Source organism: Lampris incognitus, chromosome 6, assembly GCF_029633865.1.
Source record: "Lampris incognitus isolate fLamInc1 chromosome 6, fLamInc1.hap2, whole genome shotgun sequence".
Classification (NCBI taxonomy): Eukaryota; Metazoa; Chordata; class Actinopteri; order Lampriformes; family Lampridae; genus Lampris; species Lampris incognitus.
The window spans coordinates 44,786,203-44,857,426 of record NC_079216.1 but is presented as its reverse complement, the minus strand read 5'-3'; the positions used below and the strand labels follow the sequence as shown (position 1 = coordinate 44,857,426).

Here is a 71,224-nt window from a genome sequence, read left to right as displayed (position 1 = left end):
AGAGCAGATGTGTCACCTTGGTTCATTTTCTGATAGGTCAGGCAAAAATTAGCATTTGGCTTAGTAGAAGAAACAAAATGAAAGGCGCAGGGTCCACAGATGCTACATTCATGTTCAGGGGTCTAGTGGCTGCTCAGATGAAAATTGAGTTCACGTTTTTCAAAATGATTTCAAAATTGGAAGAATTTGTTTCTGTTTGGGGACATGGAGATGTCCTGTGCACTGTAGAAAACCAGTTGCTTCTTAATTTCTGAAAAAGGGAGGGTCTGTATCTTTTGTTTTTACTGTGTGTTCTAGACTCTGTTAGTCATTGTTTAAGTTGAGACTTTTATTCTGTCGACTGACTTTTATTTTGAAGTACTTCCTTTGTGACCGGCAAATTGTAATCAGGAAGTGTTATACCATCTTACCAGTGCATTGTGTGTGCCGCAAAAGGTTATCCGCCATCCTTGATTCTTACGTCTTGATACACACAATGTTTTAAGTATTTCAGTTTATGTGACCTATATTTACTACAGCATTATAAAGTCTATCCCATTCATTTTTTTGTTTTATCTGTAGTATGTTATGCCGTGTTGGTTTGTGCTAGCTTGCTATGTGTTAGCATGTTCCCCTTTGCTAGCTGTATGCTACGTTATACCTATCTGTATATTGGCTAGTCTACAGCTCTTATTTTGTGCACTGAGGCACTCTTATTTGTACCTTTGATATGTCTTATGTGTTCATTTTGTGTACTTACTTTGTAGTACCTTCAATTTTGTAACTGCAGTGTTATATTGTGTTTGTATATTTCAGTTTCCCCTTTTGGCAAGTAAACATCATAAACGTCACTCCACCTCCTGAAATGATTGATTGCCGAAGAGTTTAGCTGACTGGATAGTTGGGTTATTGCTCAGATCCTCCGAGACCAGTACAGTGAAAAAACAGCCTATCAAGCTGTAAGAAGGGAGCGGCTGGATAAGAGACTGAAGGACTGTCATACAGGCATTGAGCAAGCCTCCACGACACCCTCCCCTGATATCCTCACTTCAGTGAGCCCACACATCTTCTCTCACCGTGGCAGAAGGAGGCGCTAAAGTGCTAGAAGAATGTGTCACAGAAGAGGACCTCCACTCATTACATTCTCGTTCCTCCAAATCATCAAGTAGTTCCAAATCATCACTCGCCATCGCCAAAGCACGAGCCAAGGCTGAGGCAGGTATCACCAAGATGGCCTATGCTCAGAGGTAGATGGAACTTAAACTACAGAAAGCCCGCCTGGAAGCTGACTTATCAGTGGAAAAGGTCCGCATAGAAGCCACCCTAGAGGCTCTTCAAGTAGAAAAGGAAATGGATGCTGCACGGATTGAAGCAGAAATACTGGAGTCAGGTTTGATTGACCAAGACCGTCAGTCATGTAGCAGAAGAGCCTCTAATCATCTCTCACCCCAGACACGACTTCAGCATATAGAACACTATGTACTGGACCAAACCAGCCTGAAGTCCAACCCATTCAGCTCACATGCCTCACCTTATCATGAGCTCCAAGTCACAAATCACACCCAGCAGCCTGCTACATCTATCCCACTCTACAGCCCCTTCCCATGAAAATGGAGCCGCTCTGGCAGAACGATGGAGGAGCGGACAAGAGAGATCAACAACAACCCATCAGTGATCCTAATAATAACCAGAACAGAGCGGTCAGCCCAGGCACCCCTTACACCTCCACCACCAATGACCTCGTCAGGTTTCTTGCACGGAGCCGGTTTGTGACCTCAGGGTTGACCAATTTTGATGACAAGCCAGATAATTACTGGGCATGGAAGTCCACCTTCAATGGAGCCATCACAGGCCTGTGCCTGTCAGCGGGAGAAGAACTTGATCTTCTCATTAAATGGTTTGGCAAGGAGTCTTTGGAACAGGCACGGAGACTCAAAGCAGTCACCCTCAGGTCGGATTGATGATGGCTTGGCAGAGACTGGAAGAATACTACGGCTCACCAATCTCTTTTTTTCACTTTCTTCTCCTCCCTTTCTGCTGCTAAAGCTGCCCTCTATCGCTCTAAAATCCAATCCTCTGCCTCTAAGCCTAAGAAACTATTTGAAACCTTCTCTACACTTCTTCAACCCCACCTCCTCCTCCTACTTCCTCCCTCCTCCCTGATGACTTCGCTAACTTCTTTGACAAGAAGGTAAACGACATCAGATCCTCCTTTTCTCACCACCTGGTTAGCGCTCCTTGCGCTAGCCCACCCTCTGAACCCTCCCTCACCTCTCCATGTCCCGGTTTCCCTTCTACCCTTTTTATCCAAAACTCTCAAACGTGCTGTCTTTAACCAACTTTCTTTGTACCTCCACCAGAACAACCTCCTGGACCCGAACCAGTTTTGGTTCAAGGTGGGTCACTCAACAGAGACGACCCTCCTTGCAGTGACAGAATTGCTGCACTCTACGAGAGCAAACTCTCTCTTCTCTGTCCTGATACTCCTGGACCTGTCAGCTGCGTTCGACACAGTGAACCACCAGATCCTCCTCTCTACCCTCGAGGGGCTGGGTGTCACAGGCTCTGCACTCTCAATGTTTGCATCCTACCTGACGGGTCGCTCCTACCAGGTGACATGGAGGGGATCTGTGTCGGAGCCTCGCAGACTGACTACAGGCGTTCCACAAGGTTCGGTTCTAGGTCCTCTCCTGTTCTCCCTGTACACGACATCGCTGGGTTCTGTTATTTGCTCGCATGACTTCTCTTACCATTGTTATGCCAATGGCACCCAGCTGATCTTGTCCTTCCCTCCCTCTGACACACAAGTAGAGACGCGCATTGCTGCGTGCTTGACTGGCATCTCAGAGTGGTTGGTGATACACCACCTGAAGCTCAATCTGGACAAGACAGAGCTGATGTTCCTCCCGGGGAAAGGTTGCCCACACCGAGACCTGGCCATCACCATTGACAACACTGTGGTGACACCAACTCGGACTGTGAGGAATCTGGGTGTGATTCTGGACAACCAACTGTCGTTTGCTGCAAACGTTGCATCAGTTGCTCGCTCCTGCAGATTTCTCCTCTATAACATCAGGAGGATTCGCCAATTCCTCACCAACGAGACAGCACAGGTGCTCATCCAGGCTATGGTCATCTCCCGGCTGGACTACGGCAACTCCCTCCTTGCTGGCATCCCAGCGTCAGCCATCAGACCTCTGGAGCTTGTTCAGAAAGCTGCAGCTCGTCTGGTGTTCAACCGCCCTAAGTTCTCTCACACAACTCCCCTTCTCATGTCCCTACACTGGCTCCCAGTAGCTGCTCACATCCAGTTTAAGACTCTGGTGCTAGCCTACAGGGCAGTGAAAGGAACAGCTCCTTCCTATCTTCAGGCCATGGTCAAGCCCTACACCCCCGTCCGACCACTTCATTCTGCTGCCTCGGGACGCCTGGTTGCCCTGTCACTCAGAGGCCCCTGCTGCCGATCGACCCAGCCACGGTTCTTTTCTGTCCTGGCCCCACAGTGGTGGAATGAACTCCCCACTGATGTCAGGATAGCAGAGTTGCTGCCCATCGTTTGGTGCAGGTTGAAAACTCGCCTTTTCAAGAACTACTACCCTGTTACTTGCTCATAACACTTATTGTATTCACTCAGTTAAAAAAAAACTCTTTCTCGCGCTTTTACTTTAGCACTGGATTTGCTCTTAGATGCTTGTTTAGAGAGAAGATGCACTTATGACCTCTGATGACTTGTAGTTCCCCTGATTTCCTACATTAAATGCACTTATTGTAAGTCGCTTTGGATAAAAGCGTCAGCTAAATGGCTGTAATGTTATGTAATGTAATATTATTTCTAGTATTTAAGCTGTCCCTTTATTTTTAGGGAGGGGGCAGAAGTTTTCTTGTTGCAAATTGGGATGTATTCTGTTGCGTCGTATCTGTGTTCTAGGGCACTTGCAAATACCTAAATGGTTGTTTTATTATTATGCAATATTGAAGTATTGTGGTGAGACACAATATTGTTGCTATTGTTTATGAATTAATTTGTATTGTTTGTTATCTCTAATATTTCAGCGTTTTTTTGTTTTTTATCAGTTTGGCCAGCTTTTGAGCACTTATTTGGCTGGGAAACATCAAACCATTCTGGCAACACTGACTCTAACATGATCACTGACAAACATTTGCAGTTGTAGGGCTGGCCCCGCAGGCTGGATCCAGCCAAAAATGAGATAGAGGGGTTGTTAGACTGTGTTCAGACTGTACAGTGTTTAGCAGGCATGCCATCACTTGATAGACCTATCACATGACAGCAAGCTCAAAATCTGCCACAATAAAGGTTCAAAATGCATGTAGCTGCCTGTCAGCTATGTTAACGGATGTCTAAACTACCAAGGTGAAAAGTTTCCCTTGAGTAAATATTGACAATCTAGGCTCAGAGTTTTCAAGTAAACATCAATGAAGGTAGCGGTATCTCAGACCAGGGCTGCATGATTATGGTTAAAATGACTAGCACAATTATTTTTGCTACATACCGTGATCACAAGTATTCATCAGTTTTGGGGAACAGAATTGTTTTATTCCACTTGAGTATTTTCAAATCAACAGACAACTGCCTTTACATTTATAATGTATTCTATAACGCTTCTGTGGTGGCAAACGTTACACATACAAATCTTCACATCAGAGCGAGATAAACCCAGCGGGAATAATCACCCCTGGCCACGTTAGTATAATATCATGACCTGGAGTGATTACACTATTGAAATTGCGATTAATATACAATTAATTGTGCAGCCCTATCTCAGACAGAGAAACATCTAATGCAATCGGCTCTGTGCATAACTGTAGTCCACTGACTTCTGGTTTCTACTACAGCGGTCATACCAGTTTCCTGTTTGTTGGCACGTGCTATTGACAATGGCATATTTTTCGCGATGTCTGCAAGATTTACCATGGATAAATGCCAACAACATGCACAGAATTGTCAACAAATTGTCACCTTCACCTACCAGCAAACGGGTGAAAAGTTTCAAATTGTACATATCAAGCTACATCCACAATTATATACTCATCCTCATAATTGTATAACAATTATATACTCATCCTCATAATTGTGGACGTAACTTGATATGTATAACTTGAAACTTTTCACCTGTTTACTGGTAGGTGCAGGTGAAACTTTGTCGACAATTCAGTGCATGTCGTTGACATTTATCCATGGTAAATCTTGCAGGCATCGTGAAAAATATGCCATTCTCAATAGCACATGCCAACAAACAGGAAACTGGCATGACTGCTGCGGTAGAAACCAAAAGTCAGTGGACTACAGTTATGCACAGAACGGATTGGAAGTGGACCTGATAGAGATTAGGGAAATACTGGAAGAGCAGGTGGGAGCCAGTATAGGAAAGAATCTGCAAGCACACTGTTCAGTGTGACTGAATCAGTAAAACTACACAAGACTGAGAAGAGAGAAAGAAAGAGAGAGAGAGAGAGAGAGAGAGAGAGAGAGAGAGAGAGAGAGAGAGAGAGAGAGAGAGAGAGAGAGAGAGAGAGAGAGAGAGAGAGAGAGACTGAGTTAGCTGGTGGACAGGCAGTTTTGTGCTCTATAGTGTCAAGCAGCTGGGCAGATGAGTCACTATGATTTCACGGCAAACATGAAATGATGAAGGCACAAAACTGAACGCTTTACTGCCCAACTTTTGTTCCACTTTTTACACCATTCCTGCACTATGAACGGAGATGTAAATTTATTCATATCCTGGGAAAATACACTACAGTATAAAATTGATTTTCAGTGTGCTAAACCTCAATCCATTCCCAGAGTCTATGATAACATGAGAGTCCTTCCAATTTTGCCCGGTTATGTCAACAGTCATTCAATTCTTATGAGAGTTTTGAATTGAACATGTTTAGTTCGAATGGGAAGAAGGAGATAATGACTTAAGATGTAAAATGAGCAGAACCAAACTGCAGCATAACAACAGGATTCTCTCTGGCTATATCGCTATCTACAGTAACAAACACACACACACACACAAACACACACACACACACACACACACACACACACACACACACACACACACACACACACACACACACACACACACACACAAATAGCATCTTGCAAGATGCATACATTAGCAGTTTCCAAAACCTTCAGCAGCGCTCTTGGCATCCTCTCTCGGTTACACTTATCAGACAGTGGGTGTTGTGCACCATAGAGGGCCATGTACATCTAGGTTTTCCAACCCTGCATTTTCGCCAATTAGCACACTTTCATTCAGACAGTGGAGAACTAATTAGTGAAACGGTCCGGTGTAGTGTATGGTTGGGAGAATAACCCTCATACACATGGTCCCATACCACTGTACTGGACTCTATATTGTACACACTGGTGCGCAGGGAAAAAAACATCGTGTGACATTTCAGTCCTTCAAAATGTAGGTGTGCCTTGCAGTGACGACTGATGGCACACAACGTCATCGTCATTAGTCAACAACGGAGAGGCTATGTACGCAATTAAGCTATACGAGATTTTGTGCGGCAAATATTTGCTTCGCTGTGTGAGGCTCCATGGGAGGTAGGCCTTTTTCAAACCAGGAACACTCGATGAACAGTTAAGCCTTCGCCGACGAGTCGTATGAGACGGGCTCTTGTGACCCAATAACTGCTGGGGCAAAGTGTTCCGACTCGTCGTTACACAGTCGCGTCTTGGGTTTTTGTTTCAGCAGCTGAGATACCAAATAAGCCGGAGAAAGTTGTCTAAATACGACTTTATCCCAACTAAACTTCGCAAACTGTCAAGAAAGTTTAAGCCATCATCATCATCGTCATCATCATCATCATCGCGGTGTTAATAGCGCCCGTCGACACCTGCCATATCACTTACCGAATCGTTTTTTTTTCTTTTAATTTTCTACCCGAGTATTTCAGATTAATTAGGAATAAAATAAAAGTTGTAAAGACATGCAGTCAAACTTAGAAGCAACGTAGCGCCATTCTCGTTGCCAGACGACCGATGGCTTCTTCACGGTCCTCAGTCTGTCACCCTCCCGGTGTCTCGACAACACACCTTAAAGGGGCAGTGACCTGACAGTTTGTTCTGATGAACTACGTTGTTGCGCCTGCATTTCTCAAACGCGCTTTAATCTGTGCATAGTTTGTTTTTCAATGCAAAAAATGAAAAAAGAGGTAAAAATAAAACGTGTTTAGAAATGTGTACTTTTTTTATCACGTTGTGTGTGCTTTTCAGTGTTAGTAAGAAGAAACACCAGCCGGATGTGACTTGTTCGTAGAGGTAAAACGTGTTCGAATACAAAAAGGCGTCCGAGACAGTGAAACAAGATTAACGTAACTTTTTTTTTCAATAAAAGTAACATAAATACATCATAAATGAAATGTCTGCGCCAAAACACGAGAGGCTTCTTGTGGAAGCAGTGTATTTCAGATATAATGGGATTTCTCCTTTTTTACTTTAGACTACTGAGGCAGAGCCGGACTAATCTGTGGAAATGCGACTGATTACCATTTTGATTAAGTAGAGGATCACATTTTCGAGCCATCGTCACCATTTGTGAGTCGGATTCCTCCGAGATGTGAGCAAAGAACAGTCACTTGCAGATTGTGAGACTGAGTGTTATGGACCCCCCCCCCCCCAAAAAAAACATCTTTGCAAGGAAGCTAGAAATGCTTCTTCTTCCCTTCATGTCTTCATTGCGTCTGCCATAACAGAAGTATCAGAAACATTTAATATTTAAAGCTAACCAGGTCACGAGTACTCTAAGTCGTTCAACTGCTTTCTTGAAATGGCAATTGTCTTATTAAACACAAGCAAAATGAAAATAACTTCACTGCAGTCTTTAAAAAGTGTATTTATTGGCTGCTGTAAGCTATTTGCATGCAATGAAAACAGAATACTGGAAATTATTTTTAGCTCCATTTATTTGAAAATAACATTATAAAGCACACTCGTCTGTTTCTAAAGACGATGTAAGAGCTATTGCAATGTAAAGTGCATGGCACCAGTATGCAGACCCTGGTTTTCAGTGTCTCGGTGTCTTGGAATATATTCTTCCCTCCTAGCAACAGGCAAGCTCAGCTAGTCAGTGCAAAATAACCCTAATTACACCATTAACGTTTTTTTTAACAGGTATCAAATGGCAGTTTATGGGATACAATGTAGAAATTGCCAGCATCATTGGAGAAAACTGGATCCCTTTCAGAAGCCCACCTTCCTTCCTGTCATTTCTATACACTTTACTATATGTCTGCATTTGGTTGTAAAGCTGTCAACGTAAGCTGAGTTATGTGGCCATAAAGCTCGTGTGGAATGCAGCAGGAGTGTGTTGACGTCCATATCCCTCAAACATCCTCTCCTGGACTTGTCTGAACGCATTCTCATAGCTGTTCCGAGGTTCAAATCCTGTCGGAAAAAAAACACAGGTGTACTTCAGATCAAAACAAGAAGAAATTTTCCTGTTATAATTATCAAAAAATTGAATGCACTCTCTGTGACGAGGCTGCAGAGTTGTCTGCTGGTTTGTCACAATGTAGCCACTGTCATATTGTCACAGCTATTTTTGTGTCTCCATTCACGGCCAGGACGAGCACGCAAGAAAACTGTTTGCGACTCATTATATAGCTACGCCTCCTATCTCCAATAGCTGTGATGGAGTCTACTGTGGCCTGTGACTGCAGCCTATACCTGACACGATCATGAATCTCATTTAGCCACGGTAGACAAAGATTCATTTCTTCTGGTACTCTGCACGCCAGCATGAGTTGACATGTTTTCTTCTACCATTTGCACCAGTTAAGTTGCCCAGGAGCCATGGATATTGTCAGTGTATGTCTGTGTGAGTATGTGTAGTATGTATGAGATGTGTGTGATTGATTGAGGGACAGAGGTAAAGTCTGGTACTCTGTTGACTTGTTTCGCTGTCACCTGCTTTGGCAACATTGTAATTAATGCAGTCATGCCAACAAAGCGTTATTGAATTGAATTGAATTGAACTGAACTGAATTGAAGCGCGAGAGAGATAGAGAGAGAGAGAGAGAGAGAGAGAGAGAGAGAGAGAGAGAGAGAGAGAGAGAGAGAGCGACAAAGAGAGACAGACACAGAGACAGAGACAGAGAGATTAATTTTGGAGGTTTTGCATGCTCTTTTATCGGATATCCAAGACTTAACATCTTCCTTTCTCCATTTATTTTATCCTCTCCTGGGAAACCATTTCACAAAGCAGCTTTAGATAGAGGTGGCATTAGTCTTGGAATAATTTAGGGGTCCCTACTGTTTTTTTTCCTTAAGGATTGTTATTATTATTATTATTATTATTATTTATTGTTGTTGTTGTTTCCGCATCGGCTCCTGTCCTGGTATTTCTACATTTTGGGTCATATCTCGGGCTCTGTATGGAATTTTGAGAAATTCTTTTTTTCCCTCTAATTCCTTGGAAGCTCCCGAATCTAATGCACCCATTACGGCCAATTTCCACCTGCCAAATGTCCCGCCATTTTAAAAAACCCGGAAGTGAAAGTAAAATGAACTAGTCAGAGGCTGTTTATCCGATTCGTATACAATTTGGTATGCGTCATCTCCAGACAAAGCTGACAAAAAGTTGTTGAAAGAATTTTGATATGCCTTTCCATTTCGAAGTTACATGTCAATCAAAATTTAAGGTGTGGTCCAATAGTGATTGTCTTGCCTATATCTAGTGATGTGATTGTCCAAACTTAACGAAACTTGTCCCGCACAATCAGCACAACATTCTTTGGAAGCATGCCATATTTTGAGAAATTTCATCTATAGGGGGCGCTACAACTGACACATGTGGCCCATAGTGATTGTATTGCCTATATCTAGTGATGTGATTGTCCAAACTTAACGAAACATGTCACGCACAATCACCACAACATTCTTTGGAAGCATCCAAATTTTGAGACATTTCGTCCATAGGGGGCACTACAACTGACACATGTCAATATCTCAAAAACTGCTGCAATACTGCTTGAACTAGTATGAGGCTGTTCATCCAATTCGCATGACATTTGGTATGCGTCATCTGCAGATAATGCTGATAAAAAGCTGTCGAAAGAATTTTGGTATGTCATTCCATTTCGAACATGTCAATCAAAATTTAAGATGTGGTCCATATCTATTGCCTGTATCTAGTGATGTGATTGTCCAAACTTAAACATTCTTTGGAAGCATGCCAACTTGTTTGAAGTTTCGTCCATAGGGGGCGCTACAACTGACACATGTCAATATATCAAAAACCGTTTGAGCAAAAAAATCTGAAATTTGGTATATTTATACTTGGACCTATTTGGCTACATTGCAAAACAAAATGGCCGCCAAACAGCCAATCAAAATGCAGTAGCTAATATTTGCTAGTGTGTATGTCCGATGTTCATGAAACTTGACAGGCTTATTCTTTGTGGCACATAGAAGCCAGGCACCAATATGTTTTTTGTTGTTGTTTGTTTTGTTTTTTGCCCCCCCCCCCTTTTTGTCCCAATTGTACTTGGCCAATTACCCCACTCTTCCGAGCTGTCCCGGTCTCTGCTCCACCCCCTCTGCCGATCCGGGGAGGACTGCAGACTACCACATGCCTTCTCCGATACACGTCGAGTCACCAGCCGCTTCTTTTCACCTGACAGTGAACAGTTTCTCCAGGGGGGCCTAGCGCGTGGGAGGATCACGCTATTCCCCAGTTCCCCCTCCCCTCCTGAACGGAAGCCCCGACTGACCAGAGGAGGCGCTAGTGCAGCGACCAGGACACATACCCACATCCGGCTTCCCACCTGCAGACACAGCCAATTGTGTCTGTAGGGACGCCCGACCAAGCCGGAGGTAACACGGGGATTCGAACCGGCGATCCCCGTTTTAATTTGATTTCTTTTCAAGAGACTACCTCCTTGGTCCTTTCAAATTATAGTAGCCCCTTCTCAGATGAACAACCTGCCTGACTTTTCCCTCTGTCAATGTTGGGTAACTGCACTGCGTGAAGATAAAAGCAGGTTTAAAAGGTTTAAAAGCAGGTTAAAAACCTTACTTTTTAAAACAGCCTACAGCTACATTCATAATGTGTGTTTTATATATTTTGCTATTTTATATATTCTGCTCTGTTGTTACTTTTAATTGATCAGTGTTTATGATACATTTATTTATTTTACTAAATCAGTTTTAAACTTGTCTGTACTTTATAAAAGTTGCCTGTACTTTTTTGGGGGGGGGGGTTTATTGCTTTATTGTGTGAAGCACTTTGCGTTACATTTTTTTGTATGAAAAGTGCTATACAAATAAAATCTGATTGATTGAGTGATTGATTGATTGATTGAGAAACCCTGATATAAACAAACGAGCCAATCAAACAGCTGCTTTACATTGCGTGATATGCATAAAGTCCATATTTTCCAGGTTTTTTTTTTTGTTTTTGCAGATATACATGAACTTATTAGCTTCTATTGCAAGCATCAAACTGGTATCAGATGTTGCAGGGTTGACAAACTCACAGGTACAATGCATGAATCAGTAAACCATTCTATATTTACCCACCCACACCAGCCCCACCTGGTTCCTATATTACCTGGCAGTAATACAATGAAATTACTGGTGTACTTAGGGAGGGAAGGTGGACACCGTTCCACTTTTCCAGCATAAAAGGCCTCTCTTCTCAACCCCTTCTCTGTGTGATGAGAGGCGGTAGGAACCACTGAGTGAGGAGGCAGCGTAGCTGCACAGGCCCGACAGGGAGCAAAAAGGGCAAAGCAAAGCAATCCCACAAATCAACCAGACCCATGAGGTGATGGCTATACAACCGATGATTGAGGGAGCACAGGTACATGATGGGGGCAAGTGGTGGGGCTGAAAGTAAGAGATGAACCAACACATCATCAGCTTACTTTTTCATCTTATGCAAGAGCTGTCTCATGCTTAAGCTGTTGAGCTTCTATCGGCACACGCCTGCCTGCAGACTCTCATCCACACATTCCTGCGGCTGCTCTGTAAATCCCATATGGTGGTGAAGAGTACCGACAACTAGGGCTGTGACGATAACCGCATGACTGCAAGCTCATTACCGCCATCACCGCACTTTGTTTTGGGTTTTTTTTTAATTCTTTTTTGCTGGTGAAAGTTACAGGAGTGCATATGGTGTGTGTGATATGAATATGAACGCAGTAATAATTGTTTAGTTATCATCATGGACTGCCTTCCATCTTATGTTCAAGGGCTTCTGGAGAAACAAAACTTTTCAGTTGCTCGTCACTTCAGCTTCACAAGTGAGGGGGGGGCAGTCCATTAAACATGTGGGATTTCTTTTGTGTGTCCGATTAATATTGTTGCGTGTTCAGGTTCACCGGGGGGGTATAAGTGTTAGTTGCACATAGTTGGGGGAGATTATTTTGCAGTTCCGAGGGGGTGGTACACTGTTGCTGGGTCAAGGGTTAGTGGGTGGGGTCTTTGGAGCGAGAGACGACCTGTGAGCAGTCGTGGGTAGTAATGTGTTACATTTACTCCGTTACATGTACTTGAGCACTTTTTAAAATAAACTGTACTTCCAGGAGTAGCTGTTTTGCAGAATACTTTTTACTCTTACTCGAGTACATTTGTAATAAAATATATGTACTTTTACTCCGTTACATTGGGCTACATTCCTCTCGCTACTTTCACTAATACGTTAAATAATTTTTACATTCAGCCGAGCTCACACTCAAGACAGCGACTTTCCGACAGTGAGAGATAAGATACGGTAGCCTACCAGCCAATCACACACCACAGAGTGATCGGCGTGTGGCGTGTGGTTTGAACTGACTTTCATCCAAGCCTCTCATTGAGAGAGTGATATAGTTTACATATGTATTTTCATTTATCTATATCTATATATGGCACTTAAACAACAGTATACCGTATGTGCACTTCACATTTGTTATTACCGGCTGAATTCGTATTCTGATACATTCATGTAACGTTATTACTTTCATAACATGTTTTAGGAAAATATGTGAAAAATAGTTAAGTTTTTACATTTGTACACTGAATGCATGTGTGTACACACACACACACACACACACACACGATGTAGATTGCGTCCAAGCCTCTGAGGATTCAATGACACATCTTTTTTTTCTTGTTGTTTAAGATATTAACAAGTGCTTAAGAGCACTTATTTTGTCATTTGTCTGGTTCTGGATATGACAAATAACGTTTACTATAAACTACATTTGTTATTACCCGTCGAGGCCCTGTTTGAATGTAACTGATGTCATAAAGCTCATCTAATGAAGTTACTCACTACTTGAGTAGTTTCTTCATGTGGTACTTTTTACTCTTACTCAAATCGTTATTTTTACAACTATTCTTACTTTTACTTGAGTAAATATAATTATAAAGTAACAATACTTTTATTTGAATACCGTTTTTGTTTACTCTACCCACCACTAGCTGTGAGTCGGGTTTAATGGCGGTGTGTACAGCGTGGCTGGGGCTGACAACATCCGTGAATAAAGCAACGCTCAGTTGTACATCTTGAAGTGTGTTTTCTAATAGCGGTGTGCGCTACAACTGGTATCAGAAGTAAACTTAACACTGGACCGTAAGCACATGCTATAAGCCGGAGAGCTAACGCTAGCTGTTGACTGGACACTTGCCTTGTTAGCGTCGTCGGTGCTGGAGATGGAGCCTTCGGTGCCTATCAAGGCAGAGGAAGATGACGCCGGGCATGCATATGATGGTTGAGGCTGTTCTCATTCCCGGTCGATGGTTCCGCACGATCGTCGGGGGGGCGCGTGGTCGAAACGAGAGCCTACACCAATGGGAAAGCCATGCTTCGCCGCTGCTGGGGGCTCAGATATCGGCTGCTATTCCGCGCCACACCACCCGCGGGAAAAGCCGTCAAGAGTTTCGGGCACTGAGGTAAACAAAGATGGCGGCGCCCTGGCGCTGCATAAATCGGTAGGCATAAAAACGCTTAAGTACAGCGGCAAATCGAGCTGGGAGGCTTTCCGTGCCCCATTTGAACTATTAGCCCGGGCGAGCCCTTGGTCGGATGAACACAGAGTCCTCCAACTTGCTCTTTGTTTGACGGACGACGCGCTGTCTTGCCTGCTGTTGTTGGATGCTAGCGAGAGGACTGATTACGGCGAGTTAACCAGCGCGTTGGAGCGGCGTTTTGGGCAGTGCTCTCTGTAATGATCTGTGCCCTCTGGCTATGTTAACTTATAACATTAATAAAGCAAGGACGACTTCTCTCGTGCTGGGTGTTTATTCACCGACCGGATTCTGACTGACGTTGTTACGTACCTCCCGTGACTTTGTTGTGGCGCTACGGAAAGCCGTAAGGGACATTAGCAAATCAAATATTACTAGCAAATATTATATCTCCCTTTTTCTGAAAAGTGCTGCTTTCTCTGCAGAGATACAGACCACGTTGAGCACGTTTATAAGCGAATACAATCTTAATAAGAAAGAATATGAAAGTGGAACTCTTATATAACTGGACTGCAACAAGTAGTGTAAAACATTTCCTTCACTGTCTAAATGTGACACCGTAATAACATTTCATCTTTTTTTTTCATTTCATTACTGGTAACTGCAAACAGCAGGTAGGTACACAAGGTAAGTGAACGCTGTAAATATTTCTTTTCAAAACATAGCAGGTATAGTACAGGTTGGTGTAAAATTCTCTTTTTTTTAACATTCATAAGTAAAGGATTTGTCTTGGTTTGATCGTGCGACCTGACCTCGTGGTGTAACCAGGCTGTGTGTCTGGTTGTCGCTGATTGTACGTGTCTGGAGGTTCAGCATGCTCTTGCTGATGGGCTTGTGTGTTGTTGTTAGCGCTGGTAACAGTCTGCTGTGAAGTGTGTGTGTGTGTAGTGTGAGTGTTCACTCTGCTTTGTCGCAGGTGTTGACGGTTGCGTTGGTAGATCTGACCTTCTTTGGTTTGGATGTGGTAGCTCCTGTCTGTGTTCGCTGGTCTTTCCACAGTTGCAGGTCTCCAGGATCCATCCTCCTGCCGGAAGCGGATTGGTGTGCCTGCGGGCAGGTGGGGCAGAGGTTTGGCTGTTCGGTTGTAGTATGCCTGCTGGCGCTGTTGACATACCTCTCTCCTTTTGTGAACATCCTCCTGACTGGCGATCTGTGGCTGCAGGTGTTTTGCTGTTGATGGGAGAATGGACTGCAGCCTCCGACTCATCAGTAGCTGTGCCGGTGATTTCAGGTTGTTCACCGGTGTGTTGCGATACTCCAGTAAGCTCATGTAGGGGTCTTTGTTCTCAGCTTTGGCTTTGTCCAGGATGCGTTTGGCCGTCTGGACAGTCTTCTCGGAGAGGCCGTTGCTCTGTGGGTAGTGGGGGCTTGTGGTGGTGTGTGAGAAACCCCATGTCTGTGAGAAGTTGCGGAACTCACCAGAGCTGTAGCACGGACCGTTGTCGCTGATGATAGTCTCGGGGATTCCGTGTCGAGCCATTGCTGCTTTCAGCTTCATGATGACGGCAGATGAGGTGCAGCTGTAAAGTCTTTCTAGCTCGAAGAATCTGGAGTAGTAGTCCACATTGACTATGAAGTCCTGTGAGTTCCATGTGAATAGGTCTGTGCCTATCACTTGCCACGGCCGCTCGGGTATGGCGTGTGACATCATTGGTTCCTTTGCATTTGCGCTGCGCCGTTCTTGGCATATGCTGCAGTCTGCTACCGCATCCTCGATCTGTTTCCCCATGCCAGGCCAGAACAGTAAGTCTCTTGCTCGGCATTTGCTTTTTTCCACGCCAAGGTGGCTGGCATGGATGCGCTGTATCATGTCCTTGCGAAGCTTTTGGGGGACAATGATTCTCTCACCTTTGAACAGGATACCGTCCATTTCTGAGATTTCTGCTCTGTGGTTCCAGTATTCCTGGATGCTGGGCGGGCACTTTTTCTTTGTGTCTGGCCAGCCAGTGAGTGTGGCTCGTCTGAGTGCGGTGAGCTGTGGATCTTGCGCTGTTTCCTGCTTGATTTCTGTGAGTCTTGTGTCGCTCACAGGGATGTTGCTGAGGACTGTGTGCACTTGGGCCTCCATCCCTTCCTGTAGGTCACTGTCGTGGTGTTCTATTGACTTGCGTGACAGTGTGTCGGCCACCGGTATGTCCTTACCGGGGCGGTGGATGATTTGGATGTCGTATTTTTGGAGCGCCAGGATCATCCGTTGCAGCCGGGGTGGTGCTGCTGCCAGTGGCTTTTTTAGTATTGCCTCCAGAGGCTTGTGGTCTGACTCCACAATCACTTTTCATCCGTACATGTACTCGTGGAACCTCTTGCAGCCGAAGACCACAGCGTAGAGCTCCTTCTCTATCTGTGCGTAGTTTTCTTCAGTCCTGTTGAGTGACTTGGACGCATAGGCAATTGGTTTGCCATCTTGGAGCATGACAGCCCCAAGGCCACTTTTGGATGCATCCACTTGGAGTCGCAGCTCTTTCTGCGGGTCGAAATATGAGAGTACTGGACCTGGGTGCTGTGTAATGAGATTCTTCATCTCTTGGAACGCCTTGTCGTGGACTGCATCCCACACAAACTCACTGTCCTGTTTCAGAAGCTGTCTGAGGGGTGAGTTTATCTGTGAGAGGTGTGGAGCGAATCTGGCGAGGTAGTTGATCATGCCGAGGACTGTCTCCAGCTCTGCTTTGTTCTGTGGGGGTTGCATGTCCTTGACCGCCTTCACCTTGTGTGGGTCTGGTTTGATGCCTTCGTGTGAGAGCGTGTGGCCGAAGTAGCTTACCTCGGACACGCATATGTGACACTTGTCGGGGTTGAGCCTCACCCCTCGCTCCCTTGTGCGCTTCAGCATCGCTCTGAGACGCTGGTCATGTTCCTCTTTAGTCTTGCCGAACACTAGTATGTCGTCCACTATGGCCGTCACACCGTCCAATCCTTCATATGTTTCATCCACGCGTCTCTGGAACTCGTCTTGAGCGGACACGATTCCGAATGGCAGTCTGAGGAAACGATACCTGCCAAACACTGTGTTAAATGTCGTCAACATTGAGGATTCAGTGCTCAGTTTGATGGCCCAATAGCCTGACCGCGCGTCTAACACGCTAAAGTACTCAGCTCCAGCGAGCTTTGTGGTGGCGTCCTCCAGCGTGGGGAGGGGGTAGTGAGGTCGTTGTATCACTTTGTTAAGAGCTCTGGGGTCTAAACACACTCTAAGTTTGCCTGTCTTTGGCTTCTCAACAATGACGAGTGCGTTCACCCATTCTGCGGGTTCTGTTACCTTACAGATTATGCCGCCTTTCTCCATGCTGTCAAGCTCGTCCCTCAGTTTGCTGCGTAGGGCGATGGGGATTCTGCGTGGCGGGCAGACGACCGGCGTTGCATCTGGTGTGACGCGGAAGGTGCACTCGCCTGGGAACTCTCCTATTCCCTGGAAAACATCTGCATACTCATCCATTATGCTCTGTGATGTGACATTGTTTTCCTCGCTCACAGCCATCACTATTTTTACCAAGTTTAGGTCACGGCATGTTTTCATTGCCATGACTGGTGGGGCGTTTGTGTCAATGACGTAAAAGTCCAGCATCATTGCATTGTCTCTGTACTTACATTTGAGTTTGCATGTGCCTTTCACGCTCAGCGCGCCTCCTCCATATTCAGTGAGTCTGTGTATTGCTGGTTTCAGTGTCACATTTTTGAACAGCGCCTGGAACAGGTCGGTGGGAATAGTATTGGCCTGTGCCCGTGTCTAGTTTAAACTTTACCTTCTGTGGAGGTGTGCCAATTCCAACCTCTACGTAAGCCTGCTCGTTGCTTTTTCCGTTGTTCTCTATTGAGATGCAGTCTATGTACAGCTCTGTCTGTTCTCCCACAGCGGTGCTCTCCACTGTAATGTTGTCGAAGTACAGTTCTTCCTGCTCTCTGTCAGTGGTGTACTCTTCTGGGTTCTCTCCGACGGCATGTACTGTGCCGCGGTAGTACTTTGTCTGTCCCTGGGAGCTAGACTTGCATACTTTAGCAAAATGATTGAGCTTCTTGCATTTAATGCATTGTTTACCCTTAGCTGGGCAAGTGGCTTTAGCGCCGTGTAGCCCTCCACAATAGCTACACGCCCTAGCGGCGGTGCTAACGTTACCTTCCCTTTGTCTGAAGTTAGCGTTAGCTACTTTGGGTGCGTTCGGTTTGTAAGTCTTTCTGCCTATTGCGTGCACCGTTTCATGTGTGCTGCCCTGGCCCATAAACTTTAGCTGTTGCTTTGCTAGCTCGTGTGAGCGGGCTACATCTATGGCTTTTTCTAGCATTAGCTCAGCTCCCTGGCTAAGTAGCTTTTCTCTCACTCTGGGTGAGTTGGTGGCAAACACGATGCGGTCCCTGACCATCTCGTCGGCATTTGGGTAGCCACAGTCTTTGACTAGGAGCTTTAGTTCAGTTACAAATTGTTCGAAGGTTTCACTCTCTCCCTGCATCTTTTCATGAAATTTATATCTGGCATAAATCGGGTTTGCTTTGGGGGTGATGTACTCAGTGTACTTATCGTAGTACGTTTCTAGCTTCTTGGCTTGTTCTCCGCTGAGTGTCCAAGTGTTGTGCACATCGCGCCCTTTTTCCCCTATCCAGAGCAGGAGGTAGCTGCATTTCTCCTCTTCATTCTTCCCGCGCAGGGGGCCCGTGAACATTAGCTCCGTTGTTTGTCGAAATCGTCTCCATGCTTCAGGTAAGTTCGCCGATTCCCAGTCCATCCGTGGAGCTGGAACGCCGTACGAATCCATATTGGGTATTTAAACTCCGCTACTCTGACACCATGTAATGATCTGTGCCCTCTGGCTATGTTAACTTATAACATTAATAAAGCAAGGACGACTTCTCTCGTGCTGGGTGTTTATTCACCGACCGGATTCCGACTGACGTTGTTACGTACCTCCCGTGACTTTGTTGTGGCGCTACGGAAAGCCGTAAGGGACATTAGCAAATCAAATATTACTAGCAAATATTACACTCTCGACCGGAGCTCCTGCGACCTGAGCGGCATGGCTGAGTAAGACGTGCGGGTGAGCCGCTGCGCTAATGACATGGAGTTTGACAAGACGGGCGTACGCATGCATACCATCTACGGGGCAAACCTAACTGGCCCGCGACCAGTTTCTCAGGGCACTCTCCCCGGCTGACCTGCGCACTCATACCCAGCTGGCTCGTACACGCTCCCTATGCGAAGCGCGGGAGTATGCGCTAGAAAGGGAGATGGTCATGGAAGCAGCGCAGCACGGCACGTTTGCGGACACCCCCTCTGGTTAGAGCAGCGGGGGGCTGCTGCCTAAAAGCCGGCGTGTGGCTGGAGGACATGACTGAAATAATCAGGGGGCTGGCCGTGCCTCCAGCTGGGCACCAAAAGACGGCCTCAGACACAGACGTACCTCTTTTGGGGCTGTGGCCAGACGAGACACCTGGTGAAGAATTGCCCTGCCCGGGCTAAGATGATAGGAAACGACGCGGGGTTGCAGTAGGCGGGACGATGCGCACCCCACACCAATGTCCCATACACCACCCATGCATGTCAGCTGGGCCTCACATAACTGCAGGGTGAGGGGCATTAAGTTGGCGTGGTGGGAAGGAGTTCTGTTTCAGACTTTTGCCACATTCCTATCCGCATTGAGGATGTTTCATGTACTGCCTTAGTGGACATGAGGTCGACAGTCATGCAGATTGCGTCCAAGCCTCTTTGAGGATTCCCCTACAGAACAGTGGGGTTAAAAAGTTTTTTAGGGTTGGCCTCTTACTACAGGAAGTTTGGGCGGAGGTTTTCATGCATTGCAGCCCCCTTGTACAAGTTACTACAGAAGGACCAGCAATTCCTCTGGTCAGAGCACTGTTAAACGGCTTTTCGCACACTGTACCAGGCCCTGACAAGCGCGCCAATCCTGGTGCCCATTGACCCCCATTTGTCCTTTGTCCTGGTGCTGGACATGGATGCGAGCAGGAAGGGGGTAGGCGTGGTCCTGTCAGAGGTGTGGCCAGATGGAGAGAAAGTTGTGGCCTATTACAGCAAGGCACTGAGCAAAGCTGAACGGCAGTATTGTGTCACTCACAGGGAGCTGCTGCCAGTAGTCTTTGCCGTCTGGCACTTTAAGCATTACCTGTTTGGCTGGTTTTTCACCATAAGCACTGATCATGCCTCTTTGTAGTGGCTGATGACATTCAAGGAGGGGCAGTTGTCTCGTTGGTTGGAGGAGTTGCAGTGCTATGAGTTCACCATAACCAACCATACAGGAGAACGGCATGGTAATGCAGACGCACTGTCTCATTGACCATGCAGCTCAGGGGGCTGCCAGTATTGTGACCACAGAGAAACCAGGAAACATGAGCTGGTCCTGGGGGCCTACGAGCAGGACAGAGAAGAGTGTGGGGTGGCCATACTGGCAAGTAGAGAGCTGCAGGTGGTGGATGTTGCAGACTGGTCCACAGAGCAGAGACAGGACCTGCAGCCTGTGATGCTGTGGGTGGGTGCACAGCAGCGACCTCATGGAAAGAATTGGCAGCTTTCTCCCCATGGACAAAAGGTCTGTGGGCCAAGTTCAAGACTCTGCGGCTGCTATATGGGGTCCTCCAACAAGCCTGGGTGGAACCAGCAACTGGGGAGAAGAGGTGGCAAGTGGTGGTGCCCAGAGGGATGCAGGAGGCGGTTCTCAAAGCCACGCATGGCTCTGCAGGCTTGGGTCACTTTGGGGGTGATGAAGACACGCCACCGGCTGTGTCAGGCCTTCTACCGGGGATGTCTGAGGAGGGACGTTGAAGACTTTTACAGGTGCTGTGACCTCTGCACAGCTTGCAAAGGGCCACAGGCTCAGTCGAGGGCTGAGTTACATCAGTTTCCAGTGGGAGAGCCCATGAAGCGGGTGGGTGTTGACCTTGTGGGGTCATTCCCACACACAGCACGGGGGAACAGCTTCATACTCACTGCTGTGGACTACTTCACTAAATGGCTGGAGGCCTATGCACTGCCATACTGTTTTGGGGTCCCGGAGTCCATCCATAGTGACCAGGAGAGACATTTTGAATCCAGGGTTTTCTCCACCATGTGTGAGCGGCTGGGAATCACTAAGACTCGCACAACATCCCTCCACCCCCAGAATGATGGGTTAGTGGAGTGGTTTAACTGCACTCAGGTAGTTATCTATCCTAACATCCACCCATTAGCTCGGCTGGGATATGCACTTACCCCTTGTCTTCATGGCATGCCACTCTGCAGTCCAGGACTCGACTTCATGCACACCGGCCCTCCTCATTTTGGGCAGGGAAATGTGGAACCCTGCGGCACTGGCCTTTGGACGGGCCCTTGATGTACCATCTGCCCCCGCAGGTCCGAGCTACACCAGGCAGTTTGAGGACCGTTTGGACACCGCACATGCATACGCCCAGAGGCAAATGCAGAGTGCGGGGGTGCGGCAGAAAAGCAATTATTAGGGGCAGTGCAGGGGCAACACTTTGCAGCTTGGAAGCTAGTTTGGGTTTACACCCCAACCCAGAAGAATGGCAGGTGCCCTAAACTGGACAGCCACTCGGTGGAGCCTTGCTTGGTCTTGGTGCAACTAGGAGAGGTTGTCTATCAGGTATCTTTGACTCTGTGGGGCTGCAAAGTGGCGCTACACCATGACCGGCTGGTGCCATCCAGGGGCTCTGCGACGCCTCAGGTGACTGGAAGGGAGGAGGGAACACGTGTTGCCTGCCGTGACATGCAATAAATGGGAGCCAATCTGCTGCCCCAGTGCCCAGCGCACCACCTTGGGGGGCGGGGCAACCCCGACCAGAGCCAGGTGAGGACCAACCAGGGGACAGAACGCCTACCGGGTGACCGAGAAGTTAGTGGAGAACTCCTCTGAGGTTTAGAGACTTTGTCCTTAGGGTCAAAGACTTTAATAAAGGGGGGGAGGGTAGCGTGGGGTGGTACACTGTTGCATGGTTAAGGGTTAGTGGGTCGGTCAAGTCTTTGGAGAGAGTGACGACCTGTGAGTCGGGTTTAATGGCGGTGTGTATGGCGTGGCTGTGGCCGACAACAGTCGTAAATAAAGCAACGTTTAGCTCTAAGTTTGGAAGTGTGTGTGTTTTTTTAATAGCGATGAATGCTACAACATTTATTATTTCTATGCTGTCGTACTTGTGGTATCTTAAGATAACGTTCAGCTGAATATATACACACACAATACACAGACAGAAAAGACAGAAGCATAAAGTAAACAGTTGGAGTTAGATTGTAATTGCAGGTGCTTATAGTGAACACACTTCTGTTACGTGGTAACGCCCATGCAGCTGACGCCAGCTAGGCAACAATGGTGACAAATCTAGTTCCAAAGCCAAATGTTACGTCGCCTATTTGGGCACAATTTGGCTTTGAGCTAGACGACACTGTAATATATATATATATATATATATATATATTATTATTATTATTTTTTTTTGGGAGGGGGGTGTTGGCGGGAAACCGGTTGGCGGGAAAACTGCGGGAATACGTTGCTTTTTCTACCGCGGTAAGACAAATCCATACTGTCAGCTGTCATACTACAACCTTTATTTTGTTGTTTCACTCCCTTTATTTGTATCCTGTTGCTAGAGATGCCAAGGAACACAACTGATAGACACAAGCAAAGTTGCTTGATGTGTGTGTGTATATGTGTGTCTGTGAATGAATGTGCGTGTGCGTGTGTGTTTCCGGGATCAAAACACAAGACCGGACATGTTCATAACTGCCAGCATGGCGGTGGAGGCGCTGAAACATGAGCGCAACATGAAGACGAGGACGACAGCCTCAAGACAAACAGCACTTATTGGCCCATGAGAAAAAAAGGCACAGTTTCGTAGCATGCTCTATTAAGTTTTACCATGTGCAGCCATACACAATGTGTGATGTGCCCCTTTGTTTCAAGGTTTGGTAGACTTAAAACTGAAAAAGAAAATCATTTATTTCAATGTCAAAACCACAGGAGGTAGACAAATACACCTGTGCAACCAATGTGAGATTACACCTTGAGGCATCAGCCGCTATGTGTGGGTTTTAATTGGAGTCATTAAATCAATCAATCAAGTTGCATTTTTATAGTGTTTTTCTAGCTGCAGCAGCCACTTAGAGCGCTTCACAATTAATTAATTCACACACACTCATGGTAATGCCATCATAATAACTTTTAAATCAGTGTATGTCTGAGTACCTTGGTGAGTTTTTTGGAGTTTCATTGTTATATCTCCATTTTTTCCCCCCTCGCATTGTTTCACTGTATTATTATACAGTACAAAAATAAATCAACATAATGCCAGGCCAAAAGCTTGGATACTGCATTTACACTACCATATCATTTTGATGGCAAAGGCCCCGTTCGACGTGGCCATAGGGAAAGGAATGCAGAACATTGCTCTCAAATTTCAAGGTGGTGAACTAGTAGGATTGTACTTAGTAAGTGGTGACAGAAAACGAATTTGATGCCCTCAAGTGGCTTGAAGATAATATTACAACCAAAATGTAATAGCAATGCCCTTGGCAATTTGTTTTACTCTGCAGACTACAGACAGAGCAGGACTGGGGGGGAAAGCAATAGGAGGAAACGGTTTATATCACCCTCCAAAAAGGAAAATCATGTTTTTAATAAAAAAGTACTTTTATGATAAAAATTTCATGGCTATCAATGCAATATATAAAGATGAGAAATACAAATTAGAGTTGGAAATTAGAGTCAGAAGTTCATTCACACATTTTAAAGAAACAGCAGAAATTCAACTCGGAAGTGTAACATGGCTCATTTCATAATTCCAGGAGGCAAACCTTGAAACCTTGGGCTTGACGAGCCCGCTGGATGTCAGAAGTGTCATTTGATTCAGCTGAGCGAAGACTCGGCCCACACACTGCTGGCCCTGTACACACTATCTGATCACCGTGTCCTCTTCTTATACAAACAGGACAACCCATGGCTTTACTGCTTTAAACGGAACCCCCAGGGAATCCCATCAGACCTCAGTCAATGCAGAGTTGGAGCAAAGCAGTGCAGATGGAGTAACAGGTAGAGGATTGTCACTCTCTCTTGCCACCCTGCACCACATCTGATGAAAGGGTTTTCAATAGAACAGCTGTTTGACACAAACGTATATCATATTGAGAGCTGCCCAAGCAAGCTGTCCAGTTCTCACCACTTGGGCCGTTCTGTTCCGGTCTCAGTCTAGGTGTGAGCGCCCTCTGCTGGGTTCTAGTGCGTTTTGCTGGCGATGTTTCTGCAGAGCCGCCCTTGCTGTGAGAGGACGCAGAATCGCAGGTCTTTCCAGAGGTCTCAAGGTTTCATGTTGGTTGACCAATTGCACACTGCGTAACGCCGTCCCTGCGCTAAAAAAAAAAAAGAGGAATAAATACTATGAATTATACACTGATAACAGGTTAAAAACCATCCAATGCAAAATGAACTGGATCATTTGAAGAGCAAATTGAACAAAAAGTGGAGCACACAGCATTCTCAGTAACTGTGTTAATGCAAACATATACCTAGCCTCATGATGCAAGTATGCCTATGGTTCTGCTGGTTACATTTGTGCAGTAATAATAATAATAAATAAATGTGTTACCAGAAGAACAGAAGGGATGTAAGAAAGGTAGCTACAGATGCAAGGACCAGCTACTCATCAATAAAGCCATATTGCGAGAGGTCAAATAGAAGAAAAAGAACCTGTCAACAGCATGGATTGATTACAGGGAGGCATTTGACAGCATACTACACTCCTGGATGGAGAAGAGCCTCAAGATCTACAGAGTCTCCCCAACAACTGTCAAATTCATCACAGAGAGCATGGAGACCTGGAAGACCACCCTGAATCTCCATCATGCAGCAGAGTCATTAACATCGAGACCGATCAACATCAGAAGCGGAATCTTCCAAGGGGACTCACTATCACCACTGCTCTTCTGCCCTGCACTAGCACCACTCACCAATCTACCGAACACCAGCTATGGGTACAAATCACAGAATGGCAAACTGGCCCACCTGTTCTACACTGATGACCTCAAGATGTTTACCAAGGATGACAATCAGCAGAAGGGTCTACTCACCATCGTCAAGACCTTCAGCGACAACATCAAGATGGAATTGGAAATCGACAAGTGTGCCAAAGCCACTTTCAAGACAGAAAGACTTACCAAGACTGCAGACTTCGACTTCGATACCATAATCAAAGAGCTAGACCAAGATGGCACATACAAGTACCTAGGAGTGAACAAAGGAGACGGCATACAACACTCAACCATGAAGGAGAAGATCCGGAAAGAGTACCACAGGAGAGTGCGTATGGTACTGAAGAGCGAACTCAATGTGGCTAACAGAAATAAAGCTATCGACACCCTAGCTATACCTGTAGTGACGTACTACATCATCAGTTTGAAACTGAACGACATCAAGAGACTAGACACCAACACAAGAAAGATGCTGACCATGGAGAAGATGCACCACCTGAAAGCAGATGTCAACAGGTTGTACCTACCAAGAGCTTCAGGAGGACAAGGCCTAGTCCAACTCGAACTGACCTTCAAAACTACCACTATCGGGCTGGATGCATACCCGACAAAAACAGACGACCCACTCCTCCGAATAGTAAAACATCAGAGATACTCCATCAATAAAGAAGCTGCACAATTCAAGAAAGAGCTTGATGTCTCAGAAACCCCACCAACTGAAAATGAGGTAACTACCATCTACGCCAAACAAGTGAAGCAGAAGGCAAAACACCATGGCCAGCAGCAACTGCAAAAACTCTGGGAGGACAACGCAATGCACAGGAAGTACCCAAAAAGAATGAGACGCAGACATGGACTGGCACAATCACTGGCCGAAGGATCAGCAGCCAACAGGTGACATTTCCCTATCGGCCTGCAGTCAGCCAGTATGAGTGGCACCTGCATACTTGTTGGCCTGTGATTGGGTGCACCTGTCATGGTCTGTTATCTGGGCTCTCCCATCTTGATTGGTGCTTTGTTTTGCCTGCGCCCAGTCGCCTTGATTGGCCTGTGATTAGGTGCACCTGTGCTGGGGACTATTTGACTGGGTGCTTTGCAGAGATACGTCATCGAGTCTTGGAGAGGCTTTGCGTGTGAGAGAATGTTTCCTTGTTTAGTATTTTATGTTTATTCTGGTTTGCATTTTTGCCTGCTCTGTTTGGCAGTGGTTTTTTTGGTTATTGTGTGTTTGCTGAAGTGCAGTAAAGCGACTTAGTACTTACCAACTGCCTCTGCCTCTTCTCTGCAATTGGGTCCAAACGCACTGTGTTACATGGACCAACAAAAGACACACCAGTGGCTGAGGAGCACCGGACTGAAAGCAGAGATGGAGGGCCTGATAATCACTACACAAAACCAGAGCCTGGCAACCAGATCCTATCACCATTGCATCATCAAAGATGGAACAGACCCAAAATGCAGAATCTGTGGAATGTACGAAGAAACCATCGACCACATTGTCTCAGGCTGCCTGGAACTGGCAAAGACCGAGCACTTATATGCAGGCACAACAAGGCAGCAGCATACCTTTAAATACTCTTCAAATACCCAGCAAAGCTTCAAATACCCATTAGTCAAAACCAATAGATACAAACACTCCTTCATTCCCTCAGCCATTTCCCTGCTAAACTCAAATGGCAAGAGGTAATACCATCTCCACCTTGATAAACACTGTTTACTGTTGCATTGGTTTTTGTTGGCTTTGTTCTCCTCACTAAATGTTGTATTTATTTGCCTTATGTGTGCTGTGGAGTGTTTGTGTGTTTGAATGTTGCCGCCATCTTCTGGGACCTGCCCATCCACCCTGACAGAGAGATAAAAGCCAACAAGCCTGACATCATTATCAAGGACAGGAAGGAAAAGAGGTGCATGTTCATCGACACGGCAATATCATCTGAAAAAAACACCTCTGTGAAAGTAACAGAGAAGCTGAAGCTGACCAAGTACAAAGACCTGGAGATTGAAATCAACAGGATGTGGAGTATGAAGACCAAAACAACACCAGTGGTCATCGGAGCTCTAGAACTCATGAAGAAGGGAATGGAAAAGTTCACCAACCGTTCACCAACATCCATGCAGTCCAGAAGATCACCCTACTCAGAACAGCTCGCATATTATGACGAGTACTGTCAATCAAGTGACATCTGCCCTATAGTGCCTCAGGGCCATAGTTTGGACCCAGCTCTACAGGATGTAAAACAGGAAACACAAAAGAAATGATAATAATAACAATAATAATAGATAATCTACTACTACTACTTTCGGCTGCTCCTGTTAGGGGTCGCCACAGCGGATCATCCATTTCCATCTTTTCCTGTCCTCTGCATCTTCCTCTGTCACACCCGCCACCTGCATGTCCTCTCTCACCATATCCATAAACCTCCTCTTTGGCCTTCCTCTTTTCCTCTTCCCTGGCAGCTCCATATTCAACATCCTTCCCCCAATAAACCCAGCATCTCTCCTCCACACATGTCCAAGCCATCTCAATCTTGCCTCTCTTGCTTTGTCTCCAAACCAATAATAATAAACTAATTTGTATAGTAGCTTTTAAAAAAAGTTATAGTGTGCTTAACAAATAAAAGAGAACCAGAAAACAAATAAAAACAATAATATACAATAGAATAAAACAGCAGACACACAAACAAAAAGGGCTTAATTTGCTCTAGATAAAAGTGAGTAGTGAGTTATAAGAAGAGGTTTTAAAAGAAATGCTGATCTGGCTAGCCTAATCCCCTTAGTCAGGTTATTCCAAAGCCCGGGGGCCCTAATTGCAAATGCTTGGTTATCTTTAGTCTTAAGTCTAGACTTTGGAACTGCCAGAGGGGCCCTGGGGTCCTGCCTGAGGATCTCAGGCTACAATCCAAAATAATATATACTCCAAAATTACATATATAAAATATGCATACCATTGATCCCTGAGCCTTCCGTCAAAGGGACTAGAAGTTGGCCTATGAGGTATGTGTGTGGTTAGGGGCCACTGAGGGACTTTGGGTTTCACCACCTCCTGGACCCTGTTGCTGACTCTTCTCTCTGCCTCTGGAAGCTGCACTGCAGAGCTAGTAAGAGATAAGGCTGTTCCACTGGCAGGGTTGAGTCTAAGTCTACGTTTATGGATCCCTGATGGCTTCCAGTTACCACGAGCTGTTGTGTCACTCAGAGGAGGAGAAGGAGAAAGGGTGGTGTCTGGGGACAGGGACAGTCGAGTCACATCAGGGGAGAAAGCCTCTCCATATGACAGGTCTAAAATCACAAAACAGAATCAAGATGCACAAAATGAACATTGGTTAAAATGGATATGCTGATGTTTAGAGATTCTGGGTTCTTTACTCAACAATGAGTGTCTTCTCTTTAGACTGTGCAAATGTTTAGACGCTTGTTTGTAATTTGTGTCGTGCGTATAAATACATGTCTCGTAAGTGGGAGCAAGTCCTTTCATTTAGTGAGTTACTCACCTGGAGAAAGAGACTGGAAAGAGGAGTCTGGCGAGATCGCATCAGCCCCTTCGCCTCTTTTCCCCTCTCCTACTTCCCTATCATACTCTTCATCACTCCCAACACTCTTTGTAACACCGAGGCCTTCCCCTTCGTCCTCACTTTCCTCTTCATCATCACTGTGCTCAATGGTCAGTATCTCAGGTGACGTTTCCTTCTCTATGAGTTGGAGACGTCTAAAAAACAAGGTGAAAATTGATTTCAGTGTTTAACACTCAGAAGTGCTCAAACTCATGAGCCCCATATAATTTATCCTAATGGCATGCATAACCAGCAGAATCTGTGACCAAGGGAAGGGGCAGTGGTGAGGGTCTGCTGTAGGTGTGAGAGCAATATGTTTGATAGCACAGTGAGTAAGTGAAATCACAGAGTGGTCAGTACTTAGCGTGCTGTTTGCTCCAGGCCCTAAGTTGTGCAAACACATCACCACGCTCTCCAACATCAGGCTCCTCGTTGTCATATGTGTGTTCCGGTATGAAGATGGGCAGGTCACGAGTTGTGGACAAAGATGCAGTGGGTGCAGTCTACCCAGAAGAGGGGCAGTTCGAGCCAAGAGACATAGGAAAAAAAATCATGATGAGAGACAAACAATACTGTGATAAAAAAAAGTCCCAGAACCAAGTAATTTATTGCATATGGATGGACAGGACAGAAATGGCTGTATTAAAGGATCAGAGAGTTGGAGACAAACAGGAAGCAAAAGACCAATAAGAAAAGGAGAGACACATACTTAATTAGAAGATGAGAGGGTGAGAGAAACAGGGAGAAAGTGACAGCAGCTGTATATACACACGAATATGACAGATCACATGGCGTTGGCAGCAAGCACCCTATCTGTCATAGCCACTCCACTAGAGCTGCGTCCCCCAATGCCCCATGTCTTCCCACCACCCAGCTTTCCTCCCTGGCTCCTCTCCTCCCACTAATAATTATCTCCTTCTGTTTATTCTGACATGACATTAAAGAGACGAGCTAGCTGCGCCAGCCAGAACCTAATGGCCTGTCACAACCCATAAACACTTATTTTCACTCTGGCTCCTTCTTCCTTTCATGCAATGATAAACTAGCACTGATTTATTGATCGAAATGGATTTTTTTTGCACTTTTTTGATTATATGATAGACTGATGGAGCTCAGATTTTTTTCAGGTGAAATCTTATCTTGTGGAATAGCCTGACAGGGGTTTTGTTTCGTATTGCTCTAATGTATCAGACATACCCGTAGCTTCTCTCTCCTCACTCGAAGAGCCTGGACAGGGTTGCCGTAGAAGAGGGTCTTACCAGCTCCTTCAGAACCCAACAGAGAGGGAAAGGTTTCAGTGCCATCATCAGCTCAGTTAGATGTCAAAGCAAAGCCCTCTTGGTGGCACTGTTGAGCAAAGACTGAGTTTTTTTTTTAACAAGGTAAGGCTAACCAGAATGAAAAAGAATTCTCTCATAAAACAGACTCGATTAAAGTGTGGAGATGAATACGTGGGCTAGCTCCATTCATGTTTTTAGGTGGAAACCTTTTAACTTGGGCTAAAAGTTTTTTTACAGCATATGATAAATCAGATGCACACACACACACACACACACACACACACACACGCACAAAAAACTAAGAATAAACCAACAAACAAGTAGCAATGGTGAATACTGTTATATACAAATAAATTTTATATTTATTCATTTATCACACTGCTGGTTGTAAATATGGCAGTGTGCTGAGATCAATTTGAAGAAAAGCCAATGCAGTGTCAGTGTCCCACCATGTGTAAGCACGCTGGCGTCATCTTGGTCTGACTTTGCAGAGCAGGGTCTGGATTCAGAAGAGAGGAGTGCTCTATGCCCTATTACTGACATGAGTCTGGACGCAGTGAGGGGCCTTGAGCCCACTGATGAGAAGGGCTGGACATAGGAGGGACTGAAACTGGGGTTTGTGGGAGAGCCGAGTCTGTTGCAGGCACACGCTGTCTCTGGTGAGAAAAGAGGTTCAGTGATACCTGAGGTATGACTGACTGACTGTTCTAGGTTCATGCTCGGTCCCAGAACACACACACACACACACACACACACACACACACACACACACACACACACACACACACACACACACACACACACACACACCATCTTCAGCAGCAGCCTTAGTGAAGTTCCTGTCTCTGATGAGGTCTTGGAGCTCGGACCAGTCTTCTCCCATAATGCTGCTGGAGCAATGCCCTTCCTCCTCCACCTTCACATCATCTAGGTAACGCAGATGAGGGATCAGCTCCCTCACTGCCACACGATAGTTGTACTCCTCCATCTGGGTGGAAGACAAGGAGAGCAGGGAGGGAGAAAGGAAGCATAAGAATAAGTGAGAGAGGGACAAAAATGAGAGCGGGAAGAGAGGAAGAAGAGATAAAAAGTTAAGGGACATGGAGTATGCCATGTAAGGCACAACATAATCATCACAGAAACTATTACAATATGTGCTGAATAGCAGCATCTATAAAATAAACTAATTTACATTATATTTGAGGACTGTATAACTGTTTTTATCCATCTAATTATCCAGTTACCAAATTGTATATCCATCCATCCGTCCATTATCTAAACATACTTAATCCAATTCAGGGTCATAGGATTGCTGGGGTATATCCCAGCAGGCATTGGGGAGAAGGCAGAGAGACACCTCGGATAGGGTGCCGGTCCATCGCAGGACCCACACATGCAGTCACTGACACACCATTCACAATTTAGGGACTCCAGTTCACCTATCGTCTGGCTTTCAAGTGTGGGAGAAAACCCACACAAACACAAGGAGAACATACAAACCCAACCCAGATGGGCGGGACCATGTGACCCTCCTGCTGTGAGGTGACAAGCACCATGCTGGTAATTTCTGTTTTTCTATTATATCTACTTTAAAGATAGTTACAATATAAAAACATTACATTGTGCTACAGGTGGCATGGTGGCGCAGTGGTCAGCGCAGTCGCCTCACAGCAAGAAGGTCCAGGGTTCGAGCCCCAGGGTTGTCCAACCTTGGGGGTCATCTCAGGGCATCCTCTGTGTGGAGTTTGCATGTTCTCCCTGTGTCTGTGTGGATTTCCTCTGGGTGCTCCGGTTTCCTCCCACAGTCCAAAGACATGTAGGTCAGGTGAATTGGCCGTACTAAATTGTTAGTAGGTGTGAATGTGTCTGTGTGTCGGCCCTATGATGGTCTGGCAGCCTGTCCAGGGTGTCTCCCCGCCAGCCACCCAATGACTGCTGGAATAGGCTCCAGCATCCTGCGACCCCGATTGGGATAAGTGGCTTGGCTAATGGATGGATTGATGGACATTTGCTATATATGTGACAAACGAGAAGGATCTGTGTGTCCTTGTGTGAAGGGGAGATGGCATGACATCTTACTCTGAATTCACTGTACTGACGATCTCAAAAAGAGAAAGGAGCAGCCTGAATGATGGGAATATTCACATATAATACTGTTAAGATAATGCCCAGCTCTCCTACAGTACTGTCCATTTTGTCCTGATGTAAACTGTGGCTTACATCAGTACATGGCTCCATAATGAATTTGTGGTACCTGTGTTCTAAATAAGGAGCCAGAAGACATGGGGCTGTTTGTGTGTGTGTGTGTGTGTGTGTGTGTGTGTGTGTGTGTGTGTGTGTGTGTGTGTGTGTGTGTGTGTGTGCAGGCGCACGATGGGGGAGGGAGGGTTGTCAATAAATCCTATGATATGCACTTTGTAATGAGGCCTGGTCTTTTATCAGCAGAGGGACAGGGAGAGCACAGAAAAACCAGTAAAAGCAGTGTGTGCTGGTGAGGGATCAAATTAGAGCAGAGCACTCCCACCCTTCACAAAACCACAAATGGAGTGAATGAAGAAAGAGAGTGAGAGGCTGGAAAAGAGGAAACCAAGGAGAGAATGAGGGATGAGAGGAAGTAAGCGGATGTGTGTGTGTGTGTGTGTGTGTGTGTGTGTGTGTGTGTGTGTGTGTGTGTGTGTGTGTGTGTGTGTGTGTGTGTGTGTGTGTGTGTGTGTGTGTGTGTGAGAGCGAGAGGGGGTGGGAGACAGAGAGAAGGAAAGAGAGACAGAGAGAGGGAAAGAAAGACCAAGAGGAATGATAGTTTGGCAAGAAAGCAAAGCTTAGGACCCCTCAGTCACCACAAAAAGCAGGCCTAATGCATATTCAGATCAGCTTCTCTGCTCATTGCCCTAGATTCTTAATTAATGCTCTGCTGCTGGGTGTAAATAAACACATTCACATTGGCCCAAAAAAAAACAACCACACAGTATGCTGTGATCAGAATTAGAGAAAGTGGAAATGTAGCCTTTAAAGCATGCCCAGCACAACCTGACATCAGAGACTGTTCAGTCATTGATGTGGAGCGTGCATTAACATCAAATTAACACATTAAAACCATTATCAAAATGCTTATTACTATCACAATACACAACTGGCACTAATATGTCACCTAATATAAAAGAACCGTATCTGTGTGTGTCTATGTGTGTATGTGTGTGGTAATATCCCTACAGCAGATATGACTGTTATGTTTGGATGCTCTGATGTCTCCTGCTCTCCTGTTTTCCTGATACAGAGCAGTGAGATAACGTTCATGTCTCCAAACTGGGTGGTTGCACTTTGGACATCATCTGCCCAGCTCCTCTGTGAAGTGTGTCTGAAAGCCTGCTAGCATAGGAGAGACAGCCAACCATTGTGCGGTATCTCAATTTCAGCTACAAAGGAGGCACATCGGCTGAATCCCTCCTTTGCTTGCCATGGACTCTGCCCAGCTTCCTGTTTAAACCTCAGTCCCCTTGCATCTGGACCTCTGCAACTCCCTCTTAAGCCAGGCTCTGGAAGTTCACTCTAAAGGCAACACATTTTGAATGCTGTAACCAGCCTTGTCTTGAACCTACCCTAAATTCTACCGATGTTTGTCTCTCCCTGGACGACCCCCCCCCCACCCGCCCCACACACACACACACACAAGCACACACACACTGAAACTTCCCCACTCCACTCTAACCAACTCCAACCCCCACACCACCCACCACCCCCTTTGGCTGTCCGTAGGTGCTTGTGTCAAGTTGAAAACCCTGGTGCTGGCATACAAAGCTGTAAAAAGGAGCCACAGCGACATCCCTTAAGACCATCATCCAGTCTTACGCTAAAACTAGTATTATTTTGTAGAATGGGTGATATTTAACTGTTGATGCAATTTTTGATGAAGTAGTTTATGTTCAGGGTGTCTCTCCGCCTGCTGCCCAATGACTGCTGGGATAGGCTCCAGCATCCCGCGACCCCGATTGGGATAAGCGGCTTGGATAATGGAATGGAATGGAATGTTCATAATTACACTACATGTTTATTGTAATGATGCCGATTTTTTTTAGAAGATAACTGTCTGCCAAGGCAGACACTGACACAGACAATGACGGGCGGCACAGTCTTGCAAAGGGAAAGGATATCAAAATACATTAAAATAAAATGATGAAATCTAACCACCATTCAGCTGAATAATGATCCATGATTATCATTCAATCAAAACACAGTTTTGTTATTAATAGTGTTATCTTACCTGAGTTGCAGTGGGATGTGGGCGCACACACACTGGGTTTCCCTCCATGGTGAGGGTGTGAAGCTGGGCACAAAGACCCAGGTACTGAACCTGGACCAGGTCATCCACATTATTTCCTTCTAGATCCAACAGCTGAAGATTTTCCAGCATACTGACCTGACTCAGGTCGGACACACTGTTATAGGCCACATACAGCTCCTGACACACAGATAGGGTGTGCACAGTGATAGAGATAAGTACAGAGATAAAAAAGTTCATTGGCAGACAGACAGAAAAACAGACATTATGGAGACAAGCGGCAGATAGACATGCACAGAGGGAGGCAGGCAGATAAACAGATGGACAGGGAGTCAGGGAAGTGGACAGGCAGGAAGTTAAAGAGACAGACAGACGGGGAACCGAGCAGAGCAACCAACCATAAAGGAACAACCATTATACTGAGGTATACAGGGAGTAATTCTTAAAATGAATGGATGTCAGATTTGTCTCTGCATTGAGACATCTGTGGTCTCTAATGTCTACCTTGAGAGAGGAGAAAGAGGGGATCCCATCTAGGTCTTGCAAGCAGCAGCCAGACATCCACAGCACCTGCAGGTGAGAGAGGGAGGTTCCCAGGTCTCTAAGGAGACAAAATAACGCAAAGTTGATTTACAGATAGAAATAGAAGTTTCACAACACCATTAATCACAGAGAACACTTGTAATTCCCTTGGCTGTCATTGTTAGAGGCCTCTATCGCTTCCTCTACAAGCAGGCTTTACCTCTGCCTGCTTCTCCTCTTTCTGCTGCACACCCCTGCTCAGCAACATCCAAAAAAGCCCTGGTCAGGGAATGCAGATCTTTGTAATGCCCTTTCTGCTAATACAGCCCACACAGCCCAGAGCAGGAAATTCTATCAGAGCCTGTGCACGTCCGGCTGGCTCTTTTCTGCTCCTCTCAGGGTGGGGCAGACAGCTCCCTATCTTCCTGTTCATTCTCTCTTATCCCTAAACACTCTCTCTATGCCACAGCCTTCCACCTGAACTTCTACAAGGAGCACTAGTGAGACATACAGTAGAACTCACAATGCATGTGTGTGTATGTGCGTGTCCCAACCTAGAGACTTAATGCTTTCTTTCCATCCAATATTGATGACACAGCTGCAGCTACAATCAAAACAGATAGGATGGTTCAGGAGAGGCCGATGTCTATTTCCTGTCAAACTTACTACGTTGGAAACAGACAGCGCAAACTCCACTATATCAGATTGTGAAACTGCAAAGTGAACCTATTCTCTTCATGTATCTCTCCATAATCACAAACAGTTGCCATATCTGTTCACATATGTTAGGGCGGACAGATTCAGAATGCTTCTGTTCAGACTGTTACAAGTCCCCATTTGGCCTTTGTTGGTGGAAGTAGAAAACAACCTGCACTGTAGCAATACCTCCCTGCTCGATCAGCAGCAAAAGGAACCCCATGACCTCTGAAGATCCTCTTCACCTTGAAGCACAATCATTTAAACGTATCCCTGGTGTCCCAGCTAAAGGGGCGTCTTCCAGCATGGACAAGGAAGCAGTGTGAAGTATGACAGGGATTTCCCAAGGGCTCATCACTTCTCTGGTTTCAATTACTACTCTCTTTATATAAGTATGGGAAAATTTTGTGCTTTCGGCCTCTGGTTTTGCTCTCTTAACTATATCATGAATACCAGCTAAGTCGATAGCATGAGCGCTTCTTTTTTTTAGCATGAGATTTTACTTTCAGTTTTAACATCTGTAGTTGGATCAGTTTCTGTATTATTTGTAGACACTGAGTCATGACAGAGAAAAGAACAGTAAAAAAAGAAACAAAGGGACTGGGGGGTGCTATTCAGGGAAATACAAACCACAGAGAATACATGTCACTCTGATGACGATGATTGTGTTCATGTGACGTTCCACTGACCTTACCGACAGGATCATGCTGTTGTTCATTTTGAGCTGCACCAGCTTGGGCAAGTTGGCACCTGTGAGATAATCAGATAAGAGAAGACATTTCTTCGTCACGTCATAGTGAGACGATTACTTGATTAACTCTTTAACAGGTCTAGCTCAATTCCAGGCATGCCTTGTTGAATCTTTAAACTCCATTTACTGATAGGAAAGGAGTCTGCCCACGGTTAGGCAGACATGATTCACCCCTGCACAGATCACCCTCCATCATGCTTGGACTCCCTAATTTTCTCAGGACAAAGTTAAGCATACTAGAGACGTTTCTGTCACTATCAGATCAGCCAGCTTGCGGCGAAATACAATAGATAGTATGTGTAGTTACAGCTGTAGTGATCTGGTACAAACATCGAAGAGAAATCTATTAGCGGTACTTTATGTGCCTCACAGCGATATCTAATCTGTTACCCAATTGCATCTGTTACCTACTTCTGACTAGAGACTGCGTGCAAGGTCACTGCCATCAGCTATAATGCAACCTCACCGCATTAAGATCGCAAATGTATTACTCATTCCTGCCAGTCTAGCAGTGGTGGAAATTTCCCCCGCTTCATCAACGTCATCATCGTCGGCGGTCACTCGGGATCGAGTATGACCGTCCTCCCTCTGGGTCCTCAGGTGGATGTAGAAGCCGATCCTGGAGCTGTATAATGGGGGGATGCCTGCGCATGACAGTTTTTTATGTGGAGTGGCTGATGTGCCTGCAGCCACCACACAGTCCTTGGCAGGGAGTGGCCAGAGTCCAGTGGCATGGAGAACCAAGACGATTGGGGGCCACTCTTTGTTGCAGCCTTCATCTGCCTTCACTGCTGTTGTGACCTGGAGACATCTTTCGCCAGTTCTGCCGTTGAGATCTTTGTTTGATTGGATTGCACTTCGACTGGAACCTCTCCCTTGACCTGTCTGCCTTGGGTGACCCTACCAGGAGCCAAGCTCCAGACAGCATATAGCTCTTGGGATCATTAGTACACACAAGCTTCTCCACCATGGCAAGGTGGCAATTCAGGAGAAGTTTCCCACACTTATAATCCATGACACCCACTCCTTGTGTGACCAAGTGCAGGTGTTTGCATAAGGATCACTGGACATGAACACCAAAACCAGTAACAGTACCAAACACTGGTCTACATACTACAGTAGTGCCTAACACATTTAAGTTATGTTTTGATTTCTGGGGAACCGAAAGTGTGATTCTGATCAGCAGAAAAGTTTCTTACCAATATTACCCATCGTGTTTTCCCGAGTGTCCACACAAATCTCTAGTGAGGTCATCTGTGAGAGGTCCTTAGCTGCAAACAAGGATTTCTGGAAGAGGCAGAAAGGAGATTAATGTGCAATATACCAGTGCAATCCTAAATTAATGATCAGTTCCTGAAGGAGCATAGATGCAATATACCAGTGCAATCCTACATTAATTATCAGTTCCTAAAGGAGCATAGATCTAGTTCATCCTTACTGTGGTTTTAGCATGAATAATATGTGAATGTTAGGCTACATGTTGATGGATCATAAGAAATGTAGGTGTACCTTAAACATATGACTCTGATGTTTCCTTTAGCAGAGAACTGACTGTCTACAGAGCCTGTCTGATACTAATAACACCAATGTATGGATGGGATGTATTTCACATAGCTGACTTTTGGCTCACAATAGTCAGTGATGCACGTAGAGTGGAGGTAATTTGCAGACTTCCACTTGCTTAATGGCTAAATCTCCTCCTCATGCATCTATCCAGTTGTTTCCTCCTTCCCCAAGGTGACACAAATATCACTGAAAATCCTCATTACATATAATGATTTATTGAAGCAAAGCCCCATAACGAAATCGTTTTCAGTACAGAAAGGTGTAATCCGTTTTCACACCTTGCTTTTTGTTCTTTCCAACTATTTTTCTTATAGTCAGTCCTAGGCTGAAACATATGAGAGGGCGACAATAACACCATGCACATAGCGGCAACTTTATAGAAAGCTAGATTTTCTCTCCATGACAATAGGGGGAATGGAGAGGGGGGTATGCCCTTCATTTTCCAAACCCAGCATCCACCAAAAAAGCTTAATGAATTAAAGCAAGACACCTCAACCACAGCTGTGTGTGCAGCAAAATAGCAATTACTGTAAAATACAGTGCCACACAAATGTTTTACACTGATTCTGCAGCCCATAAGGAGTCCCCAAACATGATCATTATCACAAAGGTTGTCATAATTACAGATCAGCTAGATCAGATCAGATCAGATCAGACCAGATCAGATCAGAAAAAAAGCTAGACTGTTTGCAGTATCCAACCAGGTAAATAAGACAATGGCAATTAAGGCTAAACATATAGACTTTATCGGCGGGATAAACATTGTCTATCTCTAAGTCAGCATCAGGACCTTACCAGCTTTGCTGGAGAAAGTTCAGCTCCTGTTTCAGAGTCCTCGTATGTAGTAGGGGTTGGATTCGTGTAATCTGCCCCACTTGATTCAGTCGACAGTACCCGTGCTGTACAAGTCTGCACTTGGGGCATATCCATCTCTCGCTTGTACCTGAATTAAAAAAGCAAAATAAAATTATGTAAACAAAATCCAATGCCTAACTGTTTAGCTACGTAAAAAGAAGATCTAGCTGTGTTTATGGTATATACCCTAACTGATGTGGTCAACCCTGGCTTGATGTGAGAGGCTGCATTTGTCATAAACTAGGAGCAGGGGGCAAATTAGATTAGATGTCTTTTAGGTTAGGCAGCTAATTTCAAAAGTATTCACTTCCAATCACTAAGCTTCCAACGAAACGTTACAGATTTTAAAATGTTTCACTCATTGCGGTAACATACGGTATAACACAAACACGTGTATTAACTGTATTGTCAGAATATATAGCGAGTACATTTGGCAACGGGCACAGGTTAGCAGCGAATTTCAACAGCATTTGCGTCAACTGAAACATTACAATACTTCCCTTACCTTAAAATGTAAAAACATTTATTCAGCGCAGATACATAGAGCATAAAACAAAAAAAGTATAAAACAGCGAATGAATCATCGGGCAGCGCACATACACACAGACACAAAGTTTGGTTGACGACGGGGAACGACTTCCTGGATACGGCGTCGCACGATTCTCTGGGATATGTAGTGCTTCAAAATAAAACTAAATATAGAAATAAAACAAACTTGACCCGTATCGCCAAGAGGGCTAACTAATAAGGGAAATAAAACAAAAAAGACAGTATTTACGCCCCTCGTAATTAATTTAGGCGTAAGAAGATGACGGTCATATGGTACGTTAGACGGGACTGATGACCGTCAACCAAATATTCTTCTTTTTTTTAATCTCTCGCTTGTCGCCATGCTAACATCTGTATCATAGATCTATGTAGCAAGAAGTGCAAAGAATCCCGAATACAATTTTAGTTTGTAATTCCGTGGTGGTATACCACCACCACACCACCCCCCCCCCCAAAAAAAGAAGGAAAAAACCGCCTACGGTGGTTATTACATGCATGGTAACCGGGGCGGTTCAGTGCCTGATAGAGCTGGGCGTGGGCTTCAGTCCTCATCCTCTGTCTCTGGAAGCACATTGTTCACCGCGGCTTCGCTCTGCTCAACATCGAATGAATTGCCTGGGTGCATTTTTTTTCTTCTTCTTCTTCTTCTTCTGAAAAGTGATAGTTTCCGAGGAATATAAGGTGTGGATCTCTAACGACAAACGAGAGCGAGGTCTGAAATAATAAAATCAAGACAATTTATATTCATTTTTTTCTTTTTTTTATCCGGCTGGCCCAAGAAGCAACAAGAGTTGGAACAGTGTCCCCGGTAGAAACACGTCGCCCGTGTTAATTAGACCTCTGCGTGTTGTGAGTATGCTGTGCACATTCCTGTGTATTGGAAATGTCCGTGTACCTCCCAACTACCACTAAGCTTTTTGTGATTTTTTTTTGGGTTTCGCTCTACGGATAGATAGATAGATAGATAGATAGATAGATAGATAGATAGATAGATAGATAGATAGATAGATAGATAGATGTGTACGTGTTGTGCTAAATACGGGGTTTTGTGTGGTGGAGATTGCGAATCACAGTCTGAATGTTTTGTTATTACGAAATTATTCACGCCCTTGCAAGCCATAAACAGTTAAAGCAGCCTTGCCTTTGGTCACAGACAGTGCTGGGCAGTTTGACCAGAAGGGTTAGCTGGGTTCGTTGTTGTAGATTGCAACCCTGTTGCTTTGTGATTGTGCATGTATTTTAAAACCAGATCTGATGCATAAAAAAAATCTCGTTTTGAGTTCGAGTGGTTAAAACTTGTCCAACGGAGAGACGGATTGTCGTGGTCTTTTTTATGACACCCTTACTCAATTTGAAAATAACGCCGAATGCATAAGTATCCGACCCAAGTTGAAAATATATGTCCCATGTCATATCGTGAGGGATTTCCACTCGGAGACGTGATATGTTTCCAGCGTAGAGCCTAACTATAGCAGCAGGCTATTTGACAATAGTGGCTGTTGACTTGAGACCACAGACGAGGGTGACGCCCCGTCATACTAAGAAAGAACTGAGTGTAGCACTGCGGAAGTTACATTCCACTACAAGGCGTTCAAGTAGCACTTCAGATGACTTGGGAAGATACGGATTTTTTTCAACCGCCGGCCGATTAGACTTGGTAAATTGGAGAAGCGAAGAAGATGTCAGAGCCGTGATGTCGAAAGCTCATAGGCCATGATTCAAATTGTGACAAGACGGGGCGTTATAGACCAATGGCTGTTGCCCAATGCATATGATGATAGTCAGTCGCCGGTGTTAGACGGAGAGAGGGCCGGGACAGCAGACTCCAGTCAGGAGGTCAGGGCTCACTTAAGTGAATTTGTAATCATCGACCAGAGGACTGGCAGACCACTGGCAGCCCTCGGTTCAGCGAGAGGTGGCACGGCGCTTGACGTGGTTAACCATTTAGTGGACAGTACTTACCAGCATGAGTATTGTAAAACAGCCTGTTTCCAACATACCCAGATCAGGTTTTACACTTTGAATTTCATCCATTCTGCTTTCTTTTTTCTTTTTTTTTCTTCTTCTTCATTTGGCGTATCAGAGGGGAAAGGGTTTGGGACTTCACAACCACTCATGGGCACCTAGTGCTCAATAGAGAATAAATATGTCTTTATCATCAGTTTTCAACTTGTATCAAAATCTTTTATAGGAATTTTTGGAACAGTTGCTTCTCAACCGGTGTTGGACAAGAGCATAGCAAAGACACAAATGTTCAGATAAAATGTATATAGTCAACAAGGTCGGGGGGATTAGAGTCCCTTTCAATAAAGGGACAGACATTTTTAAAGTAAGGGGATACAATTTAAAGCATGGCAGTGATCTGGCCACCTCAAGGTCCTAAAATGCAGAAGCTTGATGGCTATTGGTTGCCACGCAGCGTGGACATCAGAGGGACCTGCTCGAGGACCCCAGGATGCCCCTAGCTCGTACAGGGTTAGGGAGTCTGGTGTGTTGGCTAATCAGTTAGTGCTCTAAAAAGTGATCAGACAAAACTTGACATCAATCTGCACATTCAACAGGCAGCCAGTGTACATGGGCTCAAAAGGAGACGATTGTGGTCTTGTTTTGTTGCGCAACTTAATGAATCTAGCTGCAGCGTTTTGTGTTGACTGGAGACACACACACAGGCGACTTTGTAGGAACGAGGAGGTATATATAAGAATGGCTTACTTTTTTCCAGCTAACAAAAAGAAGGAAATGAATTAATTTTAGAAATGTTTTGTCAGCTGGGGGTGGGGGTGGGGTAAAAAGGATTGCAAGACTGTACAGCTCTTTTCATCTATTCTTCAAAACCTAGATCAACATCAAAAAGTACACCATGGGTTTGAAGGCAAGGCTTTATTGTTGTTAAAGTCACATCAGTTGGGTTACTATATCTACAGTATGTAGTTTGAGGCCTATTAATAGAATTTTAGCGTTGTGACAACCACCAGTTGATGTCTGTAATGTGTGTGTATTGGTAAAGGCGTATTGAATATTGATAAAGGGGATGCTTATTTGTCCATGTCATTGACCGGAGCTGGTTGTGGATCTTAGGTAGGATCTTCTGTGGACTCACTGTCAGCTATGTTTATGCAGCTCGTAAGATGCTTTCTGCACAGAGAGCTCAAATTGCGTATGTAGATACACACACATGCACACACGCTCACCGCCCCCCCCCCCCCCACACACACACACAGCCAGGGGTTAAAGTGGGATTTGGTAAGTGGGGGATCTCTGTATTAGAGAAGTGGGCAAAAGTGCGGGAGTGATAGTCGGCCTCAATACTGCGTCTCAAATCAGGAAATTAACCCTACGAGCACATGCACACACACACACACACACACACACACACACACACACACACACACACACACACACACTACATGCTCAATAAATCACTGGCTACATGTTCACTTTGAGTTATTTGAATGAAAATATTGCATGGCCAGAGCTAAGGTTGGACAAACATAACTAGCTAGCTACCGGTAACGTTACTGGATGCTACCGATAGTTAGCTTGCCTAGCAGCATTCAAGCAACTAGCCAGCAACGTCAGCAACTAGCTAGCAACGTTACCGGGTGGAAGATAGCTAATTAGCTAGCTAGCTAACGTTACGTTCGCTAACGTTAGTTGCTTGAATGAAAACCACAGCAGAGCTAGACAAAACTATTGGAAATACTATTGGAAATACACTGAAGATACTCACTTTTTATGCCCCCCAATCCAAGACAATAGTGCAGGTAGCAGGTTGACGCTCTCTCGAGTCTTGTCTGCCTGGTGCGGTGAACTGACCCTGACCCGTGAGTGTGAAGCCAGTCTCTTTTGATGTCAAGTCTGGTGAAGCCAGACAGCAGGCAGGTGCGGGTCACGTGAGGACGCGATATCATTCAAACTTTTAGAAAAAGTAAAGTAGTATAAAAATAGAAGAACGACTTTATTTGCGATTTATTTTGTAATGCTTGTGAATTGGCTGCATCATGTTTTTTGTTTTAAATTTTACTGTGACAAAAAGGTTGAAATTACTCCTGTCTACAGAGTGCCGGATCTCAGCTCCGGTTGACTTGGGGGAAGAGGGGAAGTGCCTGTGTTGGGATCCGGGTAGCTCCGGCCCACTTTAATCACTGCACACAGCCATACTAAGTCAAGAGTGTCCACCCCATACTTGAATTGCAAAAACCTCACCAATGAATTTAGAGATCGTCCATCTCTGATGAGCCTCATGGCTCCTAACTGGCAGCCCATTTTGTAGAGGTCAGCTGGCCTTTTAATTTCCACTGCTGCCTCCACCATCTTGTCCGTCGCAACCAGCTGAAAGTATGACACAGTAGGGAAAAGGTCAGCCAGTCTCGGAGCCCTTCAAGTGAGGACTTGTTAGTTTACACACACACGCGTGCACATGTGCACACACACACACACAAACAGACAACTCGCATCCACATGTGTAAACTGGGTGTTTCCCCAGCACATTAGCAGGAGCAGTTGTTTATTAGTGGGTTGTTTGCGGAGGACTCAAGGAAATTATTAATTTATCAAATTAATGATTCTGAATTATTTTAGGTCTTCGTCTGGATACTGACTCATCGACGGCCTGTCAAGACTCTTATTTGGATGTCATTTAGGCAGATGATGTCATAGGAGAGCAGAGGGAGAGGGCGGTGGGCTATGGAGGCTCCAGGAGGGGTCTTGGTCTCAGTATTGGACTGTGATACCTCCCTGGAGAGGTTCTCCTTACCATCATTGCTCCATTAAAAATCTATTATCCCTGCAATGGTCTTGTGGCTCTGCCAATATGGATCTTTTAACCAATTAAGCACTTTAATGGAGAGTGGAATGCATGTAGGGGAAAGAAGGCTATTCTTGTGCCCTCCTTCTCACAAAGAGTGTGCTCTTTGAAATGAAGGGTTGTTTTCTATGTAAGAAGAGAGCCCACTATGAAATTATAGGGGGAAATTATAAAATTGTATTGACCCTGGTCAAGTGTTTTATGTTCTGATGGTACTTACAACACAATTACTGAGAAGTGTGTTGGCTTTGATAAACAAGGAGTTGGGGGGCTATATATATATATATTTCAGGTCGACCCCTCCCTCCTTTGGTTTTCTATGGTGAATGGAAAGTGCAGTCCTCTCCCTCCCTCGCCCGGAGCCACCCTTCTCCCATCATCCCTCTCGTCGTTCTGTGATTGCACCCTCAGTAAACTGTCATGTAAGATTATCCTCTTGGTCCAGGCAAGGTTCTAGGGTTTCAAAACGAACTGTTAATTTCCCAGGCTGGAGGTGGTGGGCTATAAATAACCCCTACACACAGACATATAATGCTCTACGAGCAGAAGGGAGCAGCGATGCAGTGATTTTTGTGGACCCAGGAACGGAGTAGATCATGAGTTCATAGATGGCGCTGCGGTTGCGGCCTGTCGCTGAATTGTGGATATGTACACAGTGGTAGCCGGATGCTCCTCTATTCTCCTTTGCAGTGCGCACTTGTTATCCTTTTGCTGCATGTGCTAGTACTACTGCATGTACTACTAGTACATGACCCTCATGTGGCTGTGTCCTCACTTAGCACCCAGTAAGCATGTCCTCATCCCTGGCCCCTAGCCACCTGCCTATATACACACCAACTCACCCCTAGCCCCCACTGACAATAAGTGCCTCTGAGGAAACAACAGCTACTCTCCATCAAAGCTTAATTTCACCCTTCATCTCCATATGTTTGTGTGGATTATTAATCAGCTGCTGACATGGCCTAGTTTTGGAAGTGGTGGAAAGGCTGTCTGTTTTCATCTTCAAGCCTCCCAAAAAAAACAGGCTGGGGAGTTTTGAATTTGCATATTAGGCTATGAAATTCAGGCATTTGGCAAACCTGTGCACACACAGTGATCCAGTTTTTTTTGTGTTTTTTTTAGACCTAGGGCTGAATGTGTATTTTATAGAACAAGTGTCTATCTCTTTAATAGCAATCCTAAAAAAAGTCTATGTGGTCTACCCCCCCCCCCACACACACACACACACACCTTCGCAAATACATGCACAGTCACACACAGTCACACACACAAACAAACTAGGACAGTGACACTGACTTTTAATGTGTTATTGATGTTTGGTTGCATGTGTGGCCCAACTAGGGAGGCTTGATATACCGGTGGATGTTTCTGTAATAATTATATGACTGATAGACAGGTTAATTAATGCTAGAAGGGTTGAAATGAGGAAACCAAGGATTAAGTGCTGAGGGTGAGGTTAAGCACAAGATTGTCATGGTAGTATAGAGTCACAAGAGGAAGATGAGAGATGAGTTAGGGGAGTGCCCCAGGTCCATAGCTTCTCCTCTTACTAGTCCTCCTCCGCACCCTGTCTGTTGACACCGGCACCAGTTAATGATCTCTCGCTTTCTTCCACACTTTCACCTGTCTGCTCAGACAGGGTACAATAGGCAGATTGATCTTAAAATTAATCTCCATCTCCATCGCCATCTAATCAATGCTTCAGTGGCAGCCATGTAAGTACACATATCTCCTGTTAATTCGGATTGGATAATGATCGGACTACAATTCAGCTTCCGGCTTTTCCACGCTTTTACAGCAAATCACTTGTAGAGATGAAAATTAAAATAGTCCCAGCTAAGATAAACGGCTTGAAAATATGCTCACTCTAATGTGAACTTGTGTACATTTTCTACATAGGCGAGTCAAGGAAAGGTTTCTGTCATGTGTGCCAGCATCTGTGCAGATTTCTACAGTGCACATACGGTCACTGTTTATTTGCTGTGAGGTTAACTCTGTGGCTCCGCCGTGGTCTCTGAACCCCAGCCAGGGCAAGCTGCAGCTTGCACCAGGTTGATTTATTTAGATTGAGGAAGAAGAAAGCTAAATTTTTTGGCTACGAGATTGAGGGTTTAGTGTAATTCCCTTCCTGTTGTGCAAGAGAGTTATGGCCATCAACATGTTTTTACAAGAAGGCCACTGTTGACATTGGTGGTGGTGCTGAGCGCTACTTGTTCCATTAGAGCAAAGTCTGGTTTACTAGACCTCGGACGGACGGTTTGCAGTGCTGTGAAAGTGAGAGAGTAATGGTTTCTCCTGTCTGCAAGTGTGCAACAAGTCTCCTTTTCCATCAATCATTAACATCGGTGAGCCAACCTCCCACTCATCAAAAAACAATCTGTTTCATCAGCAGCAGCGGCAGCAGCACACGGACACAAACACGCTCAAAAGACAGGGGGGCTTTGACAGAGGTGCGCACAGATTCGGTAAACACGACATCACACCACACCCAGAGACAAATATAGCAGTTGCTTGGAGTTGTGGCTGTTGTTCTTGACTCTCAGCCTTGCAAGGCGAGTCTTCTCCGGACACTTTGTGTATTGTGCTCTCTCTCTCTCCTCAAATGCGTTAGACACTGTGTTGATGTCACCTGTTGCTCCTCTCCTCAAGGAGATGAACACTGCAGCTGTGTGCGTCTGTATTCATGCCTGTGTTGGGGAGAGAAAGACAGTGCACAAGAGAGAGGGTGTGTATGGGTTGAAGTCTGACTGTTCCACTCAGGCCGGCCAAGGCGCTCGATGATTACTGCTGCTCAGTGTTCGGGGAGTAGCGGAGCTGCATGGAGTCCTGTTCACTCCTCTCGCTCTCTCTCTCTCCTGGTCTATATTCCAGGGTTGATCGTGAGTGGCCCCCCTGAAGATCATCAGACGGTACAGATGGATTTTAGCACTAATTTAAATATACCAGGCTACTCTGCATTTCAGGTTAGATGGTTCATCATCTACCCAAAGAAAACATATACCACAAGGAGACAAAGTGGATGATTGTCTGAGGATATTTTACCTCGTATGACCTTGTTCCAGTCTATATGCCCTCGTTTCACCTTGTGTTCCCTTGCAGGGATCAGGCAGATCTATAGATAACAGGGCAATAGGAGGGGGGGGGTATGATTATGATGCTAATGGCATTACTGCATGTTGGTCCAAGTTTACAGTTGAAAACAGGAATGCCTTCACTTAATGTGTACTGAGATCCACTTTACACATCGTTTTATAAATAATTACCAGCAATTATGATCAGCAAGACGGCTCCTTTAGTATATAGCAGTATATAACTGCAGCTATAATTGCAGTATATTATTAGTATGAGAGAAGACATTTCCCTTTTTAAAATCAAAAGTATAAGTTTGAAAGCCCGTAGTAGACTTTTTTTCCCCAGGCTGTGAAAGAGAAAGTGAAATGGACCTCTGCCAATATACAGAAGCTTGCTCTTGCCTTTTGAGTCATGGCAAGGTGCAGGGATTTTCGATTATTTTCCTCTGAACTCACTCATGACATCACTGTGATAACATCATCTGACTGCTCAACGTCCTCTGAACGTCAGCAACCTGAACACACACACATCCGACTCGGGCTCCTTTCGTTGCCGTTGGCCACAAACAAGAGGCGCTAGGTTCAGCGAATCTGCGCAATTGTTTGCATTTGCTCTCATGGACTCAGTTTTATTTTTTATTTTTTTCTGTCACTGACACAGTACGGGCTATCTTGTGACATGGTGGCTCACAGCCATTACGTGTCATCGTTCAGAATGTATATTTGGTGGCTGCTTTGTAGGTAAGTGGTTAGCTGAGTCATGCATAGCCATCTTCACTGGTACCACTGTCTTTACTGGAACCACCCATGATTTTTTTTTTCTGCCCACTGACTCACGATCCCTGGAAATTCACTGGCCTGCAGTGTGGTGGTAATGATGTCAGGGTCTGTGTGTGTGTGTGTGTGGGGGGGGGGTGTATGTGCGGTGTGTGCGCGCATATATACATGTGTGGCTCGGGCTGACTCGACATTCAGCTCCGTGACAGCACAATCAAAACTGGCTTACAGCCTCCTAATTCACCACAGTTGTACAGCATACATGTCTCACCAGTATCATAAGTGCTTTATCTCTCTCTCTCTCTCTCTCTCTCTCTCTCTCTCTCTCTCTCTCTCTCTCTCTCTTTCTCTCTCTCTCTGATCCATCCCTTAATTAATTTTGCAGAATCTGTCACCATATGAATCAATTAGTTTAGGTTGGATTTACACTTACGTAGACTTCAGTTCAAGCCATGCCTTACATCACTTATAGCTAGCTGTATGTTCAGACGTCTGTTCACAGCTAAAAAGGGATTTTATGCTGCTTCTCCCTCTTAATTCCAAACAGATGACCAAAGGTAACAAGATCTTCAGTGTTTAACAACATGTAAAATTTGGATGTGTGCCCCCAGCTGAAGATATCGTTTGAATTTCAGCCGTCATAATATTCTACAGTAGCTCCAGTAAATTAGCTTTCTTTATCCAAAAAAAAAAAGAAGGAAAAAGCATACGCTAAAAGTGTTTAGGATTTGGTGTACATGAAATGGATATCAGTGCTATTTTGTCAGGAGACCGACCCGTTTCTTTAATAACGGGTCCTTGATTTACAGCCAGGGCAAGTGCTGTGTATTGAATGGGCCTATTAACTGGGTTCAGTGAGTCCTTAGGGGGCAACTGAAGGAACACCTGGAGTCATAAAGCCCTCTTTTAGGCCTCTTGGTTCTGTCTCTCCCAGGCAAACCTCTGCAGAGTGAAGCCGAGCAAACCACAAAGAAACACAATTCAGCTAATATCTTAATTTTGTCAACAACATTAGGGAAAAACACACCCTTTTCCCCGACTCTATCCTGCATTTTAACTATTGCAGATATCTTAATTTGCGCTTTATCCTGACATCACTTGTGAATTCAATAAGCAGAGATCATAGTGGCTCTTGTCTCCCCCCCCCCCCCACCTCTCTAATGCTGTTCTCACTTCAATATCTGGTGTAAGTGCACAGTAGGCCTGTAGTGAGAGTGGGCATAGGGGTAGGCATCAGTAATGCGAAGCCCGATGAGTGACGAGATCGCTCTGCCAATGTCACACCCCTCCCTTTTTTTCCCCTCCCCTCTTCTCTCCCTCTCTTGTACACTCTCACCGCTCACACTGAGCAGGAGAGGATTGGAACATCGAGTACCTTCAGCACATTTTTCACATTCCCCTCTGAGGGTCTCAACCTCAGCCCCCACTACACACACACACACACACACACATGCACACACACCGCTCACACTCTTCACTGCTAAGCACAAATAGTAATTGCCGTATGTTTGTGTGGCCTGCACCATTTGTGAAGGACAGATATTTTTTTCCCCCAGTTTGAGCCATGTGAGGAAAAAGGGCACTGGGCAGTCAAATGGCAGCAAAACAGGCTTGCCCTCGTCAGAGCTCTGTCTTTGTTGGTACCGTGTTTTCATTTAACCTTGTCGAAGTACAGTATATGTCAAAGAGAATTTGTTGTTGTCAGTGCACTAACCTGTCCTGTTCTCTACTCTCATCTTTTCAGCAGCAGTGTGCAGTGAGCAGCAGTGGTGAGGATGACGGAGTATAAGCTGGTAGTGGTAGGAGCTGGAGGCGTGGGCAAGAGTGCACTTACCATCCAGCTGATCCAGAACCACTTTGTGGATGAATATGACCCAACCATAGAGGTGTGGTGCCCTTCTAACCGTCCTAAGGTTGATGCTATTGGAAGTAATCCAGGTTTTGGGGAGCAGAATCTACGACAGCCCCCTCACATATCCCTTGAATTGTTGTATTCCTGTTTATGGTGTATTTCCTCCTACGTAAATGTGTGCATGTCTTATATTTGATCTCATCTTCACCTGCTAAAAGCAGTTGATTTAAAGGGAAAATTCACCGATTTTAAACCTTATTGCTATCTATCGGCGACAGGGGTAGCGTATGAAAAACATCTGCAGTTGTTCCTGATCATTTCTGCATCTCTGGCGCGGCAGTGAAACCGAGTTTTTTTTCTGGCCATCAAGTGACGTATCGTGATGTCAGTTGGTGGTCGGAAAAACGACAGCCCTAGCAGGGTTTCTAATACTCTAATCTATTCTAAACATGCTGTTCAAAAAACACATCCTCGTTCTCTCGGTTAAGCTACGTTTTCGATGGTGGAAATGACGCCCCGCAACACTAGTGCAGAGGACATAATGGACGACGATACAGAGGCTTATGCGCAATGCATTCTGGTACGTGTAGATACTGTTGGAAAGACTGTGAGCAGGAGGAGAACATCAGTTTCTCCATCAACACAGTGAGGGATTAATTGCTTCAATCAATAACAATACTAATAATGGATTACATTTATATAGCGCTTTATCTTGACACCCAAAGCACTTCAGAGTGAAGGGGGAAGAATTCAATATGCTTGCTCTTTAGTTTAAAATCAACTACATTATTCATCAGTACAGATTGCACATGTATGCAAAACCATTGGTGAAATTTACCTTTGAGTCCAGATATCTTCTGTGGATGAGGAAAACCAAATACCAATACTACTACTACTACTACTACTACTTTCGGCTGCTCCCGTTAGGGGTCGCCACAGCGGAGATGTAAATGTACAAATTATAATCAGAATGTCAGTGGATCTGCCTGACCAACTCAGGATGTAGTTTGGCTGGCATTGGGATCTTGGGCGAAATCAGTCAGCTGCAGGTGCAATCTGCAAAATGCGGCCCAGGAGTAGAAACCTCAGCCCCAGCCAGTAGTCTAACTTACTGCAGTTTGTTCTGAGGTTTGCCATCTAGGCCTGGTAAGACTCACCAGTCTCTGGCATGAACCACTCCCACCAGTCATCACTCATTTCTCTAATCATCCATCCATCCATTATCCAAGCAAGCCGCTTATCCGAATATGCGGGATGCTGGAGCCTGTCCCAGCAGTCATTGGGCGGCAGGCGGGGAGACACCCTGGACAGGCCGCCAGACCGTCACAGGGCCGACACATTCACACCTAGGGACAATTTAGTATGGCTGGTTCACCTGACCTACATGTCTTTGGACTGTGGGAGGAAACCGGAGCACCCAGAGGAAACCCCCGCAGACACGGGGAGAACATGCAAACTGCATACAGAGGACGACCCCCAAGGTTGGACAACCCCGGGGTTCGAACCCAGGACCTTCTTGCCGTGAGGAGACCGCGCTAACCACTGCGTCACCGTGCCACCCTTCTTTAATCAAGACTAAGTAATTTACAGTAACATTCACAGCAGCTGAAAACACCTAAAAACAGGCTTTCCGCAAAAAAAAGTAATAGTGCCAGACTTGTTTTTGATCACAACACCTTCCCACCAACTCATCTGTTATGTATAGTAGTGCAAAATATGACTTCCTAACAAAATGCAAACAATGAAAAGTAAATCGCATACACAAATGCAAGGCGTTTATATAAAGTGTTTGATTGGATTGTTTGTTATCCAAACTATTCGGAACTCACATTAATGCTATGTATAAACTGTGGGAAAAATGGGGCCTTTGTTACACATAGACCCCTTTTTACCAGTGTGGCCAGAGACATGGTCTGACACATCCATGGCTGGCCACTGTCTGAATATTATCTGATCTCATAAGGAAGTTTCCCCTCCCCAATCCCTGCTGAATGGCTATGGCTTGGCCTTGCAGAAGCTACTACTCCGTATAAACTATGTCATTTGATTTAGATACGGCCGCACCATCGATTCTCTGAAGGGTCAAGTTTTAGAGGAAGTTCCTGATTTTGTGTCAAGGTGGAAATATTTAGTCTGCCATAACTTGTAATCTCACTCCTTTATACTATGAGAAAGAGATACTAAGAAATATGGTGAAAAGGAGATAGAGCTAGAGAGAATGTCGGTCTGTTTTCTCCTCTCTTCTTTGTCTCTCTCTCGGTCTCTCTTGTCTTTCTCTCTCTCTGTCTCTCTCTCTCGCTGTCTCTCTCTGTCTGTCTGTCTGTCTGTCTCTCTCTCGCTGTCTCGCTCTCCCTCTCTCTTTCTCCTCTCTCTGTGGCTGGACAATGTCCTTTTTGTTTATGTGCATTCCTGGCCGCTGTGCTCTAACAAACAAAGGGACACCACTCTATGTTTGTGTCTGTGTGTTGGAAGGCTAAACATTGTTTCTGCTGTACCACCTCTCACATAGGCCGCTGCTAACTCTGACCAGGTATAGGACAGGGGTTTTATGATAAGATTTTATTTACAGTAATACGTTCTTACACAGCTGCGTGTCTGTGTGTAAATTTGTATGTCCACCCGCAACTGAGGTGCACACCATCAAAGGAACAATGCCTTGAATATTGGAAAGAAAACTGTGTCATGTGCCCTGTCACGGTGCAGCGGTTTAAACCCGCCATCTGTCGAGCCACACGTGTCCCTACTGGACCCACGCTCAGCTTCCCTACTGTCTCAACTGGGAGGAAATGCAAAATGGCCTTGTCTGCCCGCTCTCCTACATGAAATAGTTTATGTTAAAACAAACTTTCAGACTATTGACCGAATCCACTTGAATCTGCACACTTTGTTTTCTAGCTATTATCATCTGCATCACATTGCATTTGTAGACAAAAAGGCATTCAGCTCAGATGCTGTTGTTATTTCTGATGTCTTTGCCACACCTCTGCAATGCTCTAACTTCAGGAAGTCCTTTGCCTTTTGCAGGACTCATACAGGAAGCAGGTGGTGATTGATGGGGAGACTTGCCTGTTGGACATCTTGGACACTGCAGGTCAGGAGGAGTACAGCGCCATGAGGGACCAGTATATGAGGACAGGGGAGGGCTTCCTATGTGTCTTTGCCATCAACAACACCAAGTCCTTTGAGGACATTCACCAGTACAGGTTTGAGCGTGTGTGTGTGCGTGCGTGTGTGTGTGTGTGTGTGTGGGTGTCTGTGTACGAACGAGCGAGAACAGGAGCATTTTAACCTTGTTTAGGAGGATGAAATCTGCATTTCATCTTTGTGTGTTCGCTTGCAGCTTCTCCAGGGTAGTTAAAACCAATTATGCACACAGTATAGGGGTGCTGTATGTATAAATATGTGTATCTGTAGTATGAGTTTGTGTGTTTTTTGGGGGCTCCCTCAGGTTCTGGATGGAGTGGACTGTGTGCCAGCCCTCTGCAGTAGCAGGGTGATGTCATGTTTTTGCGTTTAACACGGCTAAAGAAAGCTTAGCCTCTGACTGGAGGATTACAGCGTGCTGCCAATGAAATCGATCCTTACTCAATTAGAGGAGGAGATGGGACAAGGAGCAGTCCCAAGGACAGGGAAGGAGAAAGGGATGGAGTGATCAGGGAGAGAAAGGAGAGCGAGCGGAGGATTCCAGATGGAGATGGGAATATTCTCTCTTTCTCTTGTTTTCTCATTCTTGTGACATTAGATACCCATCTGCTGGCGTTGCACGTGCTAAGTAGAGAGACCGCACATTACTTCAACTCCTGCTCTATCAAACGTCTTTTATAAGGTTCTGAGTTGATTACTAGTGCATTCATCTGGCCTGATGCCATCGAAGCCCAGCATTGTTTATGCCAGGTTTAAAATCATCTGCTGACAACACTTTGAATAGGTTGAACCGTTACACAACCCATAAAAGCATGCAACAATGTTGACAAGACACCGAAATAGGGGGTGGTCTCTTCTAAAGTAAGAGATGGTGGTCTGCTTAGGCTTGTGAAGTTATTTAAAGATCTGTTGTTTATTTCACAGGCAAGAGCGTGTGAGGCATATTTGTGTAACTGTTGGCACATAGTGACACATTTGCGTGGCATACCACCTGCCTACTGTTTATCCTAAGCCGTGACAGGCATTGTCTTTCATTTGCTCTGTGCATGTAAACCAAACAGTTGTGTCATCAACCCGCGCACACAATACGCCAGGCGGGTGGAGTTATGGCTGCTTTATTTGTTTTCGCAGGCATCTTTAATACCGCCATTAGACTTGAAATGTCTGCCTCACCAACACAAAACGGGGCACGGTCTAATCTAAGCAGCGTGTCAACTGTGACACCAAGACAACAGAATGAGTGTGATCATAAACACCATTAGCGGTGCTGTCTGCAGCTGCGCTGGACTGGGTTGACAGCAGCTAATGTAACCTGCAGTGATCTGGATGGAGGGAGAGATGAGGAGAGGCAGGAGCCACGGAGCTGAGCTGATAGATTGATCTGACTTGCTCCCTACAAGTCAGTCCTCCTGGCTGGCTGGCTGGCGTTTGGCGCTGGCTGCTGTAGTGATGAGGTAATGCCGTTTGCTGCCTGCCTGCCTGCTCACTATCCACCCCCCTCCCATTATCCCTGCCTACCTCCTTCAGCAGTGCAGCACAGCCAAGCCCAGCCCCGACGGGCCCTGGTTCCTCCTCAGGGTCCTAAAGTTCCCTGGGTGGTTTTCTCTCTGCTGATAGAGCTGCTGTTGTTTATGAGGCAGAAAGGATCCAAGAGAAGGGGAGATGACTGTGTGATGTGACAAAATGACAGGGGGGAGGGGGGCATTTGAGAGCATAACAGTTACAACTTTGATGATAAAGACATCACACCTAACAGATTTTTTTTCAACCCGCAGAGAACAGATCAAACGTGTTAAAGACTCTGATGATGTTCCAATGGTGCTCGTGGGGAACAAATGTGACCTCCCAGCACGCACAGTGGACACGCGGCAAGCGCAAGAACTGGCCCGCTCCTACGGCATCCCATACATAGAGACCTCTGCTAAGACACGACAGGTACTGAATACAGGGCAAAATAAAAATTCTCTCTCTGTCTCTGTCTCGCTCTCTCTCTACCACAGACATCATCCATGAGGTTCATTGGATTTATTTTGAATCTCCTGTCACAAGCTCGGTGATGAATAATTCCCCCTAACCTCTCTCATTCGCATCGCCATTAAACAAACTCTTCCTGGTGGATTTTTTTTCCTTTTTCTTATAGTGCAATGTAGTCACCGGAGGGTGACAACATTCTTGAGTTTCTCGACATGCCTGACCCATAGCCAGGTATTTCACATCTTCACAAACGTGAGGAATGGCCGTGTGTGATACATAAACTTACAGCAGCGAGTACCCCCTTTTTGTGATTGGTTTTGGTGTGCAAGGAACGTTTTATTATGCTGCAGGCGATGACTCATGGCCAGGTTGCCTTGGCTTGGGAACAGAGCTGCTTGAAAAGCCTGACATGGATGTCACTGCACACCTCCTGCTGTGACTCACTGTGATACATTAGCGTTCAATCGATCCTCACAAATGCGAGGGTGTATTTGAAATAGCGTACAGATGCATGTGCATGACCTGTGTTCTAACTTTTTTTGAGCATTGTGATTATTTGATTATGGGTGTTTAACGATAGTCATAGTTGCCGTAGTAATCTTGCCCAGCATTTGCATACCTTTTTTCCCACTATCATGCAGAGCCCATAATGAGTACACAGCGGACTGCGTCATACTGGCAAGGAGTCGCGTGCACGGTTATTGTTTGCATTTCCAGTTGCGTTGGTGCTGAAATCAGGATTAGGAAGTCTCACAGAAAAGCCATAATGACTACAGTAAATGTCCCCCATGCATTGGCATCTGTCTATGTAATGTGCATGTGACACTGGTGCCAGCGTCTCCTCCACTGTCTGTGACAAGGATTCAGACATTGTTGTTTTGTTTTCCAATTAGAAAACACCAGCACCCGCTCATTGCAATTTCAGTATGTGCTTTAGAATTGGTGCAGGATGTAATAATGGCACCATAGGATATCAACACTATCAGATCTGGCTTCACTGGATGTGATGTGAATGTTGAATACCGACGTCATTAAACCCCTCCACTGGCACAATCTGCCTGTGTTAAGCATGGTTATCAAACGGTGCCGAAAAAAGTCCAGAAATGAGCACGGTTTTGAACCACTCCGCCTCAAACCGTTTGCTAATGGAAATGCCATTGGAATGGTTTCTTTCTGTGCTCAGAACTGTTTGGCCTTGCTGTGGAACAGCTCCAGTAGTGAAAAGGAGTAGGGGCCACTGCTGTCACTATTAAAGGTGACTTTCCACATATTCCATTCAGCACTGACAATTGTAAATGGTTAGATTTTCATTCAGGTCTTCTCTCTCTCTCTGTCTGTGCTATGTGTGTATGTGTGTGTGTGTGTGTGTGTGTGTGTGTGTGTGTGTGTGTGTGTGTGCAGGGAGTGGAGGATGCCTTCTACACACTGGTGAGAGAGATCAGACAGCACAAGCTGCGGAAGTTGAACCCCCCTGACGACAGCGGCCAGGACTGCATGAGCTGTCGCTGTGTGGTATCGTGATGCAGGTCAGGCATTTTTCAGTAGCTCTTGCTTCGTCTCATTATTGCACATCTCACTTTGATAGGACCCTGAGTTAGGTCTATTGTCACAGACCCTTCATATGCATTTCTACATTCAAGAGCCAGTTAGTCCACCTTTAATAACTTAAAACTGACCCATTTATTTTTTCCCCCCAGAAATAAATAAAATGGTGTTTACTTTGCTCTCGTTTTCTCATCCCTGTTCTGACCCAGCTCACTGTTGCAGGGTGAGGAGAGGTCCCACGGCGCATAGTGGCAGCATGGACTTGAAGATCGAAAAATGAAACTACACAATGACGTAACAAACTTTTTTAAAAAAGAGGATGGTTGAAGCAGAAGCTTGCAAGGAAACCACCAGACATGACTGTACTGTAGAGATTTTTAAGGAGGAAAGGAGAATTTGGACCCATGCCTAAATGGCTGGCTGTACTTGCCCGGTCCGTCCCCTCTTTTGGTCCATGCCTGCCTTTGAGCAACACCACTAATGACTCTAGTCAGCTCCAGTGTGATCTCGCTGGGTGGCTCCATGAGTTTCTGCTAACTTATTATTTTACAGTCTCAACACTGGTCTAGAAGGGGCTTTACCCAAACCCCACCCACCTCAAAAGCCTAATCTCACGGCCCCCACCTGCCCCCTGGAAGGACTGACTGGACTGTGGCCATTAGTTCCCCTGTTCCCCTGCATATAAACACCCCACCCTTCCCTGCCTGTTGCATTTCTAGAATGGCTGTGTTGTAACCTCATTATACTGTATGCAGGGGGTGGAGTCTGATACAAGATGCCACATGGGAATTATTAAAATTTGTCGTTGCTGTTGTTTAACGGTTAGCTTAGCCGTACAAACTTTAATTTTAATGATTACTTGTTTTGATATGGAACTTTTTTTTTCTTGTAATTGAAGGTTTTGAAAGTGATCACTAAGCTCTGTAAGGATGTTTATTTTGGGTGACAGGTAAATGATATTTTAATGATCTGGCCACCTTAGTTGGAAGTTGTTGTGTTTTTTTGGGGGGGGGGCGTGGATGAGGTTCTACATTTAGTGAAGAAGCCCAGATAGATGAACCCATTTTCCCAGATTGCAGCTGCCTTCATCCCTCACAGCCCCAGATGTTTGTGTGCTAAGGGTTGTCATTGTGGAATAATAGTAATGGCTAGTGTAGGTTTATTGCATTAAGATTGTTTACTGTCTGATTTAGGGAAAAAAAGAAGAATTGGGAATAAACCATCTCTTATGTCTACTTATATCCTTGTGTTTCTTTTGGTTCAGCAAGAAGATATACAGTACATGATATTCTGTCACTATGGTTATCAGGCCTGGAAAGGGTGTCCCCAGAATGGGGACATTTGCACCATCCCTGCACAGCAATGCAGGGCGTAGGAACACTGATAAACTATAGTTTGAAACTAGACAGCATTGATATTCCTTTTTACATTTACTTTCTGTATCTGGTGGACAGCTGTTACTAAAATGTGAGTTGTCACAGGCATGTGTAGATAGCAGAAATTGTTCCTCGTTGTGTATAAGGCTCAGGAATCGGGGGTCTGGGAAGGTCTCATCTTGTCATCCCTGAACCCGGTTGTAGGAATGTCATTATAAGTCAGTTTCACAGAGTGTGAACACACTGTAGTCCTGCCCCAAGAGTACGGACAATGTGTTGGACACTTCTTTAATTTTGCCACACACCAAACAATCCTCAAATTGCCGCTTCCTCTTCCTCTTCACACCTACCACCTCATCTCTTGAAAGGAACAATAACCAGTTAGGTGCTAATCTTGTTAGAACTATGTTCAGTTTTGAAATGTATGTAAATGTGTAATTTTATATTGGGTTTTGGGGGTGACCTACCTTTGTTTCTCAATGCTAACTAGCTTGTGTCCCATGATTTAACTGCATTCATCTGCTGCCTACATGCCTACATGCCCTGTGTTAACTTGCCTTATCTTGTTAGCTCGTTCCTATCTCATGTATGCAGTGAAGTCAACCTGGGACAAAACTGTTCTGTATGTCTCATTCTTCTGTTCTGATTTCATGTGCAACGGGAGAATTGTCGAGGTTAGATTTGCACGGTACTGTACAGTATTTGATGTTAAACTAGTAAGATGGGGGGGGGATGAACCCCAAAAACACTACAATGATGGAGGGGATTTGTTTTTTCATGATGCGTCTCAATGCAGAAAAAATGTGAAGATGGCGCTCTTGACCCGGGCCACTGTTTGGTCCTTATGTTTGGCTCCACTGGAAGTTAATCAAGATCTAAATTGTGAATTTCTGTTAAAATAATATGAAGGCCAACCACTTTGAGCTCTTTTTGTTTCAGATTTTTTTGAATAGAAGTCTTGACAAAAAAAAGTCTATCACAACAACGCTCCTTGTTAAGTGCACAACAAGTTTGCATGTGGATTTTGAAATTTTAGAGGAACTTTGATAACCTTTGCCCTTTCCCAATGCACCTTTTATCGTGGTTAAACTTCCTGGTATGACCCTTCACCCGGTGGGGGTGCTGGCGATAGGCCTTAACATCCCAGACAGCTTTATATGCAAGCTACTCTGAAATGCCAGCCAATAAAAAGTACATTTTTTTATACAGAGTATAGATAAGCGGTCCTGCACAAAAGTCCCAAACAGTTCATGTAATTGTACAGATCTGTGTAAAGATTTCTAAAATGCAAAATTCAAGACACTGAACTTCTGTTATGTGAAAACCTGATTGCAAGATTTTTTTTTGTTTTTTTTAATTTGGCAATGTTGAGGGATAACGGCAGTTGCTGTACCTTGTTAGCCCAGTTACTCTTGTAGAGAAAGTGAACACTGCAAAAAAAAAGAAAGGTTTTAGAAAAATGCAACTTTTAACTTTTTAAATGGATGGTAGCGGGTCAGGTTGTCTTACTTGGAATTCATTTTTGCTGTGTGGGAAAGGTTATAGTATAACTTAATGTGTTTGACTAAGTTATAAAAGGAAAACATGTATTAATAATACACAACGTTTAATGTGGGACTCACAAATTCTCAGATGAATCATTTAAGGATTGTTTTGGGTTTTGCTATTAGATTTGCTTTACCTACCTTAGGTTGTTTTTTCCTCACCCAAATCTGCTCAGTTTTGTTTTTCCACTAAAAAGGGTGTGTCATACATGTGCTTACAGTCAATATCGTATGCCTATGCCTTTTTTCTGCCTATACAATACCTCAATGGTAACACTATAAAATTTCACAAATCTATGCATTTGATTCCTATAAATCAAGTCAACATCAGAATATTAATGCCATGTTGCATCAGGGGCTCTCAGCCAGTCAACAGCAGCTATATGTGTCTGAAAAGCTATAAGCATGACAAAAAGAAATATGTAGTAGGAGTTCCGCGAAAGGAAACCATGGGTTTAAGGGCTTGATTTTTTTTCCCACCCCCTTGCAAATAAGGGGGTTGTGAGGGGATTTTGTGAAAATGTCAACTGTTTAACTATTTAAGGTGTATTTACTCTTCAACAATGTATAACAGGACAGGAATAAAGATGTCAAGATGAACTCATGTCCTGGTCCTGGTCCTCACTTCCGTCAACTTGCACTTTGCATTGCATGTGTCTAAATTTGAGAGCTGCTGCCATCTACAGGCAGGCCGGGATCTGTAGCAGAGTAATCTGAGTGGGTTCACACAACGGGGGGGGGGGGGGGGGGGGATTCCTCAACAAAATAGTGTAATGCAATGGTTGTAATACAGTTGAAACATACATTTTGCAGGCAGTTTCACTCATCTCCCATCAAAAGCATCCAGCAGCTGAAATGACGCAACTTTCCTATGTTTCTACATGTCCCAGGTTTGAATTGTGCATGGAATTAATCACAAACATAAGATTACAGTTCTGCAGTGGGGGAACCATAAAGTGCGCAGGCAGAATTACGACCAAGGCTCAAAGGGCAGCGATAAACCTTACACACAAAACAAAACAAAAACCAAGAGAGCCCCTAATCAACGATATCTTTAAATAAGATTGTTAGAATAAAATGTATGGCCCAATTCCTGGTTGGCCTTATTTTGGCCTTTACAGTGGTTCCTGAACATATTAAAGTGGTGGCCTTGGGTCAAATATCAAAGGAAGAAAATTGCATGTATATTCACCAGAGAGATACTTCCGACTACTAGAATATTAAATTAACCCTAGTAATATCTGGGAGCAGATGTAAGACGGTTGAAATAAATAGACTACACCACGCCTGCAGGTTTGTGAGTTATTACAGGCTCCACCAGCCGCTTGAAAATGATTTACTGCAAGATAATGGCATTTAACTTTTGAAACGTTTTATTTCAGGGGAAAACAGGTCGTTTTTTTGTTTTTTGTTTTTTTTTACTAAACTCCAAGCAATTGAAAGGAAGGCGCATAAATGCGTGCTCATCTGTACACCTTAAATTAAAATATATGAACAGAAGGTCAAGCAGTAATATTTCCATGCTTGCTTTGTAAAACATATATAGATCTCATTCAATGCATTATAAAAACGGAATATCAAATAGCATAAAGTTACCTAAAGGCCTACCATTTTCCAAAATATAGATATTTTGTTCATTTGAATGTGTACAGAACAAGCTGTGGTAGATATGTTTATATTGGGGTTTTTTGGGGGGGGTTTTGTTGCTAATATTAATGATGTGATTTAAATGATTTAAAATCATTAGGGCTTACAGTCAGCAGAAAGGTGATTATTTTTAGTTGTAACGGCCTCTTCTAAACATCAAATTAACAACAAAATATAGGAAACATGAAGGCAAAGACAAGCCGTTAGGTCCTACAAGAAAAAGTGAAGCATTGTAGAAGACAATTCCCTTTGTCAAAACCCAACAGACGAGTGGAAGCTCTGCCAGAATTTCCATTCATTCATTTAAATAATTGAGAAATTTAACACAAACGAGTGGGTTTACTAGATTGCTGTTGTTCTCTCGTCATATTTGTTGAAGATACAGAGTCTGGTTATTGTTTTCTAATCTTGATTTGCGTAATTGGGAGACTGTTATGCCATTGGCCAAAGAGGAACCATAAAATGGAGTGGTCATGCATCAACCCACAAAAGAGTGCAATGTTCAGCACCGGTTACACAGCTGTAATAGGAAAGTTACTAAACAAGAGAATTGTACTTTGTCTGGATTTGAATTACCAACAAAACATAATCATGATGAAATCTGACAGTTTGGATCAGCTCAAGAAAATGCTTTCCAAGGTAAGAATATACCCGTAAATTAATATTCTTCTTTTAGAGGGTGTTGATAATCTCTTTGCTGAAATCTTCCTTTCAAATATATAACAAATAGTCTGCAGCAGTTAGATTAAAATGTTCATTAACAGGCTTTATCCATTTGTGAATGTTGCTTATCTTATAGATTTATCTTCAAAGGAAACGGGTTATTCATGAGTTAGATTATGCATTGACCCACTACACAAACCTCGTACCTGTGATGGATGAACATGGTGAGAGCCTGTAGCTATGCTAATTCGTGCATGGCGGATCATGACATTGTCATTTAACCATGAGGACACACATTTACTGTGCATGGTAGGATAATCAATGCTGTCCACTCTTACAGTTTTCAATGATGGCACTGCAAAACGTCTAATGAGTCTATCGGGAACTATTCCTGCCTCGTTTCATGGTACCGACATATTTTCACCTTAAACCCTAATGACTGAAATAATTAGTAAAACTACAGCCATAAACTCTCTTTATCATACTGTGCAATCACAGTTCTACTCTAAATCTTCACTTTTCCCGCTCTTTCACAAAGGCAAAATCTACAACATCCCAGTATGCCTGTGGCTTGAGGAAAACTACCCCGAAACTGCCCCAATCTGCTATGTCAACCCCACTCAGGAGATGATGTTCATTAGAGGAAACTATATCACTGCCAATGGTGAAATAATGCTGCCTTACCTGCAGGAGTGGAAACCAGTGAGAAGCTAAATAATGTGCATTGTTGTAGAGAATAACACTGAAGTGGAGGGTGTACACAGGTATATGGAGTATACCCACATCTTCTGTCAGTTTACAGTAGATAATCACCTATCAGCCAAAATGCCATTGCAATATATATAGGAGAGTATACCCACTTTCTCCTCAGTGATCTAGCCATGTAGGTCACAGTATGCCTACCTTCTCAACGCCCACCACACCACTGCAGACAGACAGGCAGGCGGGCAGGCAGGCAGACAGGCAGGCAGGCAGACAGAGGCAGGCAGACAGAGGCAGGCAGATAGACAGGAAGACAGAGAGACATGTAGACAGACAGATAGGCAGGCAGGCATACACAGACACACAGACACAGACAAATAGCCAGTGCTAGCAACCCCGGCGGGTAACCGCCTAGCTGTGACAGAAAGACAGGCAGGCAGACAGACAGACAGACAGACAGTGCTTAGCAACCCTGGTTAGTAACCGCCTAGCTGTGTATATTGTTTAAATCCAGAGACAGTTTAGAGTTGGGACTTGGTAGAAATTTCAAAGTTTATTCCCAGGTGTACTTATGAAATCATTATTGGCACATTACATTGGCTTGACTCTTCCTTTTCTGTATCAGATTGAGTGTGACCTGGTGAGTCTGATTCAAGTACTGGCTGCAATGTTTGGCGAATCCCCCCCTGTGTGTATGAAACACCATCCAAAGCATGAACAAGCCTCCTGTGAGTAACTCTTGGACACGTTTCCATGTGTCCATGTCTGCCTGTCTCTATATCTGTCTAGCTGTCAGTGTTTCTGTCTCTCTTTCTGCACATTATGCCTAAACGACATCATTCTGGGTGTGCCGGATTGAGGAAGATATTGATAAGAAAAGTTCATATCTAGATCTGGGTCACATCTGTGCAAATATGTGAAGTGACTCACTGAACAGAGTGAATACATAACAAAGACTGACCCTTGTCATCCTGTTTGCGACACCTTCTTGTAATCTACTTCTCTATTTAACTGCCACGTCCTTTTTAGGTTCACAGCAGTTCCAAAGACAAATGGAAGGCCGCTCAGAAGCAGATGGAAATTCATATTTTTTCTTGACAAGAGATGATGATGATGATGATGGTCAACCTTTCCAGTGGGAAAACGAAACCAACTGTTAGCAACTGCTATGATGTACCTTGTAAAAAAAAGTTTATTGTATATGCTATGTATAGAAGCCATGCTGTGTTTTGTTAAATTTAGAGGCAAAATTGTGTCCATTTATTATTTAATCATTCGATAATTCAAGCATTGGCACAAATACACAGCGCTTTGTATAATTCAAGCCTTTTGAATTTGAGCAGTGCAAACTATCTGGGACAACAAAACATCACCTTTACTGATGTATGCAGGACTTTTCTAGCTACTTTAAAAAAAAATACAATTCGTTCACAGGTGGCTGACTAAATGGCATTTTAGAACTACATTGACCTTGTCTTTCTTTTTTTTAGACATAGGATAGAATGGGATGGAAACTAATTGGTCCCTGACTCTTTTCACTTGAGAATCTGTGAGCGTGTGAGAGAAAACACTGCCTCTGTTACTTTCAGTAATGTAACAGCTTGTGAATATTTGATCAAAAAGCTAAGCTAATTTTAAACAAGTTTAGCTTTAAAAAAACACACAAGACATAAATCTCGCCGGGCGTATTTCGTTGCTATGGCGATAGCTAGCCGAGCTAACCTCCTGAGCTACCGCGAGTGTGGACTTTGGTTTTTAAAGCCAGATGAATGATGATTCGAGTCTGATGAATTAGTTTTACTTAAAATAACTACAATCTCACTTAATAAAAACTGATAACTGTGTATTTTAAGTGAAATATCACGGTTGCTTCTGCGTAGATACTGCTTCCCAATGCGAGCAAGCCAGCTAAGTCTATATATAACGGTCGCTAACGTTAGCTAGTGTCTGCGACACTGTAGCTATTTATCCATAGAGATACCATTATATTTAAAATGTTACTTCGGTGCATTTATCCCTATTAAATAATTGCGTTTGCCACGTTTCGCCAGGAGTGAGGGGCGGAAAATAAACTACAATATATCAGATTGATCGCCAGTGCATGGACACCGTATAACCAAACATTTGTCCTGCTAAAGTTACGTGCCTAATGTGGTCTTTCGAAGTAAAACAGTCCTACATTGATTACCATCCGCTATCTGCACATACTGCCATACATTGCATGGTTCAGCCAGAGTCAGACGTATAAGTGTCTTTGGTCGGCTCCTTCCTTCAGATGGTAGGGAAGGCATTGCATGTCATGCTCTCAGAACATATCAAGATAATTTAGTACATTACAGACTGCAATATAACAGACCATAAAATTAAAATAAATCAATAAAATATCAAGCAAAACAAAATCAAATAGGAACACTCAACCCACTAGCATAGTATGTGAGTAGCGCCATGGCAACAAAATACACCCGGCGGGATCTTGCGTCACTTTCGTCCGCGGCCCGTTGAGAGAGTACTCGTCTTCTCCCGTACTTCTGTTAACCACGGCTCTGTAACTGAGCCTCCCGCGCTATCTACTGGCAGTACTGTTACCATTCACAATGAGGAGTTTCACAACGGGGGACGTACCGCGTGGGAGGCTCACGCTATTCTCCCCCCCGAACAGGTACCTCGACCGACAAGAGGAGGCGCTAGTGCAGCGACCAGGACACATGCGGCTTCCCACCCGCAGACACGGCCAATTGTGTCTGTAGGGACGCCCGACCAAGCCGGAGGTACCGCGGGGATTCGTACCCACGATCCCCATATTGGTAGGCAACGGAATAGACCGCTGTGCTACCCGGACGCCCCCACGTCTCTTATATTTTTTAAAAAGAATAGCAGACAGAGTCAAGACTTATATAGCCTATAGTGTAATGTCTGTAGACGCCTTATCTTACTGACATAAGAATAATTCAAGAATGAGCCGACTTCGTAGGTTCTTAACTGTGTAGCTTTTACTAGTGTTCGTTCAACATACAACCTTCATAACAGGGGCGTCTAACTTCCTGTATACGTCACACGCACTGCACGTACACCCGTGAGTAGGTCAAGTTAAACAAGTGACAGGACCTTCAAAATAATAGCATCTTTCATTCATTACATATAGGGTAATTTGGGTCAGTCTTTATGCATGCTCAGTAATCTCTACTACTACTGCTACTACTTTCGGCTGCTCCCGTTAGGGGTCGCCACAGCGGATCATCCGTTTCCATTTCTTCCTGTCTTCTGCGTCTTCCTCTGTCACACCAGCCACCTGCATGTCCTGCCTCACCACATCCATAAACCTCCTCTTTGGCCTTCCTCTTTTCCTCTTCCCTGGCAGCTCCATATTCAGCATCCTTCTCCCAATATACCCAACATCTCTCCTCCACACATGTCCGAGCCATCTCAGTCTTGCCTCTCTTGCTTTGTCTCCAAACCGTCCAACTTGAGCGGTCCCTCTAATATAATCATTCCTAATCCTGTCCTTCTTCGTCACTCCCAGCGAAAATCTTAGCATCTTCAACTCTGCCACCTCCAGCTCCGCCTCCTGTCTTTTCGTCAGTGCCACTGTCTCCAAACCAACATAGCTGGTCTCACAACCATCTTGTAAACCTTCCTTTTAACTCTTGCTGGTACCCTTCTGTCACAAATCACTCCTGACACTCTTCTCCACCCACTCCACCCTGCCTGCACTCTCTTCTTCACCTCTCTCCTGCACTCCCCGTTACTTTGGACAGTTGACCCCGTGTATTTAAACTCATATGCCTTCGTCACCTCCACTGCTTGCATCCTGGCCTTTCCACTGTCCTCCCTCTCATTCATGTACAGGTATTCCGTCTTGCTCCTACTGACTTTCATTCATCTTTTCTCCAGTGCATATCTCCGTCTCTCCCAGGGGTCGGGAACCTTTTTGACTGGGAGAGCCATAAAAGCCAAATATTTCTAAATATATTTCATTGAGAGCCATATAGTATTTTTAACGTATAATAAATTAAATATGTCTTACTTTTAATGCGACTTCTGGTGCTGCATGGTTTTGCTGATGGCCTTGTAGTCTGGTTCATACGTGGTGAGGTTGAGCTTCATGCAGGCGTTGAGGCTTCCATCAGTTAAACGTGAGCGTAGGTTGGTCTTAATGTTCCTCATATGCGAGAAAGACTGTTCACATGCATATGTAGAGCCAAACATGGTCAATACGGCAATACTCACACGCTGCATTGTGTGGTATGTCACAGGAAGCTCGTTCCAAGTTTTAAGAATCAGCTGGTCTTCAGGTTGAAGATTTTTAATTTCTGTCCACTTGTGTTCCCTCGCCAGCTCTGCTCGCTGTCGCGCAAGACTTTCCAACTCTCCATTAAGTGACTTGAACTTACTCATCCACATGTCTGATGCCTTCAGGTCAGCAACTTCCAGCTCAAAGTCTCCGATAGAGACCCCGGGGATGCATGTCAGGTCGATTTTGTCCACTGCACACTCATGTGGATGAGTGATGAACTTGAAAAGACCAGTGCGCGCACGAAATTCTCCAAAACGTGCTTTGAATGACTGCAGGAGATTGAACGTAAAGCCAGCTAGCTGCTGGAGATCCAGATGTTGAGTGGAGTCACTTGCTAAGCATGCATCTCTAAATTGTTGCAGTCTTTCAAAGTGCAGAAGACGACCTGTTTCAATGTCCCTGAGAAAGACTTCCAGCTTGCTTTCAAATGCAAACACTGCTTGTTGAAGGGATGAGATTGTATTTCCAATACCTTGCATTTTCACATTGAGCTGGTTCAGATGGCCAGTTATGTCCACGAGATAGTGAAACTGCAGGAGCCAGTCAGTGTTGTCTAGCTCAGGATGCTTGACACCTTTCATTTCAAGAAAAGTCCGGATTTCACTCAGGCAAGCTGCAAAACGGCTGAGCACCTTCCCCCTTGACAACCAACGCACGTTGCTGTGTAAAAGCAGACCGGGATAATGATTCCCAACTTCTTCTAACAGAGCTTTAAACTGGCGATCATTTAAAGCTCGGGCAACAATAAAGTTGACCACTCGAATGACCAGAGACATCACCTCGCCAAGCTCCTGGCCACACGTCTGAGCGCAAAGCGCCTCCTGGTGCAGGATGCAATGAAAACTTAGGATGGCTCTCTTTTCATGTTCACGGAGAAGCGCTACAAATCCTTTGTTCTTCCCCAACATACAGGGTGCACCATCAGTACAGACAGAAATAAGTTTATCCATCGGTAGTTTTTTTTCTTTAGCAAACTCCATGAAAGACATGAATAAATCCTCTCCTCTTGTTGTCCCTTTCATTGGCAAAACAGCCAAGCTTTCCTCACGCAGTGTGTCACCTGCAGCATACCTGGCAATTATACTGCACTGAGATAGATGGCTAACGTCTGTTGACTCATCTAACGCGAGAGAAAAGTATGTCCCGGCGTTTATGTCCTTAATTTGTGTTTCCTCGACTTGATTTGCCATCATGATGCTACGATCGTGCACAGTTCTTGCTGACAGGGGCATGTCTTTTATTCGTTTGATTATCTTGTCTTTATTTGGGAAGTCATCAAACAGTTCATTGGCCACATCAAGCATGAATGTTTTGGCATACTCGCCATCTGTGAATGACTTTCCATTCCTTACTATTGCCAAAGCCCCCGCAAAGCTAGCGGAATTCCCGTCACCTTGCTTGGTCCACACACGTAGTTGCTGCTGACTCGTCTGCACTCTCCGCTGTAGCTCCTCGCATGCCCTTTTCCTGCCGTCCCCCGCTGGATATTTCGATGCAAATGAAGCATGGTGCGTATCGAAGTGCCGCTTTATATTTGACCGTTTCATCGATGCAATTTTATCGTTGCATATTAGACATACCGCAGATCCTGCTCTCTCCACAAATGCAAATTCCTCTGTCCACGCAGCCTGGAATGCACGGTAATCATCGTCTTTTTTTCTTTTCGCCATCTTTTCCGTTACAAGGGTTGAAGCGGATAAACTAGTTGGCTATCTGATAAAATTGATTTCTTCACCTTTACAATGACCCGGACATGCTCGCGAGCCATTGGTTCCCAACCCGACCCACGGGTGACCCGTGACCCGTGAAATTTATCTTCAAAACTAATTTCTGTTTACTTTAAAATGACACAGTATTATTAAGAAATATCACAAGTATTTTAAAATCAGTTCCAAACTGATTTTTTTGAAAAAAAAATAATTTTCAACTCAAAATTGTCTGGGAGCCATATGCCGTCACCGGAAGAGCCATATATGGCTCGCGAGCCATAGGTTCCCGACCGCTGCTCTAAGCTCTCCTCAACCTGCACCCTACTCTCGCTACAGATCATAATGTCATCCGCGAACATCATCGTCCATGGAGACTCCTGCCTGATCTTGTCCATCAACCTGTCCATCACCATTGCAAACAAGAAAGGGCTCAGAGCCGATCCTTGATGTAATCCCACCTCCATCTTGAACCCATCTTTCATTCCAACCGCACACCTCACCATTGTCATACTTCCCTCATACATATCCTGCAGCACTCCTACATACTTCTCTGCAACTCCCGACTTCCTCATACAATACCAAACCTCCTCTCTCGGCACCCTGTCGTATGCTTTCTCTAAATCTACAAAGACACGGTGTAACTCCTTCTGGCCTTCTCTGTACTTCTCCATCAACGTTCTCAAAGCAAACATCACATCTGTGGTGCTCTTTCCTGGCATGAAACCATACTGCTGCTTGCTAATCGTCACCTCTCCTCTTAACCTGGCTTCTATTACTCTTTCCCAAATCTTCATGCTGTGGCTGATCAACTTTATACCTCTGTAGTTGCTACAGTTCTGCACATCGCCCTTGTTCTTGAAAATCGGCACCAGTATGCTTCTTCTCCACTCCTCAGGCATCCTCTCACTTTCTTAGATTGTGTTAAACAACCCAGTTAAAAAAAAACCACTGCCATCTCTCCCAAACATCTCCATGCCTCCACAGTATGTCATCAGGACCAACTGCCTTTCCACTCTTCATCCTCTTCATAGCTGCCCTCACTTCCTCCTTGCTAATCCACCGCACTTCCTGATTCACTATCCCCACATCGTCCAACCTTCTCTCTCTCTCTCTCTCTCTCTCTCTCTCTCTCTCTCTCTCTCTCTCTCTCTCTCATTTTCTTCATTCATCAGCTCCTCAAAGTACTCCTTCCACCTTCTAAGCACCTTCTTCTCACTTGTCAGCACATTTCCATCTTTATCCTTGATCGCCCTGACTTGCTGCACATCCTTCCCAGCTCGGTCCCTCTGTCTAGCCAATTGGTACAAGTCCTTTTCTCCTTCCTTAGTGTCTAACCTGTCATACAACTCACCATAAACCGTGCTTGCCCAGCCATCCGGCAACTCTTCACTACCACCCAGTGCCTGTCTTAACTCCTCCCTGAACTCCACACAACAGTCTTCCTTCTTCAACTTCAACCGTTTGATCTTCGGCTCTGTCTTCACTCGCTTCCTCTTCTTGGTCTCCAAGGTCCTCCTACAGACCACCATCCAATGCTGCCTAGCTACGTTCTCCTCTGTCACCAACTTGCAGTCTCCAATCCCTTTCAGATCGCGCCTTCTACATAAGATATAGTCCACCTGTGTGCACTTTCCTCCACTCTTGTATGTCACCCTGTGTTCCTCCCTCTTCTTGAAATATGTATTCACCACAGCCGTTTCCATCCTTTTCGCAAAATCCACCACCATCTGTCATTCCACATTTTTCTCCTTGACATCATACCTACCCATCACCTCCTCATCACCTCTGTTCCCTTCACCAGCATGCCCAGTGAACTCTGCTCCAATCACCACTCTCTCTTCCTTGGGTGCACTCTCCACCACGTCATCCAACTCACTCCAGAATTCTTCTTTCTCTTCCATCTCACACCCAACTTGTGGGGCATATGCTCTGGTAACATTCAGCAATACACCTTCGATTTCCAGCTTCATACTCATCACTCTGTCTGACACTCTCTTCACCTCCAGCACACTCTTGACATACTGTTGCTTCAGAATTACCCCTACCCCATTTCTCCTCCCATTCTCACCATGGTAGAAGAGTTTGAACCCACCTCCGACACTCCTGGCCTTACTCCGCTTCCACCTGGTCTCTTGCACACACAGTATGCCTACCTTTCTTCTTTCCTCATATCAGCCAGCTCTCATCCTTTACCAGTCATAGTGCCAACATTCAAAGTTCCGATTCTCACCTCCATACTCCTACCCTTCCTCCTCTCTCGCTGCCTTTGGACATGCCTTCCCCCTCTTCTTCTCCTTCTCCTCCCAACAGTAGCATAGTTTCCACCGGCACCCTGCTGGTTAAAAGTACCACTGGCGGTCATTGGTAACCCGGGCCTCGGCCGATCCAGTATGGAAATCTTATTTATGATCCGCATATTTGATTTGGCAAAAATTTTACACCGGATGCCCTTCCTGACGCAACCCTCCCCATTTATCCGGGCTAGGGACCGTCACTAACAATGCACTGGCTTGTGCATCCTCAGTGGCTGGGTTATGCATGCTCAATCCAAGTCAGGAAATCACAGAAGGTTGAATCAGTTCATCTGGACACAACGTTTATTGAGAGAAACATTTCATCACTCACCTAACTGACCTCATCAGTATCAACTTAAGACTTGAAGTTGAAACTGAAGAGGTCACTTGAAACGTTTCTCTTGATAAAAGTTTTGTCCAGATGAACCCGATTCAACTTTCTATGATTACCATGTCAGATGTGTCTCCCTGTGATCCACTAAACCTGTCAATTTTCTAATTCCAGTGGGGTCCACAGCGAGGGGGAAAAATTATGTGCTCATGATGATGTAAATTATTTTGGATAAAACCCTTCAGTAAATGGCAATGTAACAACTGTAAATAACTTCCTCTAGGTTTTAACTTCTTCTAGGTTTTGGAATGTACTTTTCTTAATTGGATTGGAATAACTTTTATCAGTGTAGTGGAAAGGAAAGCCATATGTATGAATTGCGTATCACATGTGCACAATGCACTATGGCATCTGCCCTTCGTTGTTGCTTACTAACTTGGTAGTGTCTCATGACCCGAAAGCCCTGTAATATTTGTAAATGATTATATTGTGGTGATACACAATTAACGATGGATTCACCAGGGGCTGCTGCTCCTTTAA

General features: G+C 44.8%; 4 protein-coding genes across 7 annotated transcripts in view; 2 read left to right on the top strand and 2 right to left on the bottom strand.

The window, feature by feature from the left end:
• Window positions 1-6,974, bottom strand: part of rassf7a (Ras association domain family member 7a) — a 46,277-nt gene extending 39,303 nt beyond the window's left edge. Inside the window, exon 1 of the mRNA XM_056281606.1 lies at window positions 6,854-6,974. The gene's annotated coding sequence lies outside the window, so the exon portion shown is untranslated. The remainder of the gene's footprint in view (window positions 1-6,853) is intronic.
• Window positions 6,975-23,911: 16,937 nt separating this feature from the next.
• On the bottom strand, window positions 23,912-43,268 carry lrrc56 (leucine rich repeat containing 56). Its single transcript, XM_056282419.1, has 13 exons — window positions 43,161-43,268; window positions 37,184-37,271; window positions 35,923-35,983; window positions 34,520-34,616; window positions 33,998-34,195; window positions 30,550-30,727; window positions 30,189-30,395; window positions 29,657-29,724; window positions 28,820-28,962; window positions 28,400-28,614; window positions 27,854-28,187; window positions 24,101-24,290; window positions 23,912-24,013 (listed from the first exon to the last, which is right to left on the bottom strand). The coding sequence occupies exons 1-12, from the start codon at window positions 43,266-43,268 to the stop codon at window positions 24,125-24,127; spliced, it is 1,863 nt and encodes a 620-aa protein (XP_056138394.1). The 3' UTR covers window positions 23,912-24,013; window positions 24,101-24,124.
• On the top strand, window positions 39,573-59,642 carry LOC130113706 (GTPase HRas). Of its 3 annotated transcripts, none has more exons than XM_056281304.1 (6): window positions 39,573-39,803; window positions 49,357-49,495; window positions 52,486-52,664; window positions 54,381-54,540; window positions 55,981-56,105; window positions 56,334-59,642. In XM_056281304.1, exons 2-5 carry the CDS (start codon window positions 49,385-49,387, stop codon window positions 56,098-56,100), a joined length of 570 nt encoding a protein of 189 aa, XP_056137279.1. In that variant the 5' UTR covers window positions 39,573-39,803; window positions 49,357-49,384; the 3' UTR covers window positions 56,101-56,105; window positions 56,334-59,642. The 3 variants fall into 3 exon arrangements, with proteins under 3 accessions (XP_056137279.1, XP_056137280.1, XP_056137278.1); XM_056281305.1 differs by having other exon boundaries at window positions 49,354-49,495; window positions 56,347-59,642; XM_056281303.1 differs by having other exon boundaries at window positions 49,354-49,495.
• Window positions 59,643-61,196: 1,554 nt separating this feature from the next.
• Window positions 61,197-63,515, top strand: zgc:123278 (uncharacterized protein LOC641569 homolog). 2 transcript variants are annotated; one of them, XR_008810405.1, is made up of 6 exons: window positions 61,197-61,330; window positions 61,491-61,578; window positions 61,695-61,760; window positions 61,893-62,018; window positions 62,682-62,784; window positions 63,086-63,110. XR_008810405.1 is itself a non-coding variant. In XM_056282590.1 (6 exons), the coding sequence occupies exons 1-6, from the start codon at window positions 61,283-61,285 to the stop codon at window positions 63,214-63,216; spliced, it is 600 nt and encodes a 199-aa protein (XP_056138565.1). In that variant the 5' UTR covers window positions 61,197-61,282; the 3' UTR covers window positions 63,217-63,515. The 2 variants fall into 2 exon arrangements, 1 of the variants encoding a protein (XP_056138565.1); XM_056282590.1 differs by having other exon boundaries at window positions 61,893-62,056; window positions 63,086-63,515.
• The last annotated feature ends 7,709 nt before the right edge of the window (window positions 63,516-71,224 follow it).

What these genes read in the sequence shown, in the direction of transcription:
- lrrc56 (XM_056282419.1), bottom strand. Translation starts at nt 43,268, where the DNA reads ATGGTGGAGGCAGCAGTGGAAATTAAAAGGCCAGCTGACCTCTACAAA. An exon ending in GACGATCTCTAAATTCATTG is followed by an intron (nt 37,272 to 43,160) that starts GTGAGGTTTTTG and finishes TGCCTCTTCCAG; the next exon opens with AAATCCTTGTTTGCAGCTAA. An exon ending in CACATCCCACTGCAACTCAG is followed by an intron (nt 30,728 to 33,997) that starts GTAAGATAACAC and finishes TCTTCCACCCAG; the next exon opens with ATGGAGGAGTACAACTATCG.
- LOC130113706 (XM_056281304.1), top strand. Translation starts at nt 49,385, where the DNA reads ATGACGGAGTATAAGCTGGTAGTGGTAGGAGCTGGAGGCGTGGGCAAG. An exon ending in AATATGACCCAACCATAGAG is followed by an intron (nt 49,496 to 52,485) that starts GTGTGGTGCCCT and finishes TGCCTTTTGCAG; the next exon opens with GACTCATACAGGAAGCAGGT. An exon ending in CCTCTGCTAAGACACGACAG is followed by an intron (nt 54,541 to 55,980) that starts GTACTGAATACA and finishes GTGTGTGTGCAG; the next exon opens with GGAGTGGAGGATGCCTTCTA.
- zgc:123278 (XM_056282590.1), top strand. Translation starts at nt 61,283, where the DNA reads ATGATGAAATCTGACAGTTTGGATCAGCTCAAGAAAATGCTTTCCAAG. An exon ending in ACCTGTGATGGATGAACATG is followed by an intron (nt 61,579 to 61,694) that starts GTGAGAGCCTGT and finishes CCACTCTTACAG; the next exon opens with TTTTCAATGATGGCACTGCA. An exon ending in TATTCCTGCCTCGTTTCATG is followed by an intron (nt 61,761 to 61,892) that starts GTACCGACATAT and finishes TCTTTCACAAAG; the next exon opens with GCAAAATCTACAACATCCCA.